At 41.2% G+C, this 72,089-nt stretch overlaps 1 protein-coding gene across 1 annotated transcript; it reads right to left on the minus strand.

Moving 5' to 3' along the window:
* Positions 1-15,157: 15,157 nt before the first annotated feature.
* On the minus strand, positions 15,158-58,566 carry sr (zinc finger domain-containg protein striped). Its single transcript, XM_071586773.1, has 2 exons — positions 57,911-58,566; positions 15,158-21,937 (listed from the first exon to the last, which is right to left on the minus strand). Exons 1-2 carry the CDS (start codon positions 58,461-58,463, stop codon positions 20,133-20,135), a joined length of 2,358 nt encoding a protein of 785 aa, XP_071442874.1. The 5' UTR covers positions 58,464-58,566; the 3' UTR covers positions 15,158-20,132.
* Between the last annotated feature and the right edge of the window lie 13,523 nt (positions 58,567-72,089).

Genomic DNA, 72,089 nt, shown 5'->3' on the forward strand with positions numbered 1-72,089 from the left:
AATTAGGAAGAAGTGAGGTAGGATAAGGGATGGGAGAGGATATAACAGCAGTAAATGATGAAATTTAAAGAATAGTTGTTCACGGGGCTAGATCTCTTGGTTCCTTCTGCAGAACGAGGTGGATACTAGAGACACATTGGGTTCGAGCAGAAGAAGAAAACGGGTGGTCACTAAGGCAGGGATGTGATGTGTCGGTGTGAGGGATTGAAGGTGTTTAAGGAAGTATCAAAGGAAAGTGAAAAGAGATAGACAGGATAGATAAAAATAGGGAGACCATTTTCACAAGGCAAAAAATGATTACCGCTCAGCACATATCCGGCAACTAAGTTTAAAGGGGAAAGAAGGGGGGAGGGGATATGAGGAAGTAGGGGTGGGTTGATCCGTGAGGACACTTGTTGAGAGGGTAGACAATGAAACCGTCTGGATTCAAACTATTTAAGGGTTTGAAGATAAAATTCATTCCTAGGGTTCGAGGTTTGGAGAGATTCTTGTCTGCGGAAGATATGGAGCATAGTTGGATTCGATATTTCGAGGTTTTTGGCGATTCCTAGTTTTACCGGTATACAGGGTTCGTTCGGAAAATAAGTGTACTGACTCCTGGGCTTCAGGCGGTGCTGGGGCGCCTGGAGCGGCGCGCCCAGCACCGCTCTGACGGGCTGCGATTGGAGGGGGGTATGTTGGCAAGCGACGCTGAAAAAGGCAGTCGGCTCTGAGCTGTGGTGTAGTGAGGAGCTCTGTTAACGCGAACCTCCACGCTCGACCCACGTCACGGAACGCGATGCCGAAGTTTTTGGAGCAGCGTTATTCCATCAAATTTGCGGTAAACTTGGGAAATCGTCTATCGAAACTGTCGGTATGATTAACCAGGCTTACGGGGAGTCAGCCATGTCCAGAAACATAATCTTTCGGTGGCACAAGATGTTCGTGGAGGGCAGAGAAGAGGTCGACGACGAGTCTTCGAGAGGTTCCCGATGATGCCTCCGCGGGAGCGTTCCAGGAATGGGAACGCCGCTGGAACAAGTGTATCGACTCACAAGGGTCCTATTTTGAGGAATATTAGCTTAAGATATGTAAAAGTGTAATAAATTTTTTTCCTGAGCTCAGTACCCTTATTTTCCGGACGAACCCTGTATTTAATTCTAAGTGTTAACGGTTAATTCTTCCAGTTTGATTTTTGCTGATAAGAAATGGTCTGTAAATTTGCTACATAATGGATTTCTGAAGATTGGGAGTACCAACTTTGACACGGGGAATCAGGTTTTTTTAAAATTTTAATTTGTTCAAGAAAAAAATTGATTTGTTATATTACTTGAAAATAAAGGTAAGGGCAAAAGTTAAAGGCGGACAAAAAGGGAGTTTGATACGATTCTTGTCAGAAATCGGTGGTGGACTTGATTAGAGTTTTGAATTTATGTTTTTTGAGGATTTGGTGCATTAGACTGGTGTTGTAGCATACAGCGATTTTTATGCACGTGTATTCTGCATATTAGATTTCTTGGCAAAAAAATGTATCAAGTGGGATCGAGATGAGATGATTTATAAGAAAATTGAAGGCGGAATTTACGTTTATGTAGCATTGCAAGGAATCAGAAGGAATTTAAACGTCTGAATTTGACGGTTTTATACAACAGGAAACCATTTTTGGGTTTCTTTTTTCTAAAATGTCTAAAATATGCAGAACATTGTTAGACCCTGTTTCTATGACGAAGGAAATGAATGAGGAAACTTTGAGGTCAATGAGGTAATATATGATGTCAATTGAAGTGTCAAGGATGGGGTATAGGTCATCAACGTTGCGAAAATAAGTGGACGGGAAATATAAGAACGAAAAGTCATTTGGGGATGCTAAAACATTATTAAGGTACACTTCAGCTGAGAATTGGGACAGAGGGTTGCCCATATAATTGCTCGGAAAAGAGAATATTGAATGGAAAATAACTTTATGGCACGCTAAGTGCTAGACGTAAAGTGAAAGACGGATAAAAATGGATTTTAATATAGTTTCTGTCGATGATTGGAGAAAGTGTGGCCATTCATCTGCTGTGGTAGTGTCAAAGTTTTTTGATTTTAACGAAGTTTTAAGCAGGGAAGGAGTTTCATTAATAGGGATACTGGGGAAGGAATATTTAACGTCAAAAGAAGCAAGGATTTCTAAGTCTTTAAGTGCAAATTCTTAAATTTTTTGGGTCAGTTCTATGGAATTTTCAATGGTAAGCGTATTGGAGAATCAATTACAATAAATTCTGAGCCCAAATGCAAAGGATGAGTTTATCGCGGATACTATAGGTCGCATTGGTTGTTGGTTTTATGGATTTTGGGGAGGCAATAGAGATTTGGGACGGGAAAATTCGGGATATTGAGGGAGAGTTTTCATTTCGGGTTTATTTGGTTGGGCATGATTTGAAAGCCGCTTTAGTTTGGGAGAATTTCTCTTTTAATACTTATTTTCCAATTTGCGTGCATGAATCGTAATTGAGAAGTTTTTGTTCTTGGATTTTCGCTAGGTACTCTCTTTTTTTTAGGTTTAAAAATGGAGTTTCCTTTATCTGTTTTCAAAATTAGTTGAGATTTGAGGAATTTGATAATTGGAGATATCATTTGAAAGATGTTTGTTTGGGTAGGAAGTGGGACAGGCTATATTTAACTTTGACGAAGCTGAAACGACGGATTGCAATTTTCACTTTTGTAAAACATTTTTCCGATGATTTGAGTAACGTACACTCGAGCATAAATTAGCAGGATGTCTTTAAGCGATGATGTTCAAAATGTATTATTAGATCGTGCTACGGTAGAAAAGATTTTATAAATAAAACCTGAGAAATTAAGTGTGGAACCATATATATTGAAAATGCTACTTTTCCCACGAAAGATAAGATGGTAACCTTGCCATTGAAGCGTTGAATATATACGCGAGTGCCCTTTCTTTGTGTTTATGTGTTTAGATAAGTCTCTAAACAAAGTTTATATGTATTTGTGGCGTCGCTGAAGCGCGTTAATACACCCTAACGGCTATATCCTAAATCGTGGAACCAATGTTTCCGTACATTTACAACTGGATTTAATTTTTATTGTAGGTCTTTTTTATGTTCACGAGCAGTTTCTTTGGTGGAAGGGCTTTTGCGTGCTCATGACCCATAGAGCACTAAGCTCTAAATTAGATACCGTAGTGCATGGATCTGTTGTCAATATGACCTGTCTCATTTGAATTATTTTACAAAACTATATTGAAACCAAGTTAAGAAGAGTTTAATGTTACATACTGCATGACTGGTGCGTAATCATCTCCTTTTACTCATCCTAGCGTTGGTTTTTTGGTACCAGGCAGAAATTGACTGGCTTAACGAACGCTGAATTCGAAAAAACTTATGCACACTCGTATTTATCCCTTAAAAAATTATTCCAGAACATCAAATTTCGCAATAGTAATTTGTGCACCATGAGGGTACCATCCATTCATCAATAAATATACACTTACGTATGCAAATAAAAATATATTTTTGCTCATGCACAAACACGTACACTTAACGCGCACAAGTCTACTTATTAAAATAATGAGTGGAGATTTTGGTTGGACAAAGATATTACCACCATACTTAACTGCTCCGTCCAAAAAGACAGTCTGGCAACCCACGCAGCATTAAAATGTTCTTCAATGCCGAATACTTTCTATCTCTCTACATTATGTCTAATATACCTATCCTTTTCCTACCCCTAACTCGCTGCCCGAACATCCTCCCCTCTAAAACGGTCTTTAGCATTCCATCCCCAAATATAAATACAATGCAAATTTCCTTGGTGCAATGCTCGGTATCCTGATAAAAGAAGATACTTTGCTTATTCAAACTTTGAAATTTTATTTACGACCTAGGTTTCGTCACGGCGAAGCGTCTTCAGCACCTGAAGATGTTACACTGTAACGAAACCTAGGTCGTAAATAAAACATTTTATTTGGACTAGCAAAGTACCTTCTTTTATTATGCAGGATATTCATCATGTTATACCATAAACTGTGTTATTTACTCTGAATCCTCTTTTCCTGCCTCCTTTAGCCTCTCTCAACGACCTATTCTCCGACCCCGTCAGGCCTAGCACTTCTACGTTAGTTTTTCTTTCCGTCAATTTTGCCTTTTCCATTCTCCTCCACACCAACATTTCGAAAGCTTTCAATGTACGCCTATTATCTTTCTCCACGATTCAATGAGTGTATTTCCGCCCCGTACATAACCACGCTTCACATTTAAGTTTTCACTAATATTTACATACAATAACAATCTTACTCAACGCCCCTGTCATCGGGTCCCTCCTGGTAAAACCTTTTTTTATAAAGCGATTCATCCTCTACTATTAATCTTAATGTCTCTCCTACCATGAGCTCTTAGTCCCAAGCATATCCTAGATAGATAAATTGTTATAAATATGTAAAATATTATAAATAAGTAAATTATTATAGAGGGGTAAACTATAAGACCTGCTATTGATTCTGAACTCCTATTTTACACTTTAATTTAGCTCTTCTCTTTCCCAAAAACCGCATATACACATTTGTTTACTTTATTCTCATCCCATTCTAATCTCAATGACTTTTTCATGCGCTCAGCAACGTTTCTAAGCCCTTATCTGACTGGCAAATTAAAGCTTGATCACCCGTAAACCTAATTGACTTTATGTGTTCTCCACCGAATTACATTCCCATCTTCACTCCTTCTCATGCTTTTTTAATGATTTTCTCCATATACATGTAACCGTTAAAAACACTCGTGATCGAGGACATCCCAGTCTCATTTCCATTCTTACTGACGCCCATCCCGACTTTCCATCTGTCACTCGCACCTGAGTAGTCTGAGACATGTTCAGGTTGCGGATGAGTATCCTATTCCTTCATTCAGCTTCTATTTTCTGCGATTCATTATAATGTTCTAAAGTCTTCAATATGGCTGCCTTGCCCTCTTTTGGAATAAAAACTAACACTACTCTGGTGAACCATTCCGGCCAAATTCCTCCCTCGATAATGCTCCGGATAAGTCCATAAAAGCTCTCCCATCCTAGTTTTCCTGAACCCTTAAGTATTACTCCTCGGGAATATTATCTACCACCAAGACCTTGTATGATTTTAATTCCCTAATTACCCTTTCTATGTCGTCATTAAATATATCTGGCCCTAAACTTTCATTTCAAATGTTCAATTACGCCATACACACATTATCTCGCTGGCCAACAGTCTTTACCATATAGTTCCTTTGCATACTCCTTCCATCTCTGTTGAATGTTCCTTACTTCAGTTAATAATTTTCTTGACTTATCTTTGATGATTTTCTCAGATTTTTCTTTCTTACTTCCTGATAGTGCTGCCACCGTCCTGTACAGTGAACCCATTTTACGCTTCCTTTGTTGACTTTTCATTTCTTCCGCTCTGGCTTCTACCACACTTATTTTGCTCAGTACGTTTTCCACCTCTGTTTATTGTTTATCTATTTTACTTCCTTCTACCTTACTCCCTATTTAAATTCTTCAGTTTTTTTCGCTCCTCTATTTTTCTAATTATGTCATCCGTATATTATATTTTCACTTTTTCGAATTTAATTTTCCTTTAGTTTTGTGTTGGCTTTCGATATCCTTTTTTTGATATGTTCATATTTATTTTCTATTGTATCCAAACCTCTCTCCTTACTCGCGATATTATCTGCTAATGCTCCTTTACTATCGTTCCTGTTAATTCTTCTGCAATTCTTGTTTTGATGGTTGAAGAATTGCTCTTTAAAGGAAAAACTCTTAGGTTGGACTTCGGTCTACGTGGATGAATTCACCACCACCCTCCGCATGAATGACCACTCCACTAACCCTCCCACCTTCCTCAATCATCCCATCTCTACCCACACTGCTTTCCACGACCAATATTTTGACGACTGCTTCTCTGTTTCGGTGATTGAAACCCCGAATTCGCAAGCACCTAAGAGGTGAGAATACGGGAGATGGCGTATATCTGGATGCTTTAGTCATTTAAACTCCCGAGTTCAGCTCAGCTCGCTGAAACCATTTAATAGCCGCCTACACATCCCCTCTCCCCCCTTTCCATTTCCCACTCGTCCGTTACCTAAATTCGATTCAATTTAGCTAACAATTTAAAAGAATTATAGATCTTCATTGGAGATTAACCGCAACCAATTAAAAGTGTTTTATAATCTGTCTTTAAAATAATTTTTAATTGTTCCCATGCAGTGAACCATATAATATGACTATAGGACAGCGCTCCTTGAGCTCGTACCCCAGAAAACTCAACTGGATACCCGAACCGAGGTTTTATCCGGCACATTGCGCGAGGTATTATTATATTACAAAGCTAAATTAAGAACAAGGTACGGAAGGGACAATTGGGGAGAGAAAAAGTGATTAACTAAAAAATTTTGGATTCAGAATATGTAGTTGATATATCATTAAAATGCAGTAGAACAAGTACATTATGCCTTGTTTTGCAGTGGCCTCTGCCGATAACGGAAATAGAATCCTCGAACTTAACACAAAACTCGAAGTCAAGGACATTGACTACAGAACAGAGCGTTTCTTGATAATATTAGTGCAACACCATTTAGTGACCAAGATACATCATTCATTAAAATAGTTAATAGTACATTTTTACTGAAACTGAGTTGGAGAGAGAGTGCTATAAATATGTGATAGTATATACGCGTAGATATTAGACTCTTAAAAGAAAAATAAATTGAAATAAATATTCCTTATTTTTAATTTTCTTCCAATGCGTGTTCAGTCTATTTCACATTATTTTAAATTTCATAATAATACCCAAACAAAGCTAGTGTGAAAACTAACATGAGTTTTTTTCTATCAATATGCTAATCGAAAGTTTTCAAAAATGGCTCTTGAAACAACTCTTCTTATATTCATTATCCCCGCCTATATTAATTTTTTTCTGCGATACTAATTTTATTATGGATATCCTCATCCTTCTAATCTGTGAGTAATCGTTGTATATAAAAGAACCGGTTTACTGGTGATGCCCGACGGGATTCCGAATAGCCTCAACATATTTGGCTTACCCCCGCTACTGAGCAAGCAGAGCTTACACGCAATATCCCGTGCCCCGAAGCGAGAGGAGAACGCGTGATCTTTACAGGCGGGAGCATTTCCCTCCAGAGAAACCGGATCGACGTGACCATCCACCTCCCTTCAATTGTTCCAATATAAAGGGCTGGAGAATATGTTAGGTTAATTGTTAATGGGCCTTAATTCTCCTGTGACGGAAATGGGAGGGTCAATACGGGATTCAAGTGGCCGGAAATACGTGGAAATACGCACGTTTGTAATGGTTTGATTGAAACGTAACATCTGATCTTCTCCTGGCAGTTAGAACACCATTATCTGAGAGGACTTACCTCATTTGCAACATTAAGCAGGAGGTATGTCTTGTACGAGGGCAGATGGAAAAGATGGGGAATCGCACAGTTTTACAATGGGTACTCACCTTGAAACAGGTGAATGGGGTACAAATGGTTTCGGTAAGGGGCTAAGGGTGCGGGGAAGGACAAATGGAAAGGGGCGAGAATGAATATTAAGGGGAATGGGAGTTGGGAATGGGGCAGGAGACATAATGCGACGACGCCCTGCCCTTCTCCTCCTCCTCTCGCCCCGAAAGCAAAACGATTATAACTCTTCCAAAAGAGGAGTCCGGCCTCCTGGCCCTCCCTCGGAACGCTTTATTAATGGTTTTCGGGTTCTCGGGTAAATTAGAAAGGGTCCGCCGATTGTGAGCCAGCGGGCATCCCCTCCTGCTCTCCGGTCGGTCGTGCTGGCAGCGTTAACGGCCAAAAATAAAGAAAGCCGTGCCCGCGCCCACGAGCCAGTTATCCCCCGAATGGGCGGGATGGGCATGTGAATCTCTTTGGGTGATTGTGAAGAGCGCGGCGACGCCCAATTGGAATGTCTATTTTTTTACCTTTTACCCCCTCCAGCGATAAGAATATCACTGCATTTCGCCACTGGGATCCACGGAAGGAATCTACCTCCTGAGGCTTTGGAGCGGCGATCATAGTTCTTATCTTCGATGAGGAGAAGCGATTCTTCGTGGTATACCAAGGTCGCGTGTTCCGCTTTCGTTGTGAAATCTTTAAGGGTGTGAAAGGGTGGACCACCTGTTTGCTGTTTTGCTATTTTAGCCTTTGAGGTGAACAACTGTGTATGTTCCCATAGGATAGCATTGAAAAATTGTAGTAATAGTTGGGAAAGGTATAGTCTGAATGACGTGTACAGGTATTTAGCCCATCTATCCACTGTAATGAATGTGGATTTTGGTTTTAATAGGTAGCTAATTTTCTTTAATTTTTAAAGAATATATGAAACTTTATTTAAGCACCTAATGTAAGGTTATTAAGTATAGCTCAACATTGAAAATTTAAATAAATTTTGAGCATATCTTGAATCCGACCATGGCTTTTTTTTTGAGTGAGCACACTTTGCTGAAGTATTCCAGTTTACCTCTTTACAAATAGATGTAAGCGAAATTCTTCCCTTAAGAAATTATAGGAAATTATAAAATCTTCCTGTAACTACCATTTTGCACAGCCATTTCCTTTCAAAGGAAAAAAAACTCCTACCTGCCTACTGCAGTCAAAAGAAATGACGAACTATTGCTTGATGGAGTATTTGGAAATCAGGGAACTGCCTTAATTACAATTTGCCTCTCGGAAATATTGATTTTATAATCACCAAGTAAAAGGAAAACTGGAAAATTATATATACCTACTTAGAAGTAATTTTGTTAATTGGAAGATATTTTAACATTTTCAATTGAAATACTGAAATAACTCACAAGTCCTTTTACTAAGATGAATGAATGTGCGTAGACTATTAAATTAGGAGCGCAATAGGTCAAGTGTGGAGGAAAAGGAGATTTAAGTTGCCCTTTGGCGGAGAATTTACGGCGAATAGTTTTCTTCTGGTAGGAAGGAAATCCTAGTATAATTAGGAAGAGATTCCTAGAGATTCGCTGGGTTCTGGATCCCTCAACTAATACATCGTTCCTTTCTACATGTAGCTCCGACACTAGGAGTAAAATATATTCATATCTATAACGGCATGCATTAACTCAATTAATGTTCTTGAAAATATCAAGCATTAATTATTTAATAACCAAGGATATTCTCCAATTTTATTTATCTTCTATTTCTCCCGGTGTATCTTAAATTTAATTCTACGCATTCTAATGAAAATTTTCTTGTTGGGTGGTCATACTGTGTATTCTACCACGTACCACATAAAATGGGAAATAACGTAATTATGCGTATGACTCATTAAGATCTATGACATGGAAATAAGTCATATTTTCATGCTACTGAACATAATAATGCACTTGAATTCAAAACACCCAAAAATTTTGACAAGGCATCTGGTCTGACACAAAACCAACCATTTATGTCCCTTACTGCTATTACTCTTTAGCTAGAGTAAAACTAATTCAATATTTCCTTAAACTTTCCTTAGACTTCATCCTTGACCATTTTAGTCACGTTATCCACTAATTTAGAAGACACAATCACAATTCATCTGATACCAAATTTCATAGGGAAACAGCGTAGCCTAGGATGGCACCAGGGAATTTTTAAACTCAAAATGTTATGGAAACACCAGAGAATTTAGTGCGAAATAACCTAACATATGGCGGTTCCATAGAAAGGACCCACTACCCTCTAGAAATTTCAGTCAAAACGTAATTGTGTGGCTAGTTACTAGAGGAGAACAGGGTAGTCAAGTGGGTGGAGCATTGATCCACTAACCAACCCGTTTGGTTCTTGGGGACGTCTCTGCATACCCTCGACTTTACTTAAACAGTAAGATTTTTCTGGAACTAGTTCTTCCCGGAAAATCTTAGGTGGTACATGAAAAGGAACTGCACCCCCACCCTGGTGTGTGAATTTCACAGGCCGTTGACAGTTAGTACTAGCTTAGCTTTGCCCTCACCTAACAAACGAACCATCGGGTTGATAATTTTGTTTTTTTTGCCATCAGAATGTATTTAACCTTTCATTCTACTCAGTATTCCAGGTTTTGAAGTCCATGAAATTTCATTACTTATATTAAAATTACTTTTGCGTCAAAGGCCATGCTAACAGAGCTGAAAATAGTCATGCCATGAATATAGTTTATCTCCCGAGGCCCTATATGCATGGCAATAAGTAGTGGTATACTACCAAATATTGCTAAGAAACCAAACAATAGATTTTTTTATTTTGAATTTAGTCAATAAAAATGTTTCCATACTCTCAACCCTTCTATCCATTTAACTGTGTCCCATGCTTTTCTTATCACTCTTCGTAAGTTCTCTGTTTAGTGAAAATTTATGGATTTAGCCGATAGAAAACATATAATCAATGATGAGGCGCAAGAGGAATAAGGACATGCATATTTCAAGATCTGAGTATGAAAGTATGAAAAATATGAGATAATTTTACTCTTCCAATACAGTCAGTCACCACGATGAACTCGTATTCCCTTGCATGCATTCTTGCCCCCTCATTCAGAGTCAAGTCTGAGTACTGTTCATACGTCCATTAATCCCCTAACCATAAGGGTGTAATTTATTTCAACAACTTCACACCCTTTGCGCTTCGTTTCACACATTCAGCTTTCATTCATTTCATTCACCATGTCTTGTTTCTTACTATTCACACCTCTATCATGCCAATAAGCCATGTGACGTTGGCATCTCCATTTCATAATGGACCGGTACACACCCCTCATGAGTTAGATCGTTCCTCGAATGATCAATCTCATGCTTTTTGCTAACAATTAAAAGAAGTAATAAAAGTTAGGGAACGAAAGGTTATGCCTTTGCAGTACACGCTTCCAGCAGCAGTATTCCCAGCTAACAGTTATGCTATTCCACTGATAAGTTTTGATACATTATCCCTAGCATGCCACAAGTGAAACCAAAGCTTATTAGCTATCGCCAGTCCGTACTCTATGATCTAAAGAAACCAATTATACTTCTGGACTGCCTTGATAATCAGCATATCTCCCAGCCCTACCACTAGGAAGTATACTCGTATGCATTGCAATGACTCACCAGGACGCACGCATACGTATAGACATAAGTTGCCAGTGATAAATATGTGACCTTAACTTCATTTTGCTGCTAATATGCTGCTGCTAACGATTATATTTTCCCTGTCCTTAGGCTCTTATTTATACATTATCTCTTTAATTCGAGGATTAATTTACTGCAGCCTTCCATTCTTTCCAGCCAATATTAGTCACCATATGCTACCATAGTGAATACATAAAAATAGTTATTCTTTGATGTTATTCGTAGAATCATCACTCATTTTATGTTGTTAACAAATCCATTATGGCTCGATTCTTTTCCGCATACCGAACCCTATGATATTTTCCTCCTCTTTAAACTTCTCTACAGCTGCGTCTATTAAATTTCAAATGATAATTCATTTAATTTATCCGCCTACAGCCCCACTGGTCTAGTGTTTCAGGTTCACAATTTTTAATTCTGCTTTTTCAATGCACAATGTTGCTGGCTTCGGCCGAATGTTTCCACGTGCTTCTTCCTTGTCCAAAACCGTTTTATCATTGAAAACTCAGTTGTTACTCTCATGAAGAGTATACTGAGCTAGAGTTTTTCCGCGCCTGATACATGTCAGGCTTTTTTCAATTTTACTTTGAAACTCCTTTCTCGCCAGGTTAGGTGAAATAGTGTGCTCTGACTTCGTTCATGTCTTTTAAAAAAGAGAAGGCAAAAATTGCCATCGAGCGAAACATTAGATTTTTTAATTTAATGAACCCTACTTTTTAAACATCCTTATTTTATAATCCCCTTTCGGTTCTGAGGGTTATTCAAATTCACTTGTGTCTTTATTATTCGCTTCTGTGCTCTGCACAGAAAGGTAGTGAATTCTATTGGGATGGTTCCGTCTTCCCGCCAGTATACACAATTTTTCATTAGGGACTTTATTTCCTGCGTTTCCGTACAAATTCCGTTTTCCAGGCGTCCAGCATAATTGCAATTGGCCGCGTCCGTGTGAAACCCCCGCCACTGTATCCTTTATAACCCTTCCCACTGCTCCCGCCCTCTAGATTTCCCGCTAGCAGCCGCCCGGGAGTAGCTGCAAGAGATTGGAACGGGTAGGGGGAGCAGAGGAGGGTAAAGAGGGGTTGGAGTCTCGTTGCCTCGGCAACCTGCCTTTCTCGGAAGGGAATAGTCCATCTCTGATGCGACGTAGGGTTCGGCTGCGTCTTGAGGAGAGAAGAAACCATAAATATAGCCAATTGGATCCAATGCTGGTACGATTTACGTTTAGATTCCTGGCAGGCAGATCGAACCTATGCCATTTTTATAGTTTCGTCATCAGCCTGCGTTAGGATGGGCAGAAAATGAAGGCAGCAGGGCATTTTAGGACCACGTAAAATTGCTCTTATTGGTTATCTCTGGATATACGCCATAAAGGTCAGGGTTCATAGCGTTGGGAGTTCTTTGAAATGATTGAAAAGGTGAGCTGTGGGTGGCTCTCAGGTCACAAATTAAAAATTATTTAGTTCACAGATTTGTTAAATTCATGTCAATAATTTTCGTGGCTAATTAAAAATTTAAGGCATTTTAAATTTATTAAGGCATTAAAATCTAAGTGCATTATTTACTCTGTTGTTCAGCAATGGAAACGAGATGGGCTACCCCACAAAAAGTACTGTGATATTTATATACTAATATAATTATTGTTTTCAGTAATGGTGAAAAAGTGGTACTAAAGATTCTTTCAAATTTCCTTGATATTACGTTGATTTAATTTTATATATATATATATATATATATATATATATATATATATATATATATATATATACTAAGGCAATCTACCGGTTAAGGTAGGTTTTTAGACGGACACAACGAACAAATAAATACTTTGTGACTCCTAACAAAACACAATCCAGAAACCTAGCCTACATCAGGTCTCTCTTCATCTCTGAGTACTTCCTTCCTCCCTTCATCACGTCCAACATCCCTACCCTTTTCCTGCCCTTTCCTCGTTTGCCTAACATTCTCCCCTCTATCACAGTCTTCAACATCCCACTGCCGATCTATACGCCCTTCATCCACTTTTCCTGCCTCCTTAGGATTTCTCCCAACAAACCCCTTTCTTCGGCCACCATACCAAGTACTTCCTCATTTGTTTTCTTCTCGGTCCATTTCATCCTCTCCATTCTTCTCGAAACCCACATTTCAAAAGCCTCCAATCTACGTCTCTCCTCCTGCTTCAATGACCACGTTTTCGGGCCGTACGATCCATATCCAAGTTTTTACGAATCTTTTCTTAATATCCTTACTCAACGTCCCTGTCATCAACTCCTTCCTTGTGAAAGCCTCTTTGTCTAGCGCAATTCTTCTCCTTACTTTCTACTTCTTTGACCGTGTTGGTCCAAAACACTTCCAAAATTCGTAAAATGTTCTACCTGACCTAGTTTTAGCCATCCTATTTAAACATTTAACTTAGCCTTTCTCTTTCTGGGAAACTAAAAAATCTGTTTTATTTCTATTGATTCTCATCCCGTATCTGTCGCGCTGAATTTCCAATTCACTCAGCGATGCTTGCAACCCCTTGGGTGACTGACAAACTAAATCTTGGTCATCAGCGAACCTAACTGATTTTACAAATTCCCCGCCCACTTTCATTCCTACCTTCAGTTCTTCCCATACCTCTTTAATCATTTCATCCTCATATACGTTGGGCAACAACGGTGATAATGGGCAACCCTGCCATACACCTCTTCCTAACACTGCCCTTCCGGACTCCCCGTTCCGAACTCGCACCTGAGAAGTCTGAGACATGTACAGGTTGCGGATTAGCCTCCTTTCCCTCCAATCTATTCCTATTTTCTTCAATATACTCATAAGTTTTTCCCAATTCACTCTATCAAATGCTTTTTCAAAATCTACGAAGCAGGCAAATACGTCCTGATTGTATTCTGTATTCCTCTCGATTAGTGATCTCATTACTGCAATGGCATCACGCGTACCTGTCCCCTTCCTAAACTCAAACTAATCATCCCTGAAGTAATCTGTTGCCCTACTCTCTTTCCTTTTGTTGATGATCCTGAGAATTACTCTTCCTCGAGAGTCTTCCGGCCGGATTCCTTCCTCATAGCTACCACGAATCAGCCCATATAGCCTCTTCCTCCCACATTTTCCTAAACATTTCAGTAGTTTCGCAGGAATGTTATCCCCCCCCCCACGGCCGTATTTAGTTTCAGCTCCCTTAATGCCCTTTCTATCTCATCGTTAAGTGTGCCTGGACCTAAGCTACCTTCCTCTTCGTCATGTTCCTTTTCTATCTCTAACTTTGTTGGTCTATGTTCTTTACTATACAGTTCATCTATATATTCCTTCCATCTCTCTTGGATATTTTCTGTGTCAACTATTATCTTATCCGCCTTATCTCTAACTGTTAGCATAGATCTTCCCTTTTTACTTCCTGATTGTGATTTAACCTTGCCATAGAGCGCACCAATTTCACCCTACCTCTGCAAACTTTCCATATCCTCGCACTGCGTTTTCCACCATGATTTTTTTTCTTATATATATATATATATTTTTTTTTTTATTTATTCTTCTTTATATATATATATATATATATATATATTCTTTCTTTATTCTTCTTTATATATATATATATATATATATAATATTATATTATACACACACATATTACAGTCAGTCCATGAAATTCTTATTTTCTTCGCATGTTTCCATTACACTTATAAGTATAGCTCTGGGTATGGATTATAACTTTATATTTTGTAACATGTAATTAGTTGATCTTTTTTCCATACATATGAAGATGAAACGAAAAAAATTCACTGAGCAGGCGTTTAGATTTAATTAGCTTTCCCTTATAAATCTTCTTGCTCTTAGTTGAGCGGAATAAAAAATGATAGCAATGTATTAATAAATCGATTAGCTTAAAATATAAGCTCACGAGATTTTTTACCGGTGAATTTCACTTAAAATCCCTTCAGCGTAGCGTAATTTCTTTACTCTGACAAGAAAAGTAAAGTGAAGCCCATCGTACGTTAAATGAAGGTATAGTACTCAGGTTTTACAATAATGTTGGGGAGAGGTAGAAATGAACAAACAGACTTTTATGTATTTTTTCTTTTATTCAGTTCAGAACTGTATATTTTTCTTTCACGGCTTAAAATTATATGCTCTTTCTTAATAATAATATTATACTTCATAGATTACAGCCATTTAAAAACCAGCAAATTGTACAGCTAATGCGAAGGAAAAATGTACAAATAAATATTTCATTTTCATTTTTTTTTTCAAATATTTTCTGTGTTTGTACGTTTGTTTGCGTGTGTGTATGTTTCTCCACTCGTAATTTCAGAATTTTGTCCGTGACTTCCAAGATTATGTTTGTGGTAAATACGTGTTTGTGTACATTCGCGTTTTTCAATGTGTAAATTCTCTTATTATTATAATATATATACATATATATATTTATAATTCATAATTTCCATCATTTTTCAACACTTCAAATATCACATTAGACGGCCGCGCGAGTGGTTAAAAAGGAGACACTCTTATAGAGAATTACATCATTCTTTTACCTCTCGCGGGCATATGGTAAATAACACGAGAAAAAGATAGTACAAAAAGTATTATAGTTCCGCATTCAAAGAGGAGGACATGGGTTCGAAGCGGGCTGTGAGAAGATGGGTATTGAGGTTTTGATGGGTGTCCGGAATTGATGCTGCTCTCACATCAAAGGAAGAGCCGGTGGCCTCCATGCGCCCCCTTATCTCTCTCTTGACTGAAGGCTTACAAGTTGAACTAGCTCAAGCTCAAGGAGTCTCTACAAGTTATACTCCATCCTCACGTTTTATGAGATTTTGTTTGCCGGCTTTGAGAGCAATAATGCCATCGTAAATTGCAGATCTAGGTAATATTTGAGGAATTAATTGAGATCACCCCGCACAAATCGTGAGGGAGGGAATACAAGATATCGACAGAGTTGCGAAATAAAAAAGGAGAGCTGCTTGGAGGAATAAGGAGAATTTTTTCTGCTCCAGGTTGTTAACTTGAGATCAAAGTAAAACTGATATTAAATGAACTTTACGATTTCAGAGAATTGAGTTCAGCTATCACATAGGTCAGACGTTGACGAAATATTTCTAGATCCGAAATTACTGTGGAATGAAACACCTCTTTTTAATAATTCCTTTCTACCGTGTCAACAGAAAGTTTCTCCAAGGAAACAACAATACAGCTTGCATTTTTAGGTAGCATAACCTAAAAATTCAACCGTTCTAAGTTGGATTTAAAAAATAAATATTTGCTTCATAATAATTTCATCAACGTTGCCTTAAATAATTGATTCTTTAATTGACGAATTCCATATCTCGTCATTACTTTGAGCTTTAGATTTATAGTACAATCTTTTGTGCGTATTTTCATGTTCAGCGAGAGGAGATACACATGAGGCAAACGAAGGAGTCTTGGGGGGGGGGGGGTATGGAAGTTTTGGGTGCTGCTTTGCACTTTCGAAAGTACGAAGGAAAACTTTCACATTTCAATCTCTTAATCCTTACACAACGAACAATTTGAATAAAAATATATGTATATATGTAATGACTTACGCACGTATACAGAACACTTTTCTTTTCCTTAAAAAAATCGTTCGCCCAAGCGTCGTCATTGTCCATTTGCGCAAAAATAGCCCATATATCTCTCCCTAAACACTTTTATCACATCACGCGGCTGGATATCAATTATCACTCGATCAGTTACACCTCTGAACACAAGAGTCGTTCCAAGTGAACAGGACGCTGTTACCTTGAACGCTCAAATCTTCGAGCTCTCGACTACACGAATGCTCCAAACAATCTGACACTCCCTATTTGGGCTTCGATTTTTGGGGACAGAAAAAGGAAATGAACAATCACGTAAGATATTGGACTAATAACGAGTTACTAGTTGGGATACGTAAAGAGTGCACGAATGGGTGGGGGGGGTAAATTCAACAGTCAAGAAACGTCAACAGCTACAAACTACAACAGCAGTAAAACCCCGTAAAAATAAGGAAAATGTTTAGAAAAGTTACTTTTTCGGTAAGAACACAGTATAATTAATGTCATCTTTGTAAAATCATTTTCTTGCGATTTTTTTTGAAAAATTAATAGTTCCTCGTCAGCCTATTTTTTTTTTAAATAGGACGATGTTCAAAGTAAAGCTAATATTATTTGGCACAATTACTTTTGTACGACTGATAATGAAATGAAACGGGATTTTACTGAACATTAATGCGCACTTTTCAGGCACATCTCCACATATATTTCGCAAATATATATATATATATTTATTTATAGTATGTACAAGTTTATGTAACTCCCTATCAATTTGCAAATATTTCGTGATTACAACACTACGGCGTTAGGCCAACAGATTTGTACGCGTGCTTTTGTGTCAAGGTCCTTCTCTCGCACAAGAGGCACCAAGATTTGTAACAGTCATTCAGCATAGGAATGGAAGGAAATAAGTGATCTTTTTCTTACTGGCTCATCCTTTTCCCCATAAATTAGTCCATAGACAGAGAAAATAGTAGCGTTCTCCTTGTTACGCTTCCTGAATTTATGCTAAAAGCATTTCCGCCGTTATCTCAATTGCAAGATTTTGAGTTGAATTTAAAATACTTTCTAATAACGATTCTAGACGACCATTTCCATATTATGGTAAGCCACATTTTGTGGGGACATAAAGTAAAATTCTTCAGAAAATTCTTCGAGTTATCATCTAAAACAAAAATACGCAACCTCTAAAAAGGCCGTAGCTTTATGGTAACAACATACCAATTTTCTAAAATTTCTATTTCAACTTAACAAGCTTTTCATTCATGGCAGTAATTCCTCAAGCTTTCTCATTTAAAGCATTGCCATCTCTTTTTTATTTGGACAGACAAGCTTATTTAAACATGGCACGATTGAGAAAACAACAATAACAGTTTTTTAAATTGAAATTCGGCGAAAATCTTCGAATTTCAAGTTAAGGCCGAAGGGAATTTCATTCCTAAATAACAACTCTGCTCTTTAGAAAAATATCGAATTAAAAGTTTTTTTTGCTCATGGGAAGGCTTAAAGGTGGAAAAGAAGTTGGGACTGTTCTGAATCATTTGTGGAGCAACTCGATCTTGAACGCGGTGACTAGTTCTCAGCCGTCATGCTCTCACATACTACTGGGAGTTTTACGTTATAAATTTGAAATATTCTAGGTACGTATTATTCAGTTCCATGACCTCTCCGAGACCAGGATCTTCGCAAAAATCCGTGACATTTATCTATTCGCTATGGCACTTCACGATCGCAGTTCATAAGTTTATTTTCTAACGTCGTACTTGTTGCATTTTCTTTGACTCAAAATGAAATTTGCACTCAGAAATATAAAATAGAATGAGCTAATTCCACGAATAAAACACGATAAAACACCTCAAATCCAAGAAAATTTTTAAAAATTTTCGTCGTTCAGAGCGGAATGTTTTGCAGTTAAAAACATCTGTTATTTGGCAACACAGCGAAGTTCTTTGTATATATTAACAGTTATGCAAGTGTAGTACGCATATACACTCACACACACATACACACACATATATTCTATATTTTGCATTTAAAGCCGCCGCATTATTTCTCATTCTCCAATGTGTGTTCGAAATGGCCTTCGAGATCATCTACCAGCCGAAATTCAAAACGTTTCATTAAAAAAATAAACAAACTAAAGCATCAATAATAATAATAATAATAGAAATAGCAATGGCAATAATTACTGGACGCTTGGCGTTTGACAGTGACAAGAAATATTTAAAGAAGAACGCGCAACATAAAAAGGTCACATAAAAAAATAACTTGTTTTTTTAGATGATTATTCAAAGTTCTTGTCCATTCTTTGATCACTCCAGTGGGACACTTAAGCCTTAAGTTCTTGAGGTATATATTCAGGCTACCTCTTTTTTCAACCTTATGTCCTTTGTCCTTCCGTTTACACAGTACAAAAACTCATGCACACAGGGACGGGCATCCAGAGGAAAAAGCGTTTTTTTTAAGTGAAAGCACAACAGAAATCAACGGTTTAGTAAATCAGCTTGAAAAATCCATTTTGAAGGAGCCTTACGAATAACTTCCAAAGGTCTCCACCGAATACATTTTTTCTCACAACCGGTTTTGAAAAGAGAGGAATAGAACAAAATATGCATTGTCCCCCCCTTAGAAAGTGTGGGACATGGTACACGCGTAATAGTGCTTTGCTCGATTTGCTGCAGTTAGTTGCAGCAAATTTGCCTCCAAGGCATATGGAACTCATTCCTTCCAAAAGGAAGCTCATACTTCCTTTAAAATAGAGAACATCGGTCCTCCCGCCTTTAATCTCATATTTTAAAAGACATTTTTCAGAATACACATTTACAAAGAAAGCACACGCGCCTCCCACACTTAATAAACGTCTAAATTAACCATTGAGTAACCATAAATTCCCCGTAGCGGAGTCGAAGCTTGGATCTCTCCAAATATCCGACTTTCTCTTCATTCTCCAATCATTTAATACTCATCTCCTCTGAGTCTCTGAGATATAAGTTAACACTCTTTACAAACGCTTCCAATGTGGTGATTTGAGGAAATCTTACATACATTTTTCAGGGGAGAAGATAGAGAGAGACTTTTCTTTTGGCACTTGTACTTCTTAACAAGGGGGGCAATTCTCATGTCCTACTAACAGTTGTTCCATGTTTTCCTCTCGCCTTATTTATTTTGGGGACCGTCATTCTTCGACCCCATCTAGCGTGAAAATCGTGGTCGTTATACGTTATTACTCGGCATCGTCGCGTCGCCCCCCTCCTCAAGAGCGCAGCAGCCTTCAAATGGGCTGCGATCTTCTCCTCGAAAGAAATCTTCCGTCTATTCGAAAACGATCCATCAAAATAGTGGTCATTTCTTCAGGGACTAGACCCGGTCCAGCCACGCCACACGGCAGCTCCGCCAAACTGTTGATTGACGTCGACATCATCGCAGGGGTTTCCCAAGTCAGATGTGGCCGTGGATGGGTCGGGAGGGAAGGGTAGGGGGGCGAGGTCCCCTCACAAGGAGGTCGTAACCACGGGGATGGTCAGGCTCTCGTCGGCGGAGGCGACCGCATGCTGCTGGAGGCCGCTCGTGGACGGATGTAGGGAGCCTCCGTGATGTGGATGATGGTGGTGCAGGTGTTGTTGTTGCTGCTGTTGGTGGTGGTGGTGATGGTGGTGCTGGTGCTGCTGGTGATGTTGGGGTGAGGGCTGGTGCTGCTGCGGCTGCTGTTGTTGTTGTTGTTGTTGCTGCTGCTGCTGCTGTTGTTGCTGCTGCGATGAGGACGATGACGCCCCTGCGGCGGCCGCGGCAGCCGCAGCCGCTGCCGCCGCAGCCGCCGCCTCCCTCTTGCTCTCTTTCTTCGAGCGCTGCTTGAGATGTACTTTTGCGTGTCTCTTCTTCTCATCGGACCGTGCAAACTTTCGTCCGCAGACGTCACAGGAGAACGGTTTTTCTCCCGTGTGCGTGCGTATGTGCGTGGTTAGGTGGTCCGATCGCGAGAAGGAACGCATGCAAATGCGGCACTGGAAAGGCTTCTGCCCTGTGTGGATCCTGATGTGCCGTGTCAACTCGTCCGATCGGGAGAACCTTCGGTCGCAGTTTTCGACTGGGCACGCATATGGCCTCTCGTGCACCGGCGTCTTGCTCGGCCGGTTGGGATACTTCCTCGGCTTGACTGGAACGAGCTTGAGAGGAACCGCACTCTGCTGGTAAACCTGAGAAAGTATCTCATGCCCTTTACTCGTGGATGGATTGTACTCCGCGAGCTGCACCGTTGTTTCGTACGGAGAACCTGTTTCACCTCCGCCACCACCTCCATTCCCCGCACCAGCTGCGCCACCCTGTTGCTGCGGCTGCTGTTGCTGTTGTTGCTGCTGTTGCTGCTGGGGTGCGGCACCACCACCACTGAAAGGCTCCTGCTTCGGTACCAAACCACTCGGGCCAGCGACACCGCCTAGCTGTGCAGCACCGTAGTCATCCGTGGAAACTTCCATCCACTGTGTCTGCTCATGGTGCTGCTGTTGCTGGTGGTGTTGCTGATGTTGCTGGTGGTGCTGCTGATGATGTTGCTGGTGGTGCTGTTGGTGATGTTGGTGGTGCTGAGAGATGTCGGCAGGAGAGACGCTTCCGCAGTTTGCGTAGCTAGGCGGCGGCTGTTTGATTGGCTGTCCCTCCATGGTCAGCCCCAGGAGCTCGGCCTGCTGCTGCGAGAAGTGTGGGGGGAGAAGTTGCAGAGACGGGGACTGCTGGGGGGGTGGGTGCTGCAATCGGGAGAGCGGCGTGGGGGCCTGCTGCTGTTGCTGCTGAGGATCATCGAAGTGGGCGGGGCTCGGACTTCCGGAGGTCGCGGAAAAGTGTTGGGGAGAGGTGGTTGCCGAGGGCACGGCCGTGGGTCCCTGTTGGTGGTGGTGCTGCTGTGGTGGATGACCCAAGAGACCGAAGAGGGGAGGAAAGAGGGCTTTGTCTGGACTGGGGAGTAGCCAGTGGTTGACGGCGGCCGTGGGCGGGGAAGCGGCCGATGGTGGCCCGCCCATGTGGCTGGTCATTCCGGGGCTGCCTTGAGCGGTGAAAATACCCCGGTAACTGATCTTGGCGGCTGCTGCAGCAGCTGCGGCGGCGGAGACGCCCGCAGACGGGTTGGCAGAGGAGGGAAACATGGCGTCGTCCTCGTCTTCGCCACCTCCGACGACAACACCGACAGCGCCACCGTCGACCTCTTCTTCGTCTTCTTGTACAATTCGCTCTACGGGGCTGTTCGGAGGCTCCGATGGGACGCTTGCCGGACCTTCTCCCAGCGAGAGCTCTGTTTCTAGTGTGCCTATAGAAAAATACAAATGGGAGCAAGCCATTAAGTAAAACCTTATATTTAAATATATGATCTTCTTCGCATTCAAATGCTGTTGCGATTATTCATCAGTTAATAGAAAATCGGGCTTTATAATGTACGTAGAATGTTAAATATTGACCACGGATCTCCATAAAGAGGTACATAGTAAACAATTACGCCTCCTATTTTACATCAGCCTACTATTCTATTTGCCTTGGCTAAATAATTATTTGTTTGCCAACATTATTGGGGTAAAATTGAGACTTTATTGCCAACTCTTCCATCTAAACACTATGCATTTATATATGAAAGACACTCACAAACATTTTAGCCCTATGTGCAGGAAAACGGGGATTTTACGGTGGCAAAAATACTGGCTTTCCGCCTAAAGGGCCCAGGTTCAAATCCAAGAGACAACAGATATATTTTTCAGTGGTTTCACTATCCACTGCTTTGTGGAGAGCACTTTGAGTGATGGGACGTTAGACTTGCGGATCCCTTGGCGCCTTTCGATCAGAGTAGGCTAATGCCGACGCCGGGTTGAACTCCGCCCTTCCTTTCGTATCCATCCCTGATGACGCGAATAACCTTAGCTGTCAGTCGCCTCCCCAAAAATACTAATACTGTGGAGGAAAACCTACCTAGATTGGAATCGAACCCGCGACCTCGAGGTGAATAGGCAAGGACGTTACCCCGCTGCCACCCGGACCGGCTAACAATTTACCTCTGGGGGACTCGAACCCCAATCCCAAGTTTAGGGGACCGATGCTTTATCTATATGGCCACAGGTATTCTTTACAAAATGAGATGGATATAAATGGAGTCGGGATTTTCGGTTTAAGGATAGAGAATTTATGATACAAAACTTTCATAATATTCACCTGTGTAAATTAACTCATATTTATTCATCTTATTAAATTATAACTTGTTAAAAAAATGGAAAATGGAATTAACGTATCATTCAATAAGTTTTTTTTATTTTTAATACGACTTGTTTCAATAATTTACTGTTGAGGTACTAAAGAAAGTGGCAATTTTAGGACGGAGGTATTGGTAAATTATTTTCTAACGATTCATTGCACAAAATTTTAACTTATCAACAAAATAACATACCAAGAAACTAGTGCTCACATTCAAAAAGAAGATACGTAGTCTATAATGTACTTGATAGTCCGGCTTCGATTTAACCAGTAAGTATTCACTTAATGTGCAACTATGAAACAATATATATTTATAAATATTTCAAAATATTAGTTTATAGAAAGGAATCACAGTAAACTGGGGACGAATATGCCAGCGTATAACGAACACCTGAAAGTTTTCGTTGAGTAGCCACAATAATCCAACCTAAAAATCAACATTCAGTTTGATTATTGCAATGATCATGAACCGTGATATTTAACTACGAATAGGTGTTTTCGATACAAAAATAATGCCTGATTGACGTCATATTAAAATGCAGAAGTCTTAGCCAAGTTCAAAATAATTCGATTTCGTCTTCGCCTCCAAGCTGTCTGGAGGGATGCATCATGGAAGTATTTTTTTTAGGAAGAATACAAACTATTCGATTACGACGCACGCCTCCAAGCTGTCTGGGGAGGGTGCATAAAGCGAATACATTTGATTCCGAGCCGTGGAGTTCCTTGTGTTCCTCATTAGTAATCATCCCCTTGAGCAAAGTCCAGGGGTCGGACTGCGTTAAAGAATTGAAAAACAGGGTATTCTCTTCCACCCCATGGCACGATTGTAATTGATAGGCCGCGTGGATTGCATTAACGTCCGACGCTTTGCTAAAAATAATGGCCCATGTCCAATTCATTGTATCCATGGCGATCTCAGCACCAATAGAGGTCCTTTGTGGAGAATTGTGCTTGTTGGGGGGGGGGGGGAGGCCGAAGTTAGGGGGCTATTATTTCGGTAGCCAATTCGCCATTGGAAACTACTCGTGGAATTTTGAGCGTTTGACAAGAATCGTTGAGGTACGAGAGAGATTCCGGATGTGCGTGGTTCTTTGTCCCTCAATGTCCACTTTTTCTTTTTCTATACTGGTTATTTTTTTATTTTCGGAGGGTCTTCGCACTCGCAGTGTGGGAAGGTACCTGTGGATGTCCCACTCCTCGACACGTCCACGTCAAACATGATTGACAGAGGAAGAGACTTACGTGCACCCAAGTGCTAATGCATTGCTGAGGGGGCGACGCGAAGTGGCCGGTCGGTTGATAATATACCCACTTGGTAGCTTGTCTCCGAAATCCGCTTACTGTCTTCGTTCGCTATCACCACAAACGTCCGGTGTGGTTATCTATAGGAGGGTTAGGCTTATTTAGATGGTAAAGCGGAAAGATCAAAGATGCAGAAAACTCTTTTTTTTTCTATATTTCTTCGAGTTTGTCCTTACACTCAACGCTCTTCTAAATCGTACGTGGTTTACTTGAGTTGAATTTTATTTCGTCACCTATTTCGCAATCTCAAACACTTCTTCAGGTGACCCGAAAAGCGGTAAAATTTAGATAAATTCTGGCTAATGATATTAAACGACACGGGTTGTGGATCGAACAGCTACACTTTTGGGATACTTGGGAAATACTCTCGGGAGTGTAACCACATGCTGGGAATCGGGGGAAAAATTATTTATTAAGGGTTGGAGACCAGATAAAATATTCTTTTGTACCATAAGTAAACAGGATGCGCAATTTTCGGAACTGAGAATATAGAGTCAGGGCTTGGCAAAGACGAATTCTCAATCCCCCAGTTCCAAGAAAGAAGCTCCTCGGAGCGTACAGAAAGGGAATTAGAATAAGATTTCTGAATGGGTCTCGCATTTCTCCCAGCCCGGGCGACGTTCTGGGATGGAGGCTTTGTTGTAGAGAGTGAGAGGCGTTGGGGTTTGGGCACGGAGGAGGGGCGGAGAAGGCAACGTGGCGCCGTATCTGGGTCGTCGGCGTTCTATATCGGTTCGGGAGTTGTTCAACTAACGATCCGCGTAACCTGTTGATTGTCTTTTGGCGCTTTGATGCGACACCAACCCCCCACCGGGCACAAAGGCCAACGGGAGGGAGGGACTCAGGTTTGACATGACGCGAGGCAAATTCACCTAGCTTCTCGGTTTTTATGGGAGAATCAGCGCTGTATATATTTCTAAATCTTTCCGTTTCCATCTTCAGCTCATGTCCTCCTATTTTCCCTAGCGCATATTCAATCTAAAGTTTACATTCCCGTATCTATGTTAATTCAACATCTAAATGAATGAATTCTAGATTATAGGGGTTTGATTGAATTCTACAAATGATGTTAGTCCCAAACTCTTTACTCTGACCAGCCTCGTTCGTTATAAACGCCCCATATTGAAACTGCGGTGAATCGCATCGAATCTCAAGCTCTCTCTTTCAGACATTGAGCAATATTCGTTAAAACGTTGAAATAAAACCTTCACTCAAGCATCGATTGGATAGCAGAAATGTTTTTACATGTTATAATACGTAATAATACATTTTTATTCACCAGCCTCATAAAATCATGAAATATTTGACCTTTTTCCCTCTTCCCTCCGATATAATTCGAATATATATTTTGACATTATGAGAGTCCTCGCTCTTTCCACTCTTTTTTGAATCAATGATAATTTTAATCAGGAGGGCATGACATGGGTGTTTTTAGCATTCACACTCGGTGAATGAAATAATAGGTGATTCTAAGAACAAGAAGGCAATGATTGAAGAAAATAACTAGGATCTGTTTTGATACATTCGTTCTAAATCCAAATAAGATATTTAGAGCTTACAAGAAGACATTTTACCATCCAAAACTAGCTTTCCTCCAACGCCTCATTAAATATAGACAAACATAGCTTCCATCTCAGATACGCGCACATATTGAACTCAATGATTGTTATCCTTTACTTGATCCCCTTGGATGGATTAATATTACTTTGAGACCTAAATTACGTGGTTCTAAGAATTACACAATAGGAAGATTAGTTTTATATCCACATTTATTTTACAAAAGTTAATTTTAATCCCAGGCGCTCAATTTTCATACCGCACTTTCTGTTCTGATAAGTTCAGAACCTCACCATGTAGGCCTGAAGAAAATGTTCTCTGGAAACATGGGATGGGAAATAAGGAAAAATTCTATAACTCTTATGCCTAAGTATCGCCACTGCTGTGAAGCTATTTGTAGCTTCCATCTCTGCGAAATCTCTTGCATATAAAATCAAGAGAAGTTAACAAGTCATTTCCTTATTTTTTGGCAAGCTGCCGTCGATGACTAATTCGGTTTTCCCCAATATCTAGGTCAATGTGATTTTTAAAATGATGTTGTCTGGGTATGCACTGGTGGGTACACTGTAACTTAATTTCCCAATTAAATTTCCTTAGGAGATCATGCAGGAGTGTTTTAATGTTTTACTGATAAAAGAAAATTAATATTGACTATAATTCAGGCTATTTATAACTTTGTCGTTAACCTATTAAATATCACTTTCAGGAAAAATATATCCATAGTTCTGGGATTTAAAAAAATAATGACTCGTAGAGTGATGGCTAGTCTTACACCGGGCAGGATGGTGTCATGAAGGATGTGCTGCTTAACCTTCCACAAAAATTTCGGGTGGGAAATTATTCCCTCAACGCAAGAAGCTCGAGCTACTTCCGGCGGCTTCGTGCCATGCTGGTGGAGTCATGCGCTTAAGTCCACGTCACTTGTTTGCTCTTTCTTTCTCGCTCCACCTCACATCTTTTTTCACTCTTCTCAATCTCAACCCATTCCAAAGTCGACTCAAACTCACTGTAGAATTTGAAGCTTCTCACTCCAACGAGGAAAAGGATGTTGGGAAAAGAATAGGTCGTACTCAGAATATGGAGCTCATATTTGAGCGTGGGGTCCTACTTTATCAATCATAGGTTCTTTTTGCCAAGTATCGATGTATATGAAGCCGCATGACGTTGTTAATTTTCTGAAAATATCTTGTTTAAAGAATAGAAGATAAGTGCTTTATAAATTTACAGATCTCCGCATATAAACACAACTCAGAATTTTAACACGCAAATTGCATTTATAGTTTATTTAGTACCATAGTTATTGCAATGTATATTATATTTAGCTAGCACTTTTCACGTGAATCAATTAATTTTAGTTCTATACTTTTTGCGCGTCTCATTATCTAAACAAATATATTCCCTTGTATTCCCCTTCATTCTTCGTTGCATAGAATTTTGTATTGAAATTCCAATGTTGCCGTTTCCAATGGACGCGGTATTAGGACCATTTAGTTAATCGTTCTCGGGTGTATATCTCAGCTTAGTCGTTCAGAGTGCTTCATTTAAACCACAGCTTTGTGGGTAATAGCGATATCATCGAGCTGATGACGGCCGTAGGCGCAGAAGAGAGTGCATACGCAGTTAGGAACTCACTATTGGCTCTTTCGAATCCGTAAATTATATATATATATATATATATATATATATATATATATATATAATTTATATACATATATAATTTGTTGATAAATGATATCACTGGTTACCTGTATTAGTAACAATTATTCTTTACACGGAACCTGGCGGTTACTCTCGGTATCATAATTTCAACATTATCGATAGTAATAAAATCGTCAAAATTTGGCAGGGAAAAAAGGATTATGCACAGGACTCATATTCCATCAGTTATTTTTCATGTCTTACAAAAGAGTAATTTTCTTAATGAGAAGAATTTGTTACCGATATTAGGTTTTTGCTGTAAAGATATCTATCGATTAAATGGTCTCATAATTTTTCATATAACATGTTCAAATACATGATATTTTATGTTTTCATTAATGTTTTACGATTAGGTCATATTTAAATGCATAAACGTACTACTATGAAAGAATGTAACACATAAGACGTGGTGAATTTAAAAAGTTTTCTTCCGTGAAAGAAAAGTAGCGAATTTAATTTTTCGACCCAGGTCCTCCTCTACCGCTAGTTTTTAGAAACAATTCTCCTTCCCCTTTCAAGAGAGATCTGAGACCCAGCACTCTTCTCTTCGTTTTGTTTTCTTCCCACGCATTCCGAACATCTGTTTTAATCGTCCCAGACGCGACCCGCTGTAAGCCTCAACAAGAACGTGCCAACTGGGCAAACCTCGTTCGAAGAGCAAGCAGGCGGAAGCTTCGTCTCCACATAAGACGGAAATAACAATGGAATTCTCGAGTTTCATCATGAAGGCAATATTGGTGAATCACAAATATATTGTTTGTTGCATTAACAGGAAAAGTAATTACTTACGGAAGTAATGCAGTCGGCATTTGTTTAATGTCCAACCCATGTAAGCACAAAGTATATTTTTCTTGGAAATATCACTTTTCCTCACACACAAGCCACCATTAAGCTGGCAGTTGTACTGTCCTGTTTCAACATGTACGCACATGGTGGAGTAAAAATTATATGGCTTCGGTATGGAGTTTGAGCGCCTGGCGCATTGCGTGCGGTCGCATTTCCACATGCTAGAAATGTCGAGCCGGAAGGGAAGCAAATCAAGCGGCGATCCCTGACAATGCGGAATTTGGGACCATTCTCCCATGCGTACTTTACCCAAAACGGCAATTGAGCACTTAATCGCAAAACGAGAATCTCAAATCCACGCCCACGTGCAGCCGGTTGTAGTGGTCTCCTCCCCCCTCTCTTCGCCCACTTCGTGAGTACTCCTCACCCCATTTAATACTCCATCGGCGAGGAACCCCTAACCGTCAGCATTTTTTCCCCGTCCCTTGCCCGCCACTACCCCCGACGTAAACATTTTCTCGCTGAAAAGCGGCACGTGGCGCGGATTCGTCGGGGAATGGAAAAGAGAAGAGGGTGAGAAACGTCGGAACCTCGACAAATGTTGGTGTAAACCTGCATCGAGAAGATCAAAACGAGATGGGATGAAAAAATAAGGAAAGTGTGTACTCACGCACCACACAATAATCTTTTTATTTTGTTTCTTTTTTACAATTCCTACCCTTAGCCCATCTTTCTCCCTCCCTACCCATTCCGCCTCGCGGGCGATGCGAGTGGGTGAGGGAGCCGGAGGAGAAGAACACCCCTCTTGCTCGTTTGACCTTTAGGATGAGGTCGCCCGCGGAGGCAAAGCCCGGATCTCACGCCTCTCCTTCCTCATCCACTCTCGAGCGATCCTCCCGCCGCCCTCCCTCGCAATCTTCCCAGCCTCCACTTCCTCCTCGCTACCCGTCTCATTCCCACCCCTTCCACTTCTCCATCCAATTCTTATTCTTTAACCTCCCCAACTCCCGCTCATTCTCTAGTTACTTGTTGCGTCTACTTCAATCACCTCTCGTTTGCCCCACCCCGCACGTTTATTTTTCCGCCACGCCCACGCCCCTCCTTGTACAATCTCATATGCTCCTCCTTCCCTTGCTTTACTTCTTCCCATCCCTTCGTTATCCCCCAGCATCTCTCTCTCTCTCACAACACCATCCCGATGATTTTTTCCTCCCGCATCGTCTTCAAAATCTTCGGATATCTATTGAGAGCTCAATATAAGACGACACCTATTGGTGTCATTTTTTTGCCTATAACCGTCATATCTCTTCTCCTTTTCATCCAGTATTCTATTTGAGACTCAATTGTTCAACACGAAGTCTCTTTTCTGCTCTGTCCGCTTCCATTTTATTTCTTCCGTTCCAAATAAAAATGCAGCGTAATCCATGTAGCATGGGAAATTTTAGCGGTTTCACCATTTCTACAGTGGTATATTTTTCTCATCAACCTCTATTAATCTTCAGTTTCACTTTGCAGCGGCTAATGAAAACGAACCGTTCATGAAATCATGTTTTTGTTGTAATTTACTCCATCTTGTATCCATTCACTTTTAGAAGCCGTTTCTATTTTATTCACCTCATCTGCTCTTAGTGTCTCCTTTGGGTCTCAATCGCTGCTCCATTCATCCATCTCGGGTTCCTGACAAGCATTTCAACGTCGTCTCACACTCGTCCCCACACCCATTCTTTGGTACTCACTTTAATACACATTATTCACTTTTGTTTTTTTCGCCTCCTTCTCTCTCCCTGAATCCGTCCATTTCCTCAGATCCTCCCCAGCAGTCCTCAAAACGCCACAGAGCCCCTTCCCCCCCTCACTATCACCGACTGAATTTTCCACATGGCGCAGTTCGAGGTCCTTTCTCCTGCCCTGTCTTCCTTCCTCCCCCCGATCCCTGGCTTCGCCCATCCTCCCACTTCCTCCCTCCTTCCCCCACTTTCAGACCGCGTTACCCTCGCAACAGGCACCTCCTCCCCATAGCAACCACCACCATCCTTCCACCCACCCACCCTCCCTCCCATAACTCCTCCCCCTTCTCCGTCCTCATATCCCCCATCCGTTCTCATCTCATACCCTAGAGAGAGAGAGAGAAAGGACGCGGGAGATCCCTTTTTGGTCGGTGCAAAATCAGCGGGCACGATCACGCACTGGGCTGGCGAAAGCAGAGAGAACGCGGGTGATGTAACAAGTACATGTAGGCTCGGCCAAAGAATATGTTTTGCTAATCTCCTCAACTATGCTGTAGGGCTGTATCCATTCAATTCTCCTCCATCTCTTACGTGTAACCCATTTTTCTCATCGTTTACTAAAGTTCCACATTTTATATGCGACTCCTCATAATTCTGATTTTTTTACTTCTTTCTATTTATTTTGTGGAGCGTGATATATGAGAATTTTAAATTCAGTTTGATATTGAAAACGCTAAAAATTGGCTGTCGATTCAAGATTATCGACTGCGATACATCTCGTGAATTGAATGTAGTCATTGTAGCTGTTGTCAAGTGAATAATGAAATATGTCACTACTTAATTCTGTCAAAATCGGTGATTTGAGATCAGTGGCGCCTCCTATTTGTCTTGAAAATGAAAGAATAAAGAAAACACGAAGAACAGTATGCGGTTGACTTCGAATGATTCCCGCACCACTTTGCACATACGTCAATGCATCATCCTGGAACAATTCCTCGTATACTCACTTTCTTTGCGATCATCATCGAGGAGTGACCGACCAGTTTTCTTTACCGAGCTCCCTTACTCTCCGCCAATCTTCTCGTGCCCATTCACCTCGCTTACTCTCCTTGCACCCATAATACGCCTGGTGAAACCTACCCCCTTTCTTGTACCCACCATCCCTCGTGGAACCTGAAGTCGCACCTCCATGTTTTCCCTGCACCCATTAATCTAACAGTGTTCCCTCCGGCCCCTCCCCCCGGGGTGTCCGTCTTCATCCCCGCCACGCCCCGCAGGATAGCCGACAGCACCCTCCCTCATCCCCACTCTACATTCCCATCCCTTCCCGATACACCCTCCCCTAAACCCTCAGCGCACCTCGAATATCCCCCTTCCCTCCCCCGCCGTACTCTCCTCTTTTGACCTCCATTCTTCTCCCCCTCCGCACCTAATCCACTCTCTCTCACCCTCTACACACCCCCTTCCCGCTCATCATCCTCGCCCCCTTTCCTACCGTTCTCAGTGGGTCGCTGCTCCCTGTATTGATTTGTGTAGAGTGAAGACACGCTCTTTCTCTCTCACTCTATTTCCAACCCTCTTTTCTCCGTCTCGCGAAAGCTTCTCTCCCTCTCTGCCTCTTCCTCATGCAGAGAATGGCGTCCCCTATCCTTACTTCTATTCGCCTTTTACATATTTTTGTGATACAAGCATTGCTACCCCTGATGTCCTCGGGCCCTGTTCTTTTGAGTGCCGTCTTCCCTCCGTCAGATTTTGAGTGTGGATGCTCCCGTGAGTCGCTTATGCGTTGTGTGATCGTTCGAAACTGTTTTTCAGATTGAAGAAAGAATAACAGTTTTCACTATACACATGATCTCCCAATCTTTTGAAATTTTAATGAAACCACTGAATATGCTACTATTCTGGCGGACAGATTTCATCTTACGCAACGTTCTTAGCTATAGTAGAGGTTAACCTGTTGCTCAAGTGGCAAACATTTTTTGACGGTAAGACTCTCTTATGCTTTTTGCATTTTCCTCCACTAGTAAGAATAAAGTAAGGATATTGTGCGAAGATCATAGTTAACTTTAATAAATTTGGAATTCTTGGTTTATAAATGTGTTAGGATTTTCGTTTCGAATCCATAATACCATAATACCATTCTAAAAGGCTGATTTTTTCAACTCCACGAAGTTTAAAAGGACCCGTATTAGAGGATCTGCGTACGCTAGTTAAGGTGCGTAATTAATAATCCATCTCAATGGCATATGGAACCCCTAGAATGCCCCTAGATTCCAATGTTTTGACCACTATATCTCGTAAAAGATCGGAAATATGCTGTTTAATATTTGGAATGCGTATGTGCAGAATTGGTAGTCAAACATTGGTCGATTCATGGGATAATCGATTTTATCTCGATCCCACCAACTGATATTTGACTTTGGTGCATATTTATTTTAGCTAATAGCCATAAATCTTCAGTTTTGATATGAAATTTTTCTCAACTCTTTATTTCCTATTTAATAACTTCTTTGCTTCTTCTTATTTCATCGCTTTCACGTCTGCCATTACTCGCTCATAATACAATGGCTGAGTAGAAACTGATGAGAAAAGAGAAATAGTTTCTAAAGCTAAACAATCAACGAACCATTCATCATAAAACAAGTCGTGTGCACCTGAAAGGCTAAATACGTTAAAATAGAGACTAAAGACAATTTTAATTTATTCAAAGAGACTCCAGATGATGAAGAACGCGTTGGATAGGTCCACTCCTTGAAAAGTCCTCTTGAAAGAAAGTCAATCTCGGATCGTAATATTCTGTTCACCGTTTAACCAAATGAACAGGCTACAACTTCTGATTTTCTTTCAGAAAGTGTGAGATAGAGACGCAATATCTCCATTCAGCTCCCTCTATCTTGGACAGTTTTCTAATTCAAACTCCTTCACTTCCTCGAAGCCGGAGGAATGACGGGGTTGGCAGGAGGGTCCGAGATGGGACTCGGCAGGGTTGAGAAAAGAAAATTGTGGGTTTGGTTACTGGTAGAGGGTGTTGGGAATTAGTTGAAGTTAATTGGAATGGGTCTGGGAAATGTGTCCCGAGTCAATCATTTCTCACCCCTTTCCCACATCTCCGAACTCTAACCATTCATTCCCCGTCCTCTCTTTAGCCACTTCTCATTCATTGAATTGAACACTCAATCTAAGGGCAGTCCTCAGGGTTTTCAAGGAAAACCTGACAAGATATCTTGTCTCTCATTTCATTTTTTGCATCAAGGACCTTCCTTTAACATCTCCCTTCCTATACGGGCGAAACAGTTTGCTCTTTCCTCTAACATTGCCTTTTTCCCTTTTAATTTCTTCACCTGTTGCCTCCTGCATTCATGATGATAGCAAGTGTACCCCCATATTTGGAATTCTCTACGTCGAAGTATTTAATGAAAAATTTTATGATTTGCAGGAAATTTCGTATTGTGTATATCGCACTGTATTTTAATTTACCGCTAACTCATTGAAGTCATTGTACGTATTATTAATAATAGAAGTTACAGGCAGTATTATAATGACTTTCCTGTTATAAGAGCAAAAGCCTTACGCAGTTAAAAGCTTGATTTAAATTGTTTTCCAAACACCAATTTTGTGCAGTCAGAGTCTTTTTAGCTGCAGAAACTCTATTACGCGTTGACTATATTGGTATATGAGATTCACTGTGTAACACTCGTAGAATTTTTCTATACCGAGTATAAAGGAAAAATTATTGAATATCTTTGAGAATTTCATTATTTAAGTTTCATTGGACTTTGTTATCATAGTCACTAATTTTACCAGCCCTCACTGAAGACTATATATTTGTTATTACCCGAGTCATACAAAAAACATCTGAAAAAGTATGATTCGATTCTCTTGAAAAGTTTTTTTTATCCAGTTTTCAAGTTTAAACCTCAATGGTTAAATAAATGGTTTTCTCTGGCGTACATTAACTACTTTTAATTCTAAATTTATCATGTTCACCATATTGCGTGGTTTAGCTTCTCGTAGTAAAACGCTCGTGCGTACAACTTTGGTAGTCACCTTTCCCGATGCACTGATCTTGACCGAAAATTTACAATAACAACCTCTGCTAGAGTATTGCTTTATTGCGGTCTTGGGTATCGTTGGCCTTTGACATTTGTATAACATGAAAATAATAACCAAAAAGCGTAGGTGTTGAACACTTTCCGTCTAAATGCCATGAGCTTTCTCGACTTGGGGTGTGTACCTAATTAATACAAATGCTATCCTGCTTCTTACCCATCCTCTGTCTTCTCTGCCTCATCTAGTGCCGTCTTCATTGGCTAATTTGACTTTACCTTTTCCTATTTTGGCTTACAGATAACTTTTTATGGATCCCGAGTGTTTTCCTTCCGCTTACTCCGGAAGTAATCCTCTGAACGCTCATTTTTCAGACCGGTTCACTCTATCTATGATGATTCTTTTTCGTTTCTTTTACAGCGTTTTTTTAAATGGTGGTAAAAAATCCTTTCTCAGGAGAAAAGAAGTAAATTGCCTTTCAATAATTCATGATATTTATTGATTATGAGATTAGATAATTAATTAAACACACAGCAATCGATTGAACGTATTTCATGATCACATCCTACTTTCTGAACTAGAACTACTTGTTCTTTCCTTCCTCAAAAAATGGCGTCGAGCTTTCCGTCCGATGTCGTGGCAATAAGCTGAAGGTAACATCTACCAATAATTTTCAACCCCCTTCCTTCGTAAACTTCACCCTTCCCGTGGGCTTGCTTTGCTGGATTCCCGGAATCGCACCCGCTTCGCCGCCGCCGCTCCATGTCCAAAATCGCTCGGCCGAAATGTCACTTCTGCAATCGATAACGAACGATTCTCCGCACACTCTCTTCCTCCCTCCCTCGATATCCTCGCTCCCTTCATCCCTCTTCTCTAGCATCGTAATCCTTGTCTGGTTCTCGATGTTGCCACGTGTATGAATCGGAAGATTTGGCGAAAGGATACGGGAGGCAAGAGGTTTCGAGAGAGAAGGCGGAGGAAGGTGGGAGGGATATGTGGGAAGGTTGAGGAGGGAAGACGTGGAAGGGGTAGGGTCTGGAGTTAAGTTTAAAGAACGGGATGGGGAAGAAATGGAATATTTTTTTTAGGCGAGGAAGGAGACAAGGGGTGGAGAAAGAGCAAGGCCGGAGGGACGAGGAATTGATGGGAGGGAAGGCTGGCCGCAGAGAGGTCGGATATATGAGTCCGGGCTTTTGAAACAAACACGATTGGGGGATATATGACGCTCGATTTCTGATAAAAAAAGTCACTGTTTGCGTTCCCGCAAAATTTTCCTTCAGACTCCTACAATTTTCCGGCGGTGATTGGGGCTTCGAGTTCAGCCACTTATCTAGGTCGTTCCAAATTACGGGGGAAAAAAACCATTGCGCAGTGACCGCGGATTTCATGTCCCTGGCCGCAAAGTTTCAGTGCCCATACCTAACGCACAATAGTGTGCACCCCCGAAGAGTCCAACGAGGGAATACAGGTGCGAAATGGACTTCCATGAAAAACGTGAATGGGCAATATGGTTCCCGTTCGTTGCGTTCCCCTTCGCGCCCTAATACTTCAACACCTCAGCGGTGATCTCCGCACGAGCCCTCCAGCAGCAAAGGAACGCTCCCATCTCCCCCTTTCATCCTCCACGCCCATATTCTCATTCCTCCCTCTCAACGACATTTGCGACGGAGATTTCCGCTCCCTCAACCGGCTCTCCAGGCGCCTCGTTCTCTTTCCCCTGAGGGCAGAATCGCTCCACCCGTCTCGGCCCATTCACATCCATCCACGCCACCGATCCATCATCCCTCCCTTCTTCGTTCCCTGAATCGTTCCGCACCAGTTTACTTTAATTCTCACGGATTCTTCTGGACTATGCTGTTTGTGGGTGCCTCAGCTTGACCCTTTGTTCTATATATATATATCCCAATGACTTGGCTCTCTTTCAAGAGGAGCTGATGTTTTTCGTTATTATTTACTTTCCTTTTTTCTTCATGGGCATTTTCACTCATGCCGTTTTTCCTGGAGGTCAAGTACCATTGATCTGATTGTAATCTGATCTGAAACTATGATCCAGCGGATTGATGATTATTTTAATCATGTCCATTTCACTGACGCTGCCTTTATATTAAAAAAAACCTCAAGAGTAGATGCTTGTTTATAAGTTTATCTCGGCTAAATTTTATTGATATTTTGCATGTTCCTTTTCTTTTACCCATCTCTCATATTATAATTTTCCTGTTCACATTTTCTCATTTGGTCCATTCTTAGTACTCTATCGTCAAGGCTCATGCATAATCGTTTCCAGCTTATTTGCTTATGCGTGCATTACTAGTTCAGTTATCTATTTTAACATTTCATTTTACATTATATTTTTGAGCTCATCTTTAGCCGTGAGTTTGTGTGTTTTGGTAACTTGTGATTCATGGTTATAACTTAAATTCAGTCTATTTTTTCGATCATTTTTTACCTGATGATTTTTCCATTCATATTAAAAACTATTAATATAAAGCGCGAGCTCTCTTGTCTTATTTAAATTTCAAATGAATATTCCTGCAGCAGAAATGTTGCACCAGTGGAGATTAAGCGCTCCCCTTCCACACCGAGAGTAAATTACAGGTTCCGTGGAACGGCTATTAACTTTCACTTTTAAAAAAACTGGAGTTTCGGGATTTACAATTCTTATGGCGGTGAATATTCCATCTTATATCCAAATAAATTTACGTTTCTGGACCTCTCGTCGAGGTAAAAGCCTAAACGAACGTAATTTACCTCATTATTAGCGATGAAACTACGAAGATTTCCACGGAGAGTAGTAATGTGTGAATCAGAAATTTATATTGAAAAAGGAATTGGCGGAGGACTTAGGAAATCAGGAGTAATTGAATCGGTCCCTTCGAAGGTACGGTGCAGGGAATTTTTATTATTCAGTGGTTGAAAGGGAAGCGGGAAGTTAGGACATTGCTCGTGGGGGCAAGGAACACAAAAAGAGAAAAGCGTCGTCGGTGGCGGCGGAGAGAACCCAAATGAATAACACCGATCTGGGGCGACTGCCGCACTTCTCCAGGTTTCCTACACCATTTCATGTTTCTGCTCCTTTGGCTTCGCGGGCATAAATATATCTCTCGCGATCAAATGTGTATTTTCCTCTCTTTTGAATTTCTACGTTATTTTTTTCAAGGACTGGATTTCTTGTTTTATTTTGATTGAATTGAGTCTCTACAGCAAATAACTCGGGTTTCACCGGTTCACCTACTCTCAGCATTCTGGAATCACTAATGATTTCATTTTTTTCGTTGAAATATGTTGCTTTATTATTCTGTGATAGAATCAATAACAGAAAATCCACCGAATTTCAGCTATAAGCTTTATTCAAACGTCACCTAGTCCATTTTAGGCACAAATACGCACGTGTTTAACTCTCAGGCATAAAATTTATTTCATCCAAAAATTATAATTAAAATATCGATAGGTACGTCAGGGAAAACTTTTACGGGGTGAATACTATCTCCGGTATGATACTTAGATGTAGATGCATTGTTTTTTACGCAAATTTAACATATAATGTTATTCTAGTACGTGTACACCCCTTGATAAATTACAACTGTGGCCATAAACATGTCTCCACCATAAGAAACCACACATTTCTCTATCTTATGTTGTTTTAGCCGACTTCCGACAACTTCTCGTGACTTTTCTTTGAATTATGATTTGTTGGATAAAATAAAAATCATGACAAAAATATGTTTTAAAAGGATTATATTTTTCATTGCATTACAGATAAAAAAAGTACCGAGCATACATTTTTAAATGAAAATTACTGGCATATATAAACAAAATTTGGCAAAAAATACCAGAATTCAGTAAACAAATCTGGTTCTACGTATGTACCTAGCTATACATTACCAGTTGTTATCTTCTACTCTATGCAAAATCACGGTTGATAATATTCGTGTCATAACTAGTTCGCATGTCTTTTTTTATAAATATTAACAGGAAGCTACCAACAACAAACTCTGTGCCTTATTTTCACATATATGATGTTTCACTTACGGCTTTCTTCGCTTATCCTTACTAAAAATTACGGCCATACTCAAACGACTTCGTCTTCCTGCGTGACCCCAAGGAAAATTATTGTACCCGCCCAACTCCTAAGTCTGTATTTATCCTGAACAGCGCGCAACCCATTCATCCTCTCCAGATATGGATGGTAGTAGAATGTTGGTGAAATTTGAGCGTAGTCATACAGGTGTCGGGAATGACATCAACGTGTAAATGAATAATATGATTAATGGAAGGATGGATAGCACATCTTTTGCGGTCCAGCTAATGAGTTCAACAACGAGTGGTGATAGCTACACCACGCAAGGTGAAGCTGCCTTTAACCTTCCCTGCCCGATGACATCTTTCCTTCATCTACCATCAATGAAATCGGTGATCATTTGCTAATTTATTCACCGCTGTCTTGGATCTCGTGCTCACGAGCCTTTTTATATGCCACCATTTACCGCAATATAAGGGTGAAGGATTGCTCTTGTATAACACTAAAGTGTATAGATTGTAGAAGTTCCATTTGATTCTTTCTAGTATTTTCGGTGTTCGATAAATCCAGTCTCCAAGCCACTCTTCGAAATAATATGGCGCATATGTAGTTTGAATATCTTAGTTTTAGTCTTGAATTAACTACCAAGTATTCGAAAATCAATGAGGGAGGAAATTCATTCACATTATTTCCTCTCAATGTATTTTCTCATTATAACTGTCATAAGAAGATATAATATTATCATTTCTTCCCGTTCAAGAATTTCTAACATCACGTATAAAATATGCAAAAGGACTGGGTAAATAAGAAGGGGGACCAAAAATCCATATTTGAAGGACAGCCAGTGATGGTAACGAGAATCTTTTATTTAATACGCCCTCCCTATCTCACAGATGTATCTGCAGATAACAAATTCCGTTGGGATCCATCGCCCCCCACTACTCTAAATCCCAGCAACTGGCGCCTCTGGCGCTCCCCTCAATTATCGCCTGGCGCCTTCGGAATTCGCCAGCCGAGACACATCGGTCAGGAAGCTTGAATGGACATGGCTATAAAACGAGAGTTCCCTCTACCTTACCCGCCCATAGTGAGCCGCCGAGGCCTATCAATTATTCTGTATCGCAAACCATGACGAGTGTGACTGACGAAAATTGCACTGCCCCATCAGTAGGCATAAATGCCAGACAGGTACTTACTTTCCACTAAGTGTGAATTACCGATTTGTGATCCTCATGTATATGAGGAGGATCCTATGAAGCAGCATTAGATATGGCGGGGAAGAGAGGAGGCTTACCAGTTCAATTCGAAGAAGACAGGAAAAGAGACGACAGAGAGAATAATAATAATATGCTAGCGGGAAGATGCTATGAAAAGAATGAGCACATTGAAGGTTACGTAATGTGCAGGACATGAAGGAAAAAATATTTAATCGGAGAAATCCACGCTTTCGGTCAATAACGCCATGAAAATCAGAGTATCAATACAATATTTTTATTTTACAGGATTCTTTTGGAGATTTTCAAAATTATATGCAATATTATTCAGTGATATATAATGGTTATAAGAACGACTGACGGCTTTTCAAGTTGGTTGGTAAAAATTTGTGGGAATGAGATCTCTATAGGGTAGAAATACTGCTAAAATATTACTCCTACTATGACAGATCCTGTCAACAGCTTCGTTCGCCTAGCACTCATGGAACTAATACCAATATGTTTAGAAGAATATATTCTTTGATCATTCTCGCAAAGTAAAATGGAAATTTAAAAAACTATTAAAAGAGTGTGTGCTTTATTTTTACTCAATTAACGTTGCCCGAATATAAATATATATATATATATGTATATATATATATATATATATATATATATATATATATATATATATATATATCGAATTTAAAACATTTAAAACTTAATTAAAACATTCGAGGTAGCAAAATCAATGTGAAAAATACGGATATACACGTATGCAATCATTTTTTTATGCGACAAAATCTGTCCAACCAACAGGGTGCGAAGTAATTGGACACTAAACGGCCAGGGGCAATAAATGAGGCTTCCGAAATAAATATGCACGCATTCATTTTACATGCCTGAAGGGTAGAAACGGCAGGCACCACACTAGAATAATATTATACTGTAGTTTCCACATCATAATAAAAATACTGGCCATAAAATACTCATGCCCAACAAGTATTTCAATTGTTCCTTTCTTGTATAATAGATGTAGCTGAACGAGGGTGTTATGTGGTCTTGATTTCATGGAAAATAAATCGCTTAATCTCTCCGTCTCTTCTCGTACTTCGTGCTTATCTCCATCTCTCAATAGCCGTTTCCAGCTCAGCTACTATTCTAGTTTATTTTCCTTTCCAACCTCCATTTTCTTTCATTTCTTAGTGTACGGCAGTGTGATTGTTTGAGTGAATGTCCGCAAGCGAATTAAATGTATAATTTGTTTAGAAGGAGAATGGAAATCATGGGCGTGTCATCCTCATTTCAATGATGCCTAATTTATCGCGTATTTATCTTGAGATGCTTCAATGAATACACACATTTTTTCATTTGCCAACCTCTTTCTTTAGCGTGTATTCATTATCTCTTCTCCCGCCGCCCTATCTATGCCCAGCATCAAATTCAAAACAATGCGAAATGGTTTGACCTTTCCCACATACTAGCGGTGCATTTGGTGTCGCCCTGTGTCGCTTTCCTCTTTCATTTGAATCTTCCTCTCTTATATCTCTTCGTCTTTTCATTTTAATTTATATTTCAATAATCTTTATGAATACTCTTTCTGAGCTTTCTAACAGGTAAATGACTGACTTAATATCGTGGTTCTGATATTTTTATGGCACGTTATTTTTTTTTACGTGACCAAGTTGTCCCGTCTCCTAGGAAGGTCAAAAAGTTCCACTGTACTGCGATTATTATTTCATAGTATCATCTAATTGTTTCGTAATATAGCCGTGAAAAGCGGACAGTAATATGTGAGCAGCAAGGTGCGTATTGAGGCGCTTGAAAATCGCAGGGACTTCAGGAAATGCATTCGTTCATGTGTTTGAGGATATTTTTCTTATACATTCAATTGTTGTGAACCTAGGCATATACGCTTTCACCCCAGGGCACAATACATCTGGCTACTTTCGGCCGAGAGGGGAGGGCCGACTTCAGAGAGGTGATGTATTTCCAGGGAAGAGATCTCCGTCCCATGAGATTTGCCGCGCCGTCTCTCCCATTTGTCGTCCTAGTCCTCCCGTACACTGCTTTTGTTTCCTACGTGGCGTCACCCTCATCCCCTTCCTAATCCCTCCTTCCACTCCCGCCCTCGAAAGAGAGAGAGAGAGGTGTATTCATTTATTCCTCACCTGAGGCGAGAAATGAAATTGCAGGGCGTGACGACTTCTTCTCCACGGCTTTCTTATTTCAAACATTTTTTTTGGTCCCCCCATTCTCCGCTTCGGTCTGATGCGGCCTTTAACTAGCGCCACGATCGGGTTTTATCGGAGGATTGATTAATGGTGCGAATAAATAGTTATTACTGTCGCTGCAGTTTTTTCCTGTGATTTGTTTTAAAAAAATTCCGTTCCCTTTATTGGTGTGGTGACTCGGATACGCCTTTGGGAGGTTATCTCAGGACGCCTTGGGAGGTGTTGAGGCGCCTCTATGTCGTGTTTTAATTTAATTGACTCTCTTAAGGAATGAATATGAAAGATAATTGTGGTGATTCCTTGAGATGAACTCTGATTATTCATAAACTTGCTTTTTATTGGCTACATTTTATTTATCTCTACGAGACTACCTATCACGTTGCAAAAAGTTGTGCCAATACATATACCAATTTTTGGTGCTCTTAGATGTTTCTTTGCTTTTCTGTGATTTACTAATATAAAATGGCAGTGAATGTTTAGATATGAATGCTTGCAACTTTACGGTTTTTAATCTGAATATAATTCTAGATAGTGAATTAACTGTTCGTTAATCTGAGAGTAGGAAACAGCTTTCCCATAGATGCCCGGTTTGCACGATCATGTTTATATATTTAACACCCAATAGTTTTTATATATTTCTACAGGCATAGTTCTACCTGTATTTCATGGAGCCCATTTCTGCCTTAAACTTCAGGGAATAAAAGCGAATCCTAAAAAAAGGTGCATTTTCAATGAGGTAGCCTGCAAAGTACACCTCTAGGTCTCCCCATGGTGCGTAGTAGTATACAGGGTATAGTTTAAACTGGGTTCGCAGGGGTAAAAAAATGGCGAGCTTGAGAATAAAATGAAACAAGAGAATGAGTGGAAGGGAAGTGGGAGACAATGAATTCAAGAAATAGAATACCTAAATTGGGTCCTTTTTAATTGAGATCACATATGATCTTTTTTACTCGCACATAGCACGAGGAAAAAACTGTTTCTTAAATCCTGGAGTCGTTTGATTGTTTTGCCGTAAGTTTTTTACCATGGTCGGACCAAACCAATTAGATCGCTTTCAAGAACCGAGATTCCAGATCTTATCGTGACTGGAAATTCCGGCCGTAATGCTTTGCACGAATCTTGGGTGATTGAAAATTCATAACTTACATCTAAGTGAAGGCTGTGAAATCAACCCGCAGGCAACCGAGAGTCGAACAGGCGGATCTCTCGCAGCTGCACTCTTATCATTTTTCCCTCGCGACACGCGACAAAAACAGTTTGACTCGCTTTCCACCGTCGTAAAATCACGCGGGTCCGGGTGATCGGCCACTGAGGGAACAGCTCCGTCCGACGCGTTAGCGGGGTGGCGAGAGCGAGACGAGAGGCGGGCTAGGAGAGCACGAAATGGATACATTAAAAAAAAAGGAAGGGCTCGTTGCAAATAAATAGCTTTTCCTTTTTCGAGCTTTGCCTTGTTTCTCCGAAAAACAAAGGAGAGAAAAGCTAACCGTTTGAGCGCTGATGCCGGAGGGGAGGTGATTTTTTTTCTCCCTCTCTCTCTTCCCTTTTCCGAGAAGAGAGTGAGTGAGGTGATTTTCGTATTGCCGCGAGGAGGCGTCGCGGGCGCCGGTGGACCCCTCCACGCTTCGGTATTGATCCGAGCGTCTGGAGGGCGAGTCCACGTCACAGGAAGGAAGGAGACACGCGAAGAGACTGCGAAAGAAGAATAGTGGTGAAGGATGAGGAGGAGGGAGGTGGTAGCGGAGGGTGGTGGCCAGGGGGGGGAGATAAAATGGTAAGGTGGAAGAAAAAAAAGGAGGTTGAAGGCAATGGTGATGGTGGGGTGGGGGAGGAGAGAAGAGAACGAAGGACGTCCGGGAGCCGCTAGTGCTTCTATTACCGCCGTCGAAAATATCTGAGTGGGATTTAAATTTACTGGTTTTGGGAAAGGCCAAACGCGACAGATGAAGCATGGAGGCACAAATATAACATTCTTAGGAGAGAAAAAGTAAACTTAAAAATAGCCACCGAAATCGCAAAAATTCCCCATGAATGAAAGGACCCGTAGTGGTTCGCGGACGTATCTCTCTCAATACAAACTGTGAATTAAAAAATGGACAAGCATGACTCTGAATTAGCGACAGCGGCGGCGCTGGCTATTAGGTAGGGGAATAGCTGCCAGTAAAACCCTTTCACATTCCCCTAAGAATTTCCCTTGATGAAACGATTAAATGCGAGCTTTTTTCTTCAAACATTTTCAGTCAAGGGAGAAAATTACCTGACTATGAGGGGTACTGGATGGAATAAAATCAATGCACTTGATATATTTTTATATTTGGGAATGGTGGAGAAAGTGGAATAGCAAGAAGTGAGCATGTCTATATCGTCGAACGTTTAAACTGTCACACAGTTCATTCACTAGCGAGGAGGTAATGGTGTTAAAATAGAGGGTGGGAGGGAGAGGTCCGAGAATGAAAATGTGTTAAAATGGAAGCGGTAGCCGACTGAGAAATGTCAACCGAAAGTGCGAAGTGAAAGTCTTGGTTACGCAAACGAAGCCTCGGAGCGTGGGAATCGCGATCGACCAATTCTAGTGGATCGTAAATAAACGTCGGTTTACTTTTCCTTCGACTTAAATGGTGATTATTGCAACGGATAGCTTCAGCGGCTGCATAAATCGTTGGACCTTCAGAGATGTTTCGTAAACGAGTCAAATAGCATATTTTTCATTCTCTCTACGCGTACTGGGACGAAATGGTTTTGAATCAAACACAGTAACTACTTATATATATTGTAGAGGAGTGAGCGATTTCTCTGATCGTGGTTCATTTGTTTGCTCGAGCAAAAAGATACCTTTACTTCAGCATGGTGTTAGATATTACGAAGGTGTTTGTTTCTTAACCAATAAACCTCAACTATGTAGACAAATGAATTCTTTAGGTAGGGTTTCCCAAACACTGGTCTCACAGCAACATTAGGATATACTCATCCCTTTTTTCACAAACGGTTAGCGGAGTTGATGAGCCAGATTTGATAAAACGTATTTCCAATAATTCATTTAATGTGTTAACTTTCAGTTCAAAATTTCTTCTATGATATTTATATTAATTGCCAAATATTTTGCGTAGCTGGTGCCAAAGGAATCCAAGGAAGAGATTGCGGTTAGGAGGAGAGCATTTTAGAAGATTTTAGGTTAATGGAAACAATTTGACAAAATTATGGGAAGAGTAATCTTTTTATTTTAAATGTTATTTGCTCAAAGGTTGAAATCCAAAGTCTTATGGTACGTCATCTCATGTTACTACTTACATTTTACTCTATGAACTCATTGAGTTCTTTTTCGTATGTTGGCTTCGTAGTGACGATAATTACCAAGTACTAGAAAACAATAATCAATCGATAGCTTTTTTGAACAAAAGCATTCAATGGCAGGTAACACTGTGATGAAAAAAAACTTTCTCTTGAGAGAAGGAGGCGATTACTTCGGTGAGGGAATTTTCTCAAAATCTCAAAACGACTGACGACGTTACACGAAGAGGATATTCCCGCCCTTCTCCTCTCCAGCTGATTTCCGCCCCTCGCCGAGATGTGGCGCCCGGGACCACTTGTTGGACCCCTGCCTACACAGGCACGGTGGACGGCGGAAGACACTCGAGTACTGCAGGGCCGTCGGGAGGGGTACAGGGGGGAGGAAAGGGCGAGTCCGGGAGGAGAGGGGTTCAGTTAACTGTCAGGCACGCGCCACACACGAGATAACACTCCCCCGCCGTCTCAACATCTCCCCCTTCTTCCCCCTGCCCACTTCCCACTTCAACCAACCCCACCGGCGTCGGCGGCGGAACCTGTAGCACTCCGTCCCTCGCCCACCCGTTCCTTCGATCCTACTCCTCACGCGCCGGATGGTTTGTAAAGGGAGGAAGGGACGAAACTCAGACTGCTTACGTGAAAGTGGGGGATCTGGAGAAAGGATTCGGTTACCATATCTAATGTCGCGTGAATCCGTTCATGAAATTCCTTTCGTATCGTTACCACCGATCAAAAGTCTTTTACGATTGCATTCGAGTGTTAATATCGAAACTGATCCCGTCCTGTCGGGGCTATAAGATTTCTTTGTGAGGCGGAGGAGATTGAGCGGATCCTCGAATCGACTGGAATTATCGCGAATCGAAATTGGATCGGAAAGGAGTATCAAAATCATAATCAGATCGAGCTGGAAATAAGATTATTAGGAAATTAGGATTAATCGAATCAAAATCGCTCATTTACAGCCAGATAGGCCTGATTCATTCTGACACAGCTTCAATAGTTTTTCTCTCTTTTAGGTCTTCGCCCCAGTGTCGATTTCCCTACCGCAATCCCTCAAATTAATTTGGCGTTTGTCAGCCTTTCTCTACTACCAGTCACACTAGGCTCAAATCTATTGAAATAGGCTCTCTCACTTCCGTAGTATTCGTGCGGCATACGAGCGACGCGTTTCCCTTACTCTTCGCGTGCTTGCAAACACCTACATATTTATGGACGGAGAGGGGACTGAAACTTTCAAACAGGTGACTCGAGCTTCGCGGTTGTATCCCATACTCTACATGGACTGATTTCAACTCCTATTCATTTAAATCAGGGAACTAAAACTTGGCAGTGATTGCTCCAAGTCCTCAGGGACCAACACTCACTGCACAAAGGGTTCCGCCTACTTTGGAAAACGATAAATCCTAAGATTATGGCCAAACTTGAACACTTTTAAAATGGATGTCTTGAAATACAATGATTTCAATCACACAAAACATAAAATCCAGAACTATGTACGGATTCAGATGTCAATTTTGAGTTGAAATCTTAAACGTGATAAAGGTGAAATAAAAATATTTCTCACGCTTCAATGACCTTTACCGTTAAGTATAAAGGAACGGAATCTGATTATAAACACACAATACACACACACACACACACATATATATATACATATGTGTGTGTGTGTATATATATATGTGTATATATTATGTATATATATATATATATGTGTGTGTGTGTGTGTATATATATATATATATATATATATATATATATATATATATATATATAATATATATTTCACACAAATATTTAGATCACACGTTATGGGGCTACTTTTACTGTATCAGTCGTCAAACAGAATAAAAGCGAAACAAACTTAACTACAGAGTTTACCAGATGTATATTATCTCTAGAGAATCTTATTTCGTCAAATATTTTATCATTTTCAAGCTCATTAAGAATCTTAGTATCTGAAATTGGGCGTTACGAGATAACCATTGGAGAAAGAATTTAATAACTAAGTCATACTTTTAATGAAGCGTAATGAACTCTATGAAGCCGAATCGGACTCTCCATTAAAGCAGTGCTATCTGAGAATCAACCTTAGGCTGGGTAATAAAAATGCCAAAATATCCACACGTCACCCTTGGAATGGCCGAGCAAATGGATATTTAGTCTACCTCCAGCGTGGGAGGGAAATGTGGTCTGGCGACATCCGCCCACGTGAAATGTTTGTTATATTGCGAATGACGTCTCCCGCCCATCCTCAGATTACCACTCCATAAAGTCCATTATTATTACTAGCTATCAATTTGTTTATCACGGAGAGTGGGCGGACGTACCCTGGTCACTTTGTCTGATGCAGTTGAACATATACCTGGACATCATTCTAGCTTATATAACCGGAGGAAATGTGTTTCCCTCGATACAATACTTATGCATTTATGTACGACAAAAGCAGCGCATAATGTTCGTTTACCCGCTCAGGAGGGAAGCAATAATTGTTTGCTGTTTATTTAATCTCCGTTATTCCATCAAACTTATCTCAAATTGAGGAAAATAAATAATGAGCAAGGTGAGCAAAATTCAATCGGTTCTTTTCTCGTTCAAGTTCAGTTAATTATTTAAAAAAATGTTTTCTATCACTTTTAAATTAACATTTCTCTTTTCAAACATTTTCTGCATAACGTTTCCGGATTTGTTGAGATAATTGGATCCGAATTAGTTGTTGCATTTGCTAATGAAATTTTACTCCAATCCTGTAGTATAATTACATAAATGAACTGAATTCTTGATCTTATAAATGGTCCAATTCATCCACGAAAGAATGTTTTTTTATCATTTCTTAATCATAATTTACGTTATAATACCGCTTAATATCATTTAACTATTGTAATAAACTTCGGAAGAAGTTATAACATTGTTTTCCATTACTATGCAAGTAGATTTAGATATTTTTGCCCCACCGCGTAACTGATTGGATTCTACTTATCTGTTCCATTGTTGGATTACCTGCGACAATAATAAAATGAAAGGTAAAAACACGCTCTGAAAAATAAAATGAATACAGTAATAGATGTAATCGTTGTAGCATTGTTCGTTTTTTTTAAATTTGGAAAGAGATTGAGTGAATTTAAATAAGTTAAAAGAGAGATGAAACTAAAATTTTCTTAGAAGTCGAGAAGTCTCAATGCCATCAAAACGTCAGAGATATCACGTAAATCGTGTGAAAACTAAGACGAGGGAGAATGTCCTCAGGAATTTAGAACATAAAAATACGTAATTTCAACTTGCATTGAGTCTTGTAAACTCATTCGCTCTCCCACTCCCATTGAAGTCTGCCTTTTTCATAGCTAGCAGTAGCTCGTCCTAAGCGAAGAAGCAACCCCATCGAAACCCTTCTTCCCCTCATCCCCTTAAGCCCACCCACCCTCTGCACAAACACACCTTCCCCCAATCCCCCATCCCGCCCAGAGCCGCCACCCCCTCCACACCCTTTACCTCCCCCTCAAAAACTCTCCCATTGAACCCTCTCCTCAGCTGCACACCCCTCGCTCGCTCTTGCACACCTCCCACACCGGTTTCATTCATCCGGAGAGTGGAGGGCTACGCCCCCTCTCACCCTTCCCCCCCTCGGCCGCTCCCCGCTCGACACTCCCTCTTCTCCTCTCCCCTCGGTCTGCATTTCTCAGCGCCCCCCTTCCCCTCCCCCCCTGCTTTCCTTCTTCCGTCAACGCCCTCCCCCTCGAGACCACCGCCACATTCTCGGCCAGAGACCGTTCCCCACGCGCCCCATCCTCTTGGTATTTCTACATCCCTCTCGGACTGTGCGATATTGCGATGTATCAATTACGATATGTGATATCCATTTAGTATCGCAATTTGATATTGAGTCGCCGGCTGATGCGATCCAATGTCGTTATCCAATAATGTGTGATACGCGAAATCATGCTACATTATACGAAACGCTACGTCACGCGATATGCAGTAGGCATGGGACTCCATTGATATTATGAGAGCTATGCTATATATCACGTTGCCCTACGATTCCCGTCGGCATGCGATATTATTTGATTCTGTGCATCGACATCGCAACGCTACATCGACACTTCTGCGATGCACAAATTACATCGCACTGTGATACTCAAATTAGAATATTTCACAGACCCCTGGACTACCCGGTTGCACTAAACCATCCTTTTACGCACGCGCACACACGCACTCATTCCCGCGCGCACGACTCCGTCCCCTCCCCAGCGATATTTTCCCTCCCGGCGTTCTTTCCTCCCCCGTCTCGCAGCCAGCCACCCGAATACCTCGAGGAGGACCCGCAGCATCCCGCACACGTCCACTCGTGGGGTCTAGAGGGGGGCAGAGTTGGGATAAGAATGGAGAGGAGAATGTAGGTACCTACCGACGTTGGTCGACTCGTCAGGTGTTGGTTGGAGTGAGGACGGAGAGGAGTTAGGGACGGTGTATAGAGGAGCTGGGGGGGAGGGGGAGATACGTAGAATGGAGAATCATGGGAGGGCGTGCGAGAGGGGAGACGAGATCGGAGGGTGAAAAGGGTGATAAACGAGAAGGATGAAGGATGGGGACCGAAGGTGGGGATGGTGACCATGATGGTTCCTCGCCCTGTACACTAACTCGTAAAAACTTCCCCTGTTCTCACGGCTCGTAAACGCTCTCCCGCTTCGTCCTGTAACTGAAGCTGGAGGAAATAACTTGGGTACTATTTATATGATTCAGGATTTGACGGGTCTTTTGACTTGGGTGAGGCATGTGAACCTTATGCTTTACATTTCGGAGAATAAGTAATATTTTAGCAAGGGTTCTTTCATTACTTCTCGTCGCAGATAATTTTTTTTCGAAGAAAATCAACCTTTTGTTTGTTTTCACTATTGTGCCTATATATGGTAAGATAAAAAGAGTCATTGGGAAATCAATAGCATCGAATCGAAAAGCTTTTTTAGTTTTGCTTAGATGTTATGTAAAAATTCGACCTAGTCATACAGTTCTGAACTAGAGGAACCAATGAATTGCATTATTGGATAGCGCTGGATAACTGCGTTTAAGGCCATTTTTTTATTAATAAAAAATAAATGGGGACTGGAAAATCTTCACGAACTAATTATGGTTTGCCCACTCCTCAGTCAATGGGTATGTGCAAATTCTGTGTACCACACATCGGTAGAGATCTTTCTCAGGTCATGCTCTTCATACTGGAAGCTATTAAACCGCAGTACAGGAGGGATAATTCTGGCACTGGATGGGGCAACCAGGAGAAAATGAGAAAACGCTGACCAGCGAGTGAGAAGCATCACTTCTAACATAATGGCGATCCTCTCTTTTCCGAGGCCTGAAAAAAACCTATTACCTTTTCGTTCACTCTGGAAAAAGATGGCATGTTTTTCCTTGTATGGCGGCAGGTACAACGTTTCCGGTACAACCTCGTGAATCGGATTTTTTTATGAGGTCATAACTCAAGGGGTATAGGGGTGAGTCATTCTTTACGATGGAGGTAGAGTGGATGCGCCTGCATGGTGAATTATCGTGGACCACATAATGGGGACTTTCGCTTTTAAGAGAGCATTCATTTTCGTCTCGGGAAATATGAATTTGAATCCGGGTGGCATAAATTGGACACAAAGAAGAAATTATATCAATCTTTCGACGCGAAAGTTTAGTTTTATAGTAGGCTTCCACCCCCGAGGGTATACATTCATCACAGGAGAACAATCCTTGGCAAGTATTCTAAGGCGCACAATCCTATTTTAAGGAGACCGAAAATATGATTTGCTGAAAGTTCCTTTCATAACGCTATGAAGAATTATTAGTCATAATTTCATCGCGAATCCGAAAAACAACGATCAGATTTTGAGCGTGAGAATGCAATGATGGAAAATATTCTTAACCTTTTGTGACCATGTGTTCATTCTCGATATCTAAAAGGCAGTTATTCATAGAATATGCGACGAAAAGTTCCGTCTACTCTCGTTTAAATTTTAATGTGCCATTTATTGATAGGCGCTGTGTTGAGAAACCTATTTGAATAAATGAAGTCTTCCGTAAGTTAAATAAAAATACCTGCACATAACTTATATGTAGGTTGAACATTAATGGTTTTATGCTAATTTATTCACGTTTATTCATTCGGGTATCTGGCTTGGAAGTAGCTCTATTGAAAAGTTGATTTATAATTACATCCCCTCTCTGTCTAACTTCACTGGGGTGGAACATTTTCCCGCTTCAATGAGGGATTAAAAATTCGTTAGACCATTTACATTCTTTGGTGCTAATCTACATTCGATCGAATGAAAAGTAATCAATAATGTTAAATAGGCTCCGAACTTAACTCGCTTTATAAACGTTTAAGCGTTTCGAACACGATGTAATCCATATAAATATGTACATTCATAAGCCTTCGTTTGCGACCGTTGGAAGTCGAAGGTCACTTGAGCGCACTCAATGTAGAGCCCTTCAGGTAAAGGCATCATTCGATTGTCACTCATTATACTTCACCATGGTTTCACGCCGCTTATCTCCTTTGTTTCCTCTATGATTCGATCAACTCCAGGGTACGACCCCCTCGTCGTTTCGTAATGAGAACGGATTCGAGGGGAGAGAGCAATTCAAAGCGGACGCAATGAACCCTCCGCGCTCTTGGCGACCCCTTCCCTCCTACCCCATTTGAGATGAGACATGATGCCTCCGCACGCGTCTGCGCATTTCCCGCCGTCTCTGTGCTTTTGTTTATCCAGCTCCGGCGCTGCTCTGCACCTCTCGTTATACCATTTGAAGGAGGGCGGGGAAGTGGCGAACAAGGTGACCGGGCACCGCGGCTGGGCGAGAGCGGCGTCCACGGCGAAGTGGAGGGGGTGTGTGAGGTGGGGCGGGATCCGGACAGTAAGGGCGACGGGGAAGAGGGACCCTGCGAGAGAGAGAGAGAGAGAGAGAGAGAGAGAGAGAGAGGCACGCGCGGGACCTCTCCCATCCCTCTCCTCCCTTAAGTCCAACAACCACCACTACCGCCGTCGCCGCGGGCGGGGGAAGGGTGACTTTGGCCTCATCATCGCCGCGTCCGCTCTGAGAGAGACGAAGGGAAGAGGGAGGGCCCGACCCGGGCGGCCCTCGAGACCGTCCTTCCCTCCGGTATGCCTCCTCTTTCCTCCCCCCTACTCCACCTACCATTTCCTTCTCGCTACGCCACCCTCCCCCCTCCGCCACATCCAAGTGATCCTCTTCCCCCTCCTCCTCACGCACACACACCTGCTGGATTCCCTCTAACCCCTAGAAACCTCCCGATCGTCCCTCGGATCGCGAATCGTAGTCGGATCGATTCTTCCCCCTCTTCCCCCGTCCCGCCACCAACCCGCGGACGTCCTAGAGCACTCGCGAAAGCCGAAATTCGAACGCGAAGTAACAGCTGTTTTCGCCTCCCGCCGTCATGTCATCCCGCCCTCTCTCACTTCCCCCCCGCGTGCAGGGAGAGGGGAGTATGGAAAGAGAAGCCCCATCTCACTCTTCCCCCACTCTTCTTTTAACCCTTCCCCCACTCAGCACCCCCCTCCACACCCATTCCTTCCTTCCTCCTGCCGGTGGAGCCATCTACTGACTCTCTCGCACGCCGTTGGACTTATCCCTTCAAGGACTCCAGGGTGGAGGTTGCCAGCGGTAGGGAGAGATACAGAGATAGTGGCGGAGGAGTGGAAATAGGGGGGGGGGACGAGGATAGAATGGCCCCTTTGCTGGAGTGGGAGCGGTGTTATGAGGGGGTGGGATGGGTGAGGAGGATTGAAGGGAGGGGGGAGACCGGGGCCCGGTCGTGAAGAACGTTTTGTGACCCATCCGAAAGAATCGGTTTAGGCCCTCCCGAAAAATGTTGTTCTGTTCCTCCCTCCACTTTCCTTTCTCTCAGTCCTTTTCTCTCCCTACCCATTCTCTCGTCTTCATAGTGTTTTATTGCCCGTTTATAAAAACGCTGCTGGTATGGAATGTGTTGGCTGAGTGAAAAATAGCCTCGCGATAAATTTGTGAATAATTTCCTTCGATGTGAAGATGAAGCCTATTGGAATTTCTTATGCCCATCTTGGGCAAGCGTATAGGGACGTGAAGTCGTGTGAGTTAAGAGTTGCGAGACTGTAATCCTTTAAGACCCGTTTAGAATGTGTATAGAATACCAACATTTCATTCGGGCTGTACTCTTTTGTTATCAACGTATTCCGACAGTTCTCGGTGAGTTAAAAATAACTTTAATCGAACACCACGAAGGATGAGTTTAAAAATGCTCTAATTCCCGGAAAGATTTAATGGTTTCTGTTTCAACATTTTCTAGGAAAATAATTTTCGTTTATACGTCACATGAGGAAAAGATAAGGAAAAGGGTAAGAAAATTAGAATTCATGGTGTTTCTTAAATGTCACCAAAAACTGAATAAAAATAATTAATCTGTTCAAATTTAGTAATACTGAAGATCCTCGGGGAAATATTGCACACACACTATACATGATTTTGCTCGATCGCTGTTACATTTTTCAGGCAATCCGAATGTAAATTTGTAGATGTATTCGGTCGTATTATAGAAATATACATACAGGTACATATATGGGTCACGGTAGTCCAGGGGGAGTGCGTAGAACTACTGACTGGAGGGTCCGGGTTAGATTCGCAGGCAAGCCTCTCCAGGCACCATTAGATCCATTAAAGCTATGTGATTTTTCGGGTACCAAATCTTCCTGGGAAACCATAACCGGCACAGGAAAAGCAAGTGGCCCTCCTACCCTGATGTGTGAATTTCACACGCCGTCGGGCTTAGTACTGGGTGAACCCTACCATTAACTGCCAAACAAACCTTCGGGTTGATTACTGTGATTATGGTTTATCGTATACATAGCAAAACATCTGCTCATAGATAAACAGTCTGATACGTTAAAAACTATCAAAATCTAAAATAACTAGCATGCGAAACAATAACATCGATTGTGGAGTTTATTCGACCATTTTGGCCTCCAAGCCTGCGTTCTCGAAAAAGCATCGTCCCGCAACCATCCCGCCCAGAATATATCAATTCCGATCTCAAATTTCGTCTCGCGCTCCAAAAATAAAAATCTCTCTCTCTCTCACTCTCGGCGGGGAAACCATTTTCCAAAAGTTCGCTCCCCTCTCAGTTCAGCTCTCTTCCTCAGGTGTCTGGCACGCAACTCCTCTCTCTCAAAGCGAACACCCTCCCTCGAAGGCGAACCCCTCCGTCATGCTCGGAGCAAGGATGTCCCCAGACCCCTTTCCCCTTCCCCACACCATTTCCCCTGTCGTCCTGAATGACTGTGGCCTGTTGAGGACGTTGTATGTGAGAAAAGGGTGTGAGGCAGGTGGGGGGAGGTTTGGATTGCGGAGAGGAGAGAGTCCGAAAGGGGGTGCAAAAGGGTTGTGGGGTGGTATGGGGGAGCAGGACGAGCGTTGAGGAGCTAGTGGGGTGGACCGGAACGTCGTAAGCAAGTCATTTGCTAACCGCGACACTGAAATAGAACTCTTTCGAGTTCTCCCCCTCCCACGTCTCCTGCAGTGGTGTGGCGCGGAGGGGAAGGAGGAGGGAGGGGGATGGAAGGGAGGGATTTTAGTTCTGGGCGGTGAGGAGGGAGGTTTGGGACGAGGGGCGGAAAGGGGAAAATTTAGGGGTAGGGGTGAGGTTTGGGTGGGAGGGGTGAGGAGATGTCTCGGGCGCCAACTGTGGAAGGAATGGAGGACTCGAAGGCTGAGCAGGAAATAGGTGTGTATTCTTTTAACCGTCTGCTCGCTGTCTTTTTATCTCCCTGCCTCGAATGCAAGTCGTTTTCTGAATGCATAACGTCTACAAATTCGACCCGCCCAAAGAAATCATATGCACTTCCTTCCCTCGCACCAGCTGTGACCAATGTTTGCGGGATGAATTTGGCAGACCATCCATTCGAGGAATATGCCTGCTTTTGGATATTCTCTTGCCATTTGAAATCTCGTCTCCACCCATCTAAGTCACAGTCACAGCTGGAATGTAATTTCGTTTTTTTCTGCTAAGGTTTCCCAAGGACACTCGATTATTTCCGTGTATCCATAAAAGACGGAAATTTATTATGAGCAATATATTATTAAAGCGCATGAGTGATGTTTTTGTCAAAATATCGATCTTTGGTCACAATTAGGTGGCTCCTTTTGCTATCATGAACAGAAAAGAGGGAATAAACCAGGGAAAAAGTTGTTCATCGATTTATAATTGTTGGTTGACATAAACTCGTTCATTTTACGTTTAAATGTTGATCACGGAAAGAGTCACTGAAAACGGTTCTTCGGAAGAAAGATCGTATCGATTATTCAACTTCATTATTATTAAACATAAACCTTTGAACACTACGCGGTAAAATACCCGGTTTTCTAGGTCCACCGAGAATATTTCATCTTGTATAATTTGCATCCAAAAAGTTATAAAGTAAGGTGATAACAGTGCCCAGGGCTTTAATGTGAACCTTGAGAGAATGATTGGGTAGGAAATTGTCGAAACATCATACATATAAAATACATCATTGTAGTTGAACTGCGTCGAGCTATTTCAAGAGATGGCTGAGGCGGGGGAGGGAGAACAGGGTAGAAATGTTAGGGCCGTTGTTGCGTGGAAAGGGCGAGTGAAAGGAAGTGAGTAGACACAGCATGCAAGTGTTGGCGCCGACAGGGGTGCCGAAGGGTAGAGGAGCGCGGAAGCAAGCCGCAGCGATGGGAACGACATCTGTTTTCCGATGAATGAATGAAGGGGCGACTGAATGAATGAATGGAATTGAGCGGGCAGGAGGTGATGGTCGTCGGGTCAAGCCCCCCCGCCTCCGCACACGATCACGACTGCACGTTTCCCCTGCACGTTCGCCTTCCGTCGGGGGTTCAAAAAGCAGCCAGTGTAATGAATGACCCAGAAAGTGGATTTAAGCCGTTTTTAAAGAGAGCTCCCAATTTCCGAGTAGAATAAAGTGACGCGTCAGGATAAGGAAATATTCATTAGATTTTCTCCTTTGATGGAGCTTTACATTGAAATTTAAAAGTTAACCCATTTTAAATTCATTCCAAAGGAAGAGGTAACAAGTGATACGAACTTTCAGCAACAGATGTGCACAATCAAATATCGTTGGCCACAAAACATTGTAGATTTTAAGTTAAACTAAAGTTATCAATGGATATATAGATAAGATTTACGTGTAATGATATTTTAGTAAACATATCATGGTATAATTGCTATCCACGAAACCATCATATCTACGGCGAATTTGTAATTCGTGAGGCAATACGCTTTCTTTTCAGTTGTCTTACCATAGTGAATATATTTCAATTTGAATTCACAAGGATTTCATCGAAAAAAATCTCTTTTCCATTGATATAATAAATCAATTAAATTATTTTGAAGTAGACGATGAATGTTTTCCTTAATTTTTCCGCCCTGTAAACTTCAAGCTAATAAATTTAAGAAATTATTCCAGTTTATCAAGATCAATTGAAAAAAACGTTCATAACATGATAGATAATGATCACAGTTATTTTTTCTTAGGTTAATTGTTTCTCACAGAGGCAGCATTGTTTGTAAAAATTTAAAGTCAATCAATCACGTATAAACTCTTCTATGCGCCCAGGAGTGAAAGGATTGACTGATGAAGGGAAGTGTAATGCGCACATGGACGGAAGAATTGTATGATGAAAGGAAGGAATTTTTTCACAGTAAATAATCACACTATCATTAGTCTTAATTTTCACAAATTACGAATTGTCACCATTTGAGCTAATAATTTCGCTTAAAAAGGCATATGATTTTATTTCCCTATTTCCTGTTATGTCGTTCCTGAACCTGGAGGCGAGATTATCGCAGAGGCAGTAATCCTTTGGGAGGATGAAGGAGTGAAAGTTTTGATGGGTCAGGGATGAAGCGTGAGAGATAGCTAAAAGTTTACTCAGGATCTTTCCTGGAAAAGGGTGGGGCACACGACCTTTTGACCCGGAAGTTAGAGCGGGGGCAAAAATTACACCGCATGTCACCTTCACAACCAGTGAGAACGTTAGTTTCGCCTGTCAAAATGATTTAAACCATGACAAAAGCCTCGAATATGGGAGGCTGAACAATGAGCTGGGATAGATCATGACTTTAATATCTATTCCGCGAACCGATGTCTGAATCACGGCGTACGAAATCTACGCGTTTGCAAAATACAAGAGAAAGAAAGGCGAGTCGTCCCGGTTGATGATTTGAATGACTCACTTATCCCTTCTCCCAGAACGCTTCCGCAAGCGGGAATCCCGATATATTGGCGCCGAAAATCGCACGCTCCCTTACCCTCTCGGCTCATCTCCTTCTCTCTACCCCTTCCGCGTCTGAGGGCACGCGATCGCGCTCATTCGAGGAAGGGGGAGGAAGAGCAGATCTCGACACATCTCCTTTAAAGTGGATTCCATTGATCTCCTCCCGCGGTGAGAATTATGCGAGCACTACGACCGAAATTGCCACGAGTAGAGGGCGAGATTTTTGATGCATCAATTCTTTTCGCTTTCTTTCCAAGTGAGAGAATGAAATGGGTGATAGGAAGGGTATTCAGATGGAGCTTATGGATAGGAATATGACCCTTGTTTAACGTAGTGAATGGTGCGGGTTTTGTTACAAGGCAAATTGGAACATGTATAAGAGAAAATGCCTCTCTTTCAAAATGGAGAGATCGTTTATTTTTCACAAATCTTTAAGTTAGATACCGGAATACGTTTCTCACACAGAAATATGGCCAGTCGTTGAAAAGAGAAAGTGCATGCGCATATTCAGGTGAGCCCCACACATATAAACAACTCACAGGTGAAAACATGACATAATCAGTGTTTTCCACTGCCCGTAAAAAGCATATCTCTAATTCCAAAGCCAAATATTGGTTGTACCCTCAACATAAACAGGCGTCTGACAATCGAAACAATAATACTGGAGGCAATTTAAAAGCCAAATGTATATCATCTATACGTGGACATGAAATGGTATAAAGAAATAATTAAGGGCGGTCAATAGTGTGGCATGACTACGAAGAGCCCTCGAAAAAGATAGCAGCAATGATGACAGACTTGGGGAGTGTTCAATTCTGCACTGTATGAAACCTAAGTGACATCAAACGCGACCATGCAACACTGATTACATCACGTGCCAGAAGTAGAAAAGAGGAAATGGAATCTCACCTGTGATGGGCGGCGGTTCGACCACAGTCGATGGGCCGAAGAATGACGGGATATCTCCCGAGGTGGTCACCGGGGTGTTGAGATCTCCAGGCTGTGCGCCGCCGCAGCCGTCAACGTCGACGGCCCCGGCTACTGCTGCCTCGGCTTCCGATATCGAGACTTCGCTGGCACCTCCGAGGTGAACGGAGGAGGGAGAGCCGGCCGACGGGTCCCGGACGACGACGGCCGCCACGGACGGGTCGCCGACGGACGCCGACACGGAGGAGGAAGAGGGCGATGAGGATGGGTCCCCGGTCGCCGCGGCCACGGACACCGATACTGTGGCTGTCGTCGTGCCCGCAACTCCCGAGGACGGGAGTCCGACAGAGAGGGGACTGTTGCTCTCGGACGACGCCTCCTTGTACGAGGCGAAGCTCAGTACGTTGACGAAGTGGTGCAGATGGTGATGGTGCCTATGGTGCCTGTGGTGGTGTCCCGCCGGCTCAGTCAGAGCGGACGCAGGAACGCCGGCAGCGTTGTTGGTGGGCAGCGTGTCCAGCGCATCCATGATCATGGTCGCGGCCGTGTGGGCGGCGGCTGCGGGCGCGCCTGCAGATTCGGATGAGAAAAAAGATTCGCGCGGCGTCAGAAGACGTCGCTCAAGGGGTTCGAGTTGCTTCGCGTGCGCTCCCCCCTTTATATCTCCTCTACCCTCTTGAGCCTTCGAATGGCCCGACGGGTTGCCGTGGATATCCCAACGAAATCTGGGAAGACTTGTTTCCCCAAGTCCCTTGAGGAGATCAAGTGATCTTTGCTTCGAGTGGGGACAGGTGAGAAGAGGCGACAGGGGACATGCGGGGGAAAACGTCTTAAATGCCACAGTCCACCCTTTCGAGAGTGCGAATCCACGAGATTACGACCCAGGCGAAGGGGGCGCGATATCTCCGAGGCTCGCCTTAGCCGCTGACTGGGCCATGCACGCGTTGAAAAAAACCGTCGGCGGGTCGCGTTTGCCGGGCGTGGGTGCGGCGTATGGGGAGTGCGCCTGCGGGATGCGTGTTCCGCTCCGCGTGGGTGGGCCTCGAGACGTTATTTCGGTTGAGGCAGGTTGGAGGGGGGTGTGGGGTAGTGTGTGAGGTCTGGGGGGTGGAACGAAAACAAAAACAAAGCGTGTGTTCCTTCACTTGCGACGTTGTCTTAATCGAAGGTCAAGGTCCGATTACAGTCTTTACCGTCCCCAAGAGCGAATGGGGAAGTCACCCGTCGACTCCCGATGCTGCTCTCCCAAACTCCCTCACGGCACGAGAGGGGGAAATCACAATACACCCACTCACAGCAGAAGCGAACTCCTCACTCACACACAACAATATTCATGGATTCCGCCGTGGCGCAATTACTGTCACGCGTTCTCTTTTTTTATTTTCGTAGGGTTGTCGACGTGACAACGATTTCGCTTTCCCTGTCACTTCGTTTCAGACGGAGTCGTAGTTTATCTCGGTTGTTTTGTTTTTCGCTTCCAAAACATGGATGGTCGATTGTTTACGGGCGCGTTCGAAATGGCGAAGTAGGGACGAACGAGGTCGTGTCCGTGCGTGGGTCTCACGTCCTGCTCGCTCGCCACTCTCTCGCCGACTAGCTCGCTACGCTCGGGCCGCATCAGTTTTATGAATGGAGCATCTGTCCCATTTTGGAAGTCGCAGTCCGGAACCGGCCGACCAATCGGAGAGCTGGATGCCGGTCTCTCGGGCGAGGCGTAATTATGACGTCAAGATGACGTAACCGACTGCATATAACTCGCGAATGGGGAGGAGGGGGACCTTGAGGAGGAGAGCGGGATAGAGGAAGGGAAAGAGAGGGAAGCGGAGGGGGGATGAGGGCGAGCGTGGAGGGGCGGGAGAGGAGCGAGAACGCGAGGAGAGAGAGGGTCCTGCGCGCGCGATGGTCGCCGGCGAAGAATATCGACTCTGGGAGGCACTCCGCGGCAGGAGCCAGCAGCGGGGAAAAGACGAAGCTGCGGAGCAAGTGGCGGTAGCGCCAGGATGATGAGGGTGAGGATAGAGATGAGAAGGAAGAACGGCGCGAAATTCGTATCTCCGCCAATCCTCACCCTCGGCGAAAGTGTTACCGTCCAAATCTCGGGTAGCAGGTTTAAGGGAGGTGACCGACAGTTAAGGTCATTTGCGCCATTAGGGGTAGAAGGGTGGAGAGAAACACGGCGTCGGCATTAGCCTACTGTTGTCTAAAGGCGCCAAGGGGTTCGCAGTTCAACGTCCTATCCGTCGGACGTCGTACTCACTCAAAGTGCTCTCCACAAAGCAGCGAATAGTGATACCACTGAACAATATCTGTCATCTCTTGGATTCGAACTCAAGCCATATCGGTGGGTAGCCTGTACGGTAGCCACTACACTATCCCGATCCCCTCCACTTCTCGGGCACCGTTTGTTTACGATAGGACCTGGCGGAAATATGGCACATGATTTTCATAAATGTGCTTTAACGAAATTTTTTTCTTTTACTTCCCGTGCATATAGGTTGCATAATTTTTATTGAATGTCAACATAAAGAGTTCGGATAAGATTTGCAGAATCGCTCACATACCAGTATGAGTACCTACACGCATTAAGACGAAGTTTCCATTCTAATGAAATACACCTTTTCACTATTGAACAGATAGTGGGAAAGAATTTTTCCATAAATGGTTGCAAGATTGGAAAACTTTGCCCAAAACTTTTAATATATTTTTATGATGTCATCAAAAATTTTTTATAATTACTAGACATGATCAAAGATGTGGAAGTATGCAAAATGCAAGCATTCTTAGCGGGAAAAGTTTGTGATTTCCATTAAAAATGTTAATTGACTGGACCCGGTTCTCAAAATTTAAGCTTTTTTTAAAATAGAATTTATTTTCCACAGCATGATGAATTTTTCCTGATTATTCTGCCGAAAAATATTTTACATGAAAACTAACAAAGTAAAAGTTTCAATATCCGAAATGAAAAAGAGCTTTTTAGTGTTCGAAAATTTTAAATGTAGCCGCATTACGTGTTCCACAACACTTTATCTTAATCTCATCCTCCGAGTCTGTTTCAATAATATTAATGGAAATACGTTTCTCCATTGTCAAATAATATTGAGAAACTTGTCCTTCTATTTGTGTTAAACTATTCTTAGATGCATTAAAATTATTTCCGAGTGTGGCATAATTTACTCTAACATGAAGACCATTGTGCGATAAAGTCATCTTTATATCTTTGGATTTGAGTACTTTTGCACCAACACGACTTGGCAAACGAAACCAGTTTCCCAGTTGGTGGCAACAGATGGAGTTTCCAACGTTATTTTGCTTTAATTACTGACTGTAATTCTCGCCACGCGCTGGTCAAGTCGCAACAATCGGCCCACTTCCTTTCCCTTGACTTTACGTCTCCTCTCCACTCCTATTATTGCTTCCTTCCTTTCCATTCATCTCAGTAGATACGATAATATTTTATCGTTTTCTTAGAGTCCAATTTAAACTTTTCTTTTCCTCCTCAACTCGACACTCCCCACTAGTAATTTCTATGAATCTATTGTAATTATTTAACCCAATTTCATCATTTTTGTGCCCAAAATATTAAACTTTTCACCTCCTCTTTCTTTCACCGTTCGCGTCTCTAGCATTTTCTGCGACTTGGCCAAATATGGGAATCGACATTAGCCGAGGTTTGCCGAGCGTTAATCGTCTTCCAAGAGTCTAGCGGCTACGTCACACCCATCCTCTCCCCATCCATAGCCTTAGGATGCAGGGAGGACGGGGAAGAGGAGGGAGATGAGGAAGTTGCGAGGTTGGGAGCCAAGAACGGCGGAGGAGGAGTAGAAGCGAAAAAGAGTAGGGCGGCGTTAGATACAGGGGGTGAGTGCCTCATCCTTCCCGAAACTTTTTTCCAACCGCCCGCACCGCGTAAATAATCCTACACTCAAATCTCCAGCCAAATTGATGAGGTCTCCTCCGTAGTCTCCCGCTGATTGTTAATTTTAAGTCACACGCGTCTTTCGCCGAAGGGTTATCTATTTCACCGCTTTCATGACTTACACTCCTCAAATTATAACTTTTGCTCATGCGGGAAAGAAGTCATTACCTCTCCTCAGCAGCAAGTGTATGGATTTGAGTCTGCCACGATTTTCCGAAGGCGCAAGTCAGCATGTGTTATGGCCAATAGCCGTATCCTGTAACCATTATTATCCCTTACACCACCAGCGAAGGAAATTCAGTCCAATTGTGTTAACAAAAATCGTCATAGATATTCTTTACGGCACTTCGGAAAATAAATGAAACAAATTCAAATTCTCTCGATACACTTTATTACCAAAAATAAGATTTAAAAACCTATCATTAATTGGCATTATGCGAGCAAGTGACTATACCCATCGTTACCGATACGATCAAGATTTATGAACTGCCATTGTATTTGTTTCTTTAGAAATTCCTTCATTAACAAAATAATAGGGAATACTTTGAAATATGTTTTTGTTACTCAATGGATTCGTCCTATTACTTATAATCCATTGAATGCAAAGTACGATTAATCGGCATTAATAAATTCAATTTAAAATATTTGCGACATACGTTTATTTCACACGTAAGAGGGGTTATTGACAGGTCATTTAAGTTGTGTAAAAATAAGCGCTAAAATATAAATGTACCGTGAAATGTATTATTTTTATCTTATAAAGTGTCCCCACCTTATCTTTGTTTTCAGTCATGCCTCCAGCCTTTCTCCAACTTTTACCTTTATTACATCTCGCCCTTCGTTCTGTTGTTTACTTCAAACTCTCTCCTTCTTCCCCTCCATCTACCGCCCCATTTCCCTCCCAACACCATCACTCCACCCACTCTCAGCTCGTCCCTTTCCCCGAACTTCTGGACCACGAAAAACCGACTCCAAGCCGCGGATCTCGCCAAGAAGCGCTTAGTGAGTCAGTGGTTGCCCGAATAGATACCAACCCCCTTTCGCATCTCGCCACACGAAATACAAACAGCGGTAGTGGGGGGGAACGAGTGGAGGACGAGTGCCAGGAGAGGTAGACGGGGAAGGAAAGAGAGAAAAAGAGCGATAAAGGAAGAAAGAGTCTAGAAAAATAAGCCGAATAGAGACCGAATCACCAGAGAGGGAGTAATGGAATAGGGAGCAATGAATCAAAAAAAGAACTGAATAGAGATGTAAGCACAGAAAAGTATTTGAACGCTCTTTCATAGTTAGGATCTGGGTCTTGTTTTCAGCGATTAATTTATAAAATAGAAAATAATCAAAAACTGTTTATTCTCTCCGCCTCGAACAGAAGCGCAAAATTAGTTATAAGAACTTACTTGTCTTGAGGTTATAATTATGATACAGTGCTGATTGATTAGATAAAGCTAAAATTACTATTTCATAATATTATTGTAATATTTTCAAATTAAATATAATGTAAACGTGAGCTAGTTAGATGAAATATGGAAAGTATTCACATTATTTTTCTAGGAAAAGATCTTTCAAAACATTAATTCAATGTAATTTATGTTTGTTTCATCGAAAAGATTCACTGTTGTTTAACCATGTGTTGTAAGTAACTTTCACTAAATTATTTCATGGAAAAAGGTCACGATGCGATAAAAATGGAGTAATTATTCGTGTGACTGGAAGAAATAACTTCTCTTAACACAGTAATCATAATATTTTTGCATGTAAAATAGTAAAAAAAACAAGTCAGCTACGACAAAGTAAGTATCAGTTGGAGGATATGAATAATTGGCAAAAAAATAAGGTAGGAGAGCGCGAGAGAGGAGGTTTTTCTGAAGTGAACGTTAAGATGGATTCAAAATGAGAGAGAGAGGGCAGAAGTTGATGAAATTTTCAGTCGGGGAGAGGCGATGACAGGTGTGTGAAGCGGGACAGGATTAATCGGGGTTGCCGTGAAAACGAGCACTTGGGATTATTTGGGGGGGACCGGTTGTCATTAAGTGACTCTACCTTCAGCTCACACTTCATCCTTTTCTCAAGAATTCACCTCGGGGAAGTAGAAGCCGCTGCTAATGAAGCTGGGAGGGGGTGAACGTCGTCCGCACGCACCTTCCGTCATCATTTCCTCGCGAAATCTCCGAATATCGCCTATTTCACCCAGATTTATCGTTTTCCTTTACGCGAATAATGTGCCATTACATTCGGGGTCAAGTCTAATGCTTAAAATTTAAGCTTGATGTACCTGTTTTATTCCGCCGACATTGGTTTCCATTCAAAACTTTGGTGTGGCATTATTAGGGATATTTTTATTTGCTTTAAACTATTCAAGTATTCCACTGGACTGAATTTTGGAAGGTCATCCATCGACCATCTCAGTATCCAATTACGTATATTGTGGTACCTTAGGAATATTTTCTATGACAAATGGAACCAAGATATAATGACAGTATTGACATATATGCAGTAGAAAGAAGCGATAACGCTGGATTGACAGATATCAACACTTTATTAGATAACAAGCTTTAGGCATTATATTTGATGGAACATTACTACTCGCAAAAGTACCTCATATTCATTATTTGCTCAAATTGAAAGGCCTTTGGTATATTTGATCATGGTAACTTAGCGCACAAGGAAAAGGGAACTGGGATCTGTAATATATCATTATAAATTGTTAGAAGTCACATATATTATTCGTATTGTGTTCATTTATCTAGGACTTAAGATGGCTATTACGAGTGCATCAATTTTTACGGACTCCAAAAATGTACACCTAAATATGTTGACTACTTTTAAAATAATTAATGATTTTGCCAAGAATATTCATGTAGTTGATCACGTCACAAAAGAATCTCTTTCAAGCTTGCCTAAACAATCATTTTCTTCGCATGATTTTTTGATATTTTTAATTTCCATCGGTCATGAAAAAATAAATGAATTATTCATTATCATTCAAGTACATTTTACCTTTCGCAAGCCGGCGCATCGTCCAACGACGTCGCGGGTAGATGTACCAATATGACAAATAATACTTTCCATATATGCTGTAGAATAAAATATGATAATTTTCTAATTGTTCTCTGCAAAATATGTTAAATGCTGGAGTAAATCTTTCCTCAATTGGAATGCACTTAACTGAATCGTAAACCACCGAACGATGTCCCACCAAACATCTCAGAGTGGAAAATTCAGTGTGTGTGCCATTTGTAGACATTCTAAAGAAAACATATGAGTTTGGCATAAGAGTACTTATGAGATCAGAGAAAACTTGGAAAACGGAACATCTAAACTTGATGGCTGGGTTATTATGATTTTTTCTAAGAATATTGAAATCATATTGATACAAACTATTTTTTGGTAGTTAACTTTTAATGCAAAATGTATTCGTCATTACTTGATTAATATAGTTTAAAATATAAATAAAATCGGGAGTTGTGCTACTTGTCAAGAATCAGTAGAACTAAGGAATAAAATCAATGGACTAATAATGCAAATATAAAGGAATTACATAGTAAACCTCTATAATCAAAATTCACTCACTTCTTGACGTTCAAACTTCAATTTGATGTAATTTTTTTAAACATATTTAGTTTTGAATTGGCTATTTTCAACTTACACGTTTATAATACCGCATAGTTACGTACGGTTTTATGCTATGAATCCCCACTTCATCAACTTCCTTTTTTGAGGCAAATCTTTTTACAAATATTTGTTTTACCATATCGAAATGCATTATTTTAAAAATATCTTCATTCATATCATTCTTCTTCGAGTGAAAGCGAGAATGACTTAGCCACATAGAGATATCGGCGGATATCCTATAATAGCTGGCTGGGAGAGAATACAATTAGAATGAAAGATATCATAAAATGATGGAAAATTGACTGAAATGCATACCCGAAATTATGATTCAATCCATAATTCAATAACAGTTCATCATATATATATATATATATATATATATATATATATATATATATATATATATATATATATATATAATAATACGTATATTAAGAGCCTGGCGAATGATTAATTTCTAAGAATTAAAGGATGGGGATGCTTGTGATATGAGCCATGACGGCCTTACTCTTGGAAGCTGATCAACAGTGTGTCCCTTGCTATGACAGTTTGGTACTTAGAGATAGCCATGTGTTTATTTTGAGCATTCTACAGAAATTTATTTGCGTCTATATACGTTTATAATTGCTCATTTGAACGGAAATTATTTCTCTGGCTGCAGGAAAAATCTGATTTCCAAAAACAGAAATGGAAGAGGAGAAGATATATTCAATAAATCTTTTAAATTCTCCTAATTTATTGAAACGCCATGTAAAAACCATCTGGATACAGAACAAATTAAATTAGTAATGAACAAGAAGAAAATACTTCATAAAATAAGCTACTAACTTGTAGCATGCAATTTACATAAGTTTTTGAGCAATGTTTGAAAAATACAGAAATTGCTCAAGTATCAAGTTTTTCTTTCAGCTAGTAGACAGCATACGGTCAATAATCTACAATTCAAGCAAGGATAATCATTTTGTGATTTCCCTCAGAGATTTTCTTGCTGCCCTTTGTAAACCATTTGAAACGACATTCATATTTTTTGGGTTTGATTAGGAATAAAGGTTTCATGGAGTTATCCTAGGAGCGTATGTGTACACTTGAGCCGAGGTAGTGCTCTTCGCGACATTTTAAAATATTCACCGAGCATGCCAAATACCCTTACATTTTCTCGTGGTCCTTTGCCCATATCCTTGTCCCTAAGTTTCGCTGTATTTAATTTTTTTGCGAGAAAACTCTTCACTACTTCACGTGCGAAACTCTCTTTGTCTACCGACAGTCTTTAGTTCCTACTCTGGTACTCCCCTTAGGATTTTTTTCTGTACTTTTCATTTGAATGAAAGGAACATGGGAAGATAAGAGCGTGCCGGATTTCCCAGGAAAGAGTGTGGATAAGGACGGCGGACCTTTGAGGAGGAGGAGAGGACATAATATGGAGTTTGTCTGAAGAGTGGTTGTGGGAGCCGCAGTCTTTATTTAGACCGCGTCCCTCACTGAAAGTACCCGTGTCCAAGGATAGGCAGTGGTTCATCGGGCACCGGTGGAGGGGACGGACGGCCGCGGACAGAACTAATGCTTCGAATTACGCGGCGAAGAGGAGGAAGCTTAGGGAAAGGGACGGAGTGAAGTTACGAGAACGTGGAGAGGTGCACGAGCGCAGACCGCTCTGCGAGATGGGTCTCGGTCTTTAGGGAAAATGGGTTCAATCCATCACTCAACCCTCTCAGCCTCTCTCTCCCTTTGCTGCATGCGCAGGGAAGATCTCTACGGTCGCCTCCCTTTCTTCCACCATCCTCTTCAATTCTCCTACCTCTGCTAGACCCCTTCACACTACCCCCGCCGTTCTGTCCCCTTCCGTAGTTCTTTTCGTTTTGCTGACCTTATTTCGGTAAACTCGTTCTACATCTCTCCCTCTCTCTCGCTCTCTGCCCCACAATCCTCTGCCGTAAATTTCTCTTAAAACAGGTGGTCTGTTTTTGGTCTCGCACGACTCTCCCAGACGGATCGGAGACAAGAATTCCCCCCTCATTATTCGGTGTGCGATGTAGGGGAAACAGATTTTGCACTCCGCTTTCCGAAGGCGCGCAAGAAATTACACGCTCCCCCAAAGTAACCGAAGAATTTCGAGAAAAACAAAATGAGGGAATAAGCTGTTTTCCTGTGTAGTTTCAAACAAAAAGAAGGTTTTACGACGGTGATAAGCATGAAACTACTAATCTGTCAAGATATTGACAAATGGAAGTCAATGTTCCGACACATTGGAATGGCAGAAAATGTACTGTTTTAATCAATCAATTCTTTAATCACGTTGTCCGGTATGATATTCATTAAATTAGGTCGTAAATGATGTTTCAGAAATGAAAAAAAAAAATTTGTGTAAGCTTGGATAACCTAAATTTGGCAATGTACCCAAAGTGAATGGAAACGTCTTTTTGGTATAATTTCCAATGAATGGAATACTAAAACCGCCTTGAAGAAATTAGTAAGAACGCGTATCTGTCGTATATTTAAAAAATTATGCATACCATTATAAGGTTTTTTCTCTGAATAAATATGAGAAAAAACGAAGCTATCATGAGATGTAACTAATTATAGGTTGAGGAAATATTTTGATCTGGCAGTCACGGCACAGACCCCGCATTTCTTTGAGTTCCAACTTTACCTGGAGTTGATCAGTCTTTTAGCGTCAGGGGGATTAAGAAAAACTCAATATTTGAGATAGGAGCAAGAAGATTTGCAACTTATTCTGCCTCATCACATAGAGGTATAAAACTGAGTCCTAATATTCAGCGGACGTGACCCTTTTAATGAACACGAAAATTCCCTCCCCTTCATCCACGATGAATATATTTAAACCCTTTCAAACACATTCTCCTATTGCCATTAGAAGCATGAAATTAGTCGAGCCAAATGATTAAAACTGTAAAAAAATTTCAATGTTTTAGCCTCTTGGCGATTTATTTTGGTTCTTAGTTTAGTTTAAAAATAGAAACAAATTATTTTATTACTTATAATGATAAATAAGCAATGGATTTACTGTAATCTAAATAACTCTTCACTAAAATTTACATCTGAAATGTTCCATTGTTTTGGTGGGAACGTTCGGGAAGAAAGAAAAGAGAAAATCATTGCTTCAACCACAAAAATTCGTGATTCTTGGAAGTGGTCCATTTAAAAAATATATTGACAATTTGTATCGTTTTGTTACAGAGAATTTCCATGACCTATCCCAAGTGCAATCAATTAAAAAAGGATTAATGTCCGTTTGCGATTATTCTGACGAGAGAAACTGTCATTCTACAAGGAACTAATTAAAATTTTATTGGGATATTTATTGACCACTCTTAATTTGTATTCAGATGCCTAGACTCTAAAGCATAAAGGATTCCGAGAACTGACGCCGAGAATTAATGTGAGTTACGTGGATAACGGCGGGTATTGATTGTATTCTTTTACGTGATATATTTCCGTGTTTCGAGATTCAGTGCTGAAATCCGTGGACCATATTAGAGTATGGTGGGAAGAAAATTATTCCTACCCCGAACTTCTGATTTTTTTCATAGTATAGAGAATCTCTTTTTTATACCTATTGTTTTGTCGCGGAGTGTAACATTTCTCCTCGATTCTCAAAATTCATATAAAATGAATACAAGAAATTAAGGCTAGATTTTGAAAATATTAATACAATGTAATTAATAACTGGGTCTATACTGTTGAAAAATTAATTAATTTATCCCTGGTTTGAAATGTGGACGAATAACTAATCGTAAAAATGTTAAGATATACTAGATACACAACCTATTCGTGATGAAATATAAACGACCTTAATGTCTACTATATCATTCCTATCAAATATATTTCCTCCTTTCAGATTTATAAGATTTGGAATGAGCGTTAACCAAAGGTTAGCTAATGGCCATATCTTGGATACGGCTCGATTGAACACCGCAGTAAGAAATATGTTAGGATTAGAATAGGTTTTATTGTCACACGTTAACAAAAAGAGAGAAATTTATGCGTCGGGACAACTGCCAAATTAGGGATTATGTATAGTTTTTTGTGTTACATTAGTTATACAAACACTAGCACAAAAAACTCATTAATGGCATACAAACTTATCTTCTTAATACTTAAAGTTCTATCATAATATGAGTATCAAAGAAATTGTCAAATATTTTCTTGGAATTTTTGTTGAAACATAAAAAAATGAAGGCTCAGTCAAGCGAAAACTTTGGATGCAATCACTCATCTCATAATCGCAAACGATTCATCGGAACGGTGAACCAGTGAGTGAGTGAGCAGTGAGCGTTATTTTTACCATTCCATTGCGTTTCACCAGTCACGACTAAAACGTTATTTATGTCAGCACATTACCTTTATTACCCAGTTAATATCTTCACTTAGTTTTGTATCAACGTAGCAGACCGGCAGTGGCGGATAATTAACCTTCGTTTAATATCTTTCTATCTACTGATGCAACTCGCCCTCTTTGAGGTATGAATACCGCAAGAGGTGAAAGCGTGCGGTAAACCATACTCCTCAGAGCTGTAGTTCAACACCATTCTGTAGTCACAATTCAGCTGCACTTAATTTTAACTGTGTATTTTCCATTATCCTTAAGATTAGTAAGTTTTTTATTCCGAGCCTCTCGTTAAATGCATCGAAGCTTTATACTCGATTAGGTGCAAGAAAAATATTAATCGTTCGTTTAATGGTTATTACGCCGTTATATCACACCAAGTGTATACATACATATCACACATAGTGTATCCGCGATATAAAATAAACGAATATAAATCGTATGATATTATTTTATGACTGTGTTGTGGAGAAAGATAATGGCAGCTATCCTCTTACTCTCGTCCCAACATTCAAAATTCAATCTTAGTGGCCGAACGCTGAAATCGGGAAGACGCCGATATATTGAATAAAATTCTTTTGCCGTGGGTATAAAGTCGTGAGAGAGGTATTTTAGGGTTGGGGGGGGGGGAGAGGAATTTCCAGGAGAATAGTGGAAATGAGAATTTTAGAGGGAGCAAGAATCTGTTATTGTGAGGAGTGGGGAGGATGTGAGGGTGGGCAGGGGGGCCAGCGGGGGAAAAGAGTGAGTTATGGAGGATAAAAGAGGGAAAATCTACCTTAGCGGGATACCTTTGTTAAGAGCTATAGCTACGCACTGAAGAAAATAAACAAATCGGAGTAAAATTATTTATATAACGAATGACATTTTTACCAAAAAAATCGAGGGGCCTTAACTTTCCCACCCATGGCATTTCGGTTCTACCAGGTGGCAATGTGGGCCTAAACGCGAGCTAATTTTTTGAGAGAACACACAGATAGTAAATCAACTCTTATTTAAATTTGTTTCGAGTGTGATAGCCTAACCATCTGCCATCAAGGCCACTGAAGCATATTGACGTCAAATCTTGTCGCAGTTGATGTAGCAAATAAATATTTGCCGAAGAATGTAGTTTATGATTTCATAGTGTGTTGAGTTTTTGGATTAAAAATACACTTTTGAGAACATAGATTAAATCAACCTCTTGATTCAGGATCTAATGAGTAACATTATTCTACCTATTAGAGTTTTTGCCATTCTCCTACGATCGATTCCCGTTCAAAATTTTCAATCACAATTTCCGATTTTCATACTTCAATTCCATAGTATTTATGCATGACGCTGTTCTTGCAAGGAAGTAAAAATATTACCATCTCCCTTTGATGACCTTATTTCTCAATACGGTATTCTCCGTAAAAAATCGATTACATTATAGTATTCGTAAGAAATGCATTGAAGAGAATATCTGTAATAATAAAAAATATGTTATAATGATAAATATTACTCAATTGAAAAGGGATTTTTTGGCATGTATTCATGCGTAGACTATGAAGTTAAGAAGATAAGTTACACTAAATTCCTGTTAACGAGATGAAACCCCGCTCGTCCATTTTGGAGGACCAGTCTTTGAATAAATAGAAATTCACTGAAGTTTCGGTGTTACCGCTTCTTCTAGTCAATGCTTAATTCCAGTGAAATATAGCGTTCGTGATGGTCGTAAATTTATTACATTTTGGCTACTGAATGGCATAATCGTGGTAGATTTTCATATGCACGGCTTATTCGCTTGAATATCACCTTAGATGAAGACTAATAACACTTACCATGCTATTGACGTAAGGGTTTGACTTCTGTGGTAAAATAAGATTGCGTGAAATCTCTGACAAATGGGGATGAACAGTTGTTTTTAACCAATACTGACTATTACGTCCTAAAACTATGAATTCTACGTGTAGCTGAAACGTTGTGATGCACTGTGCAGTGCAGTACAAAAAGTGAAAATAAAAATTTGCAGTATCCCCAGGGTCAGGGAATGAGCAGGTATGAACAAGGAATAATGGGCACATGAATAAGTATTTAAGATTTCGACGAGGAAATAATGGGAGGCCTCTTTTCCTGGACCACCACGAAAAAAATACCAGATCAAGCACGCACGGTATATCAGTGACAGTGATTGTTGCTGCTTCGCTTCTATGCTCATCAACAACTCAAGCGCAGGTTTTACTCTAAGTAAGAACAATGCATCAAGAAATAAGAACTACCTCGAGTCATTGAACTCGGTAAATATTGCTTTCATTACCTTTCCCGAG

This window comes from Hetaerina americana, unplaced genomic scaffold (assembly GCF_022747635.1).
Source record: "Hetaerina americana unplaced genomic scaffold, ioHetAmer1.1.p SCAF_26, whole genome shotgun sequence".
Taxonomy (NCBI): Eukaryota; Metazoa; Arthropoda; class Insecta; order Odonata; family Calopterygidae; genus Hetaerina; species Hetaerina americana.

Bases quoted from the DNA above. Each gene is read 5' to 3' on its own strand.
- sr (XM_071586773.1), bottom strand. From the start codon at position 58,463: ATGATCATGGATGCGCTGGACACGCTGCCCACCAACAACGCTGCCGGC. The intron at 21,938-57,910 runs GTGAGATTCCAT...ATTTTTCTATAG, and splicing joins CGAACCGCCGCCCATCACAG to GCACACTAGAAACAGAGCTC.